Source organism: Acipenser ruthenus, chromosome 40 (assembly GCF_902713425.1).
Source record: "Acipenser ruthenus chromosome 40, fAciRut3.2 maternal haplotype, whole genome shotgun sequence".
NCBI lineage: Eukaryota > Metazoa > Chordata > Actinopteri > Acipenseriformes > Acipenseridae > Acipenser > Acipenser ruthenus.
This window is the reverse complement of record NC_081228.1, coordinates 7,714,209-7,776,478: the sequence shown is the minus strand read 5'-3', so window position 1 is coordinate 7,776,478 and position 62,270 is coordinate 7,714,209. Positions and strand designations below refer to the sequence as shown.

The 62,270-nt window shown below is 42.3% G+C and overlaps 1 protein-coding gene across 1 annotated transcript; it reads left to right on the top strand.

Annotated features, from left to right (window-relative positions):
* Positions 1-1,583: 1,583 nt before the first annotated feature.
* On the top strand, positions 1,584-58,381 carry LOC117397450 (major histocompatibility complex class I-related gene protein-like). Its single transcript, XM_059010204.1, has 8 exons — positions 1,584-1,796; positions 38,055-38,315; positions 42,496-42,768; positions 45,737-46,024; positions 54,457-54,567; positions 55,714-55,746; positions 56,239-56,293; positions 57,156-58,381. Exons 1-8 carry the CDS (start codon positions 1,742-1,744, stop codon positions 57,196-57,198), a joined length of 1,119 nt encoding a protein of 372 aa, XP_058866187.1. The 5' UTR covers positions 1,584-1,741; the 3' UTR covers positions 57,199-58,381.
* Positions 58,382-62,270: the final 3,889 nt, after the last annotated feature.

The following is a 62,270-nucleotide window of genomic DNA, read 5'->3' as shown; positions in this document are numbered from 1 at the left end:
AGCAAAGTCATGAACAAGCAATAATACTTGTCAGTTTTAAATAATGTTTTCTCATTATAGCAAATACTTAAAACATATTATTAATCTTATGAAATAACTGTTATGAACTATAAACAGTTTCAATTAGCACTGAACCTGTTTCATTATAAGATAATCTTTCAATTAATTTACCTGTGTTTATCAATTGCTATAATATTATTTTGGTGAATCCCTTTTAGGATTTAAATCCAAATATAGGCCAGTATAACTGCATTCAACTAGGCTTGACCCTTTGTTCATACAAAATCCAGCCGAGACAGGATTTTTTCTCAAGACCTCTGGATTGTTAGTTAATCTTTTGGTCATAAAGAGTCTCTTCTTATCTTGTGTTTTTCTTGACATAAATTTGTAGATTAACGTTCACTTTTAGCCGGAATGGTGCTTTTTATCAAGCGTCATGCTTTCTGAAGATAAGATATACTTGTGGTAAATCGTTCATTATATATATTTTCTTAGGGATTCTCAGACCACTAAGTACTTAATTGAATACATCTGTAATTCCAAACAAGAGTGGACTGACCTATTTCATTGAGCAAGAGAACCACCTACTAGTGGTACAAGGATACTCTTTCTTTATCCTTCCTAATATCTTTGACACTTCATTTTATAATACATTCCATATTTAAAATCGCCTAGTCCATGTCCTGCATATCCATATGTTCCCAGCAGGATTCAGCTTCTGTACCAGGTTTCGCTCTTAGTTGTTTCCACAAGAAGTCCCTTGATCCAATGTTTCTCCAGCACAGGTGTGGATTTCCATGGTCTGACTTCATTCCTATAAGATACTTGGACACGTTTAGCTGTAAATATTATTTCTTTATATTTCCTTTTGTTCGCACAGAGTCACTTTGCGAGGTACGCCTTCCATCCAGAACACTGAAGGAGGCCAAAACTCACTGTTATTCATATTTTCTGGTATCCAATTACTGTTCTGCCTCACATCATCAGTTGGTAGACACAATACAACTGAATCTGAATCAATTGATGAACCATGAGCCTTAGCTACTGAGATCCTCCATGCAAAAGGTGTCAATGTTTTACTGACCAGCCTAGCTGATTCAGCGTCACTTGCGACACATCATTGTATTTATCTTGCTCTTAATTGTATTATTACTTGTACTGTGATTCTTGAAATGTATTTGTTTACGACTGTAAGTCGCCCTGGATAAGGGAGTCTGCTAAGAAATAAATAATAATAATAATAATAATAATAATAATAATAATAATAATAATAATAATAATAATAATAAACAATAACATGCCGTTTTTATACAATCCGTGATTCTGGTTTGATAAATCTGCACTTCCTGGTTATCGTGTTCCATACAGGCTTTCCATACCGTATAGAAACCCCGATGTTGTGAAACCTGATCGTCTGCTGTTTGATAGGGTAATGACAGGTATGTTTACTTTCTTTACAACACAATTCTGTTTCACTTTAGAGACACAAACATGAAAAACTCTATTTTACCCAGATACTCCTGACGCTCGCTTCCTATTGGCTGAACCACGTTTGTGTAGCCAATCACAAAATTCCAGACTGACAGAGTTTGTGGTAAGCAGTTTGATCAGTTGCTGGTTGGCAAAAGATAGAATATTTCTATTAAACATATTCAGTATTCAATATCCATGTCACAAACAAATCCATTGTTTATAACCGAGCATGGTATTTAAATATATTGCTTTGTGAAGACTATCGGAGATGATCCGGATGACTGTACTCGGGATTCTCTGCTGGGTTCATGCAGCTGCTGCAGGTCAGTTTTTACACTAGAAATATTTACTGTCTTCAAATAAATATACATTACAAATACTACGAGGCTTCCTCGCAGGATGTGCCTGCTTTAAGGAAAAACAAATAGTTTGAAACTGGCAGTCGCCACTCTGAAACTAAATCGTATTTTGTGTGAATGTTAACAAGGCGTTCCTTCTGACGAGTCTGTTGCGGCTGTTATTTGAGTTACTGTGTGTGCGTGTAGACCAAATAACAAAACAACAACGATGCCAAACGGACTAAACAGCTAAATGCAAAAGTATTGAAAGAAAATCAAGTGTTAATTGAGGTCCTGAACTCGCGTGAAACTGGAATAAGTGAACCGGGCGAAGCTGCAAAACAAGCGAAAGGGAAGCTGCGTCCATGGACCAGTTAGATAGTATTTTGATGGAGACCGAGCTTACTACCCGGTCCCATCATTAGAGAAATCAGCACCAGGATTCAAGACGCGGTGTAGCTGACAGCCGAGTGCAAATATCTATGTGGAAGCTGCTTTAAATGAAATGCTTCTGTGAGCACGTCCGTTTATTCTGTTAAGCACGGTAGTTTCGTTTGCTGTGCATGTATTGAAATCAGTTTCGTTTTTGTATTGCGTGTTGCTGCTTGTCGGTACATTGATTTAATTCAAGTGTAAGAGGCTTATCCATGGAGTCATATGTATTATAGTAACGCGCTTTAATATACCAGCATACTGAACACAACGGTGTGTTTTTAGGGGGGCTGGCGTATGTTCTGCTTCAGTGCCACTAAAACAGTGGATGCTGCATTCCTTCATACTGAAGTTAACAATGATAGAAACCCACACGCCTAGCATTGCTTATACTTGTATTGCACCCATTTACACCAATTACTGCACAACCAAGAAGCAACCAATTACCCTATCAGCAATAACACACGTACTGCAAATACTGAAGAGGAACATTTACTCACTAAAAATATTATTCTACAACAAAACCTTCAGGAAGTGTTGTAAGGTCCCTCAGGTCTTTGAAAACACTAAGGGAGATGTCTTGTAATGTGTTGATCTCAACCCTTCTGCACTTTGTGTTATAGGAGATGTCTTGTAATGTGTTGATCTCAACCCTTCTCCACTGTGTGTTATGGGAGATGTCTTGTAATGTGTCGATCTCAACCCTTCTCCACTGTGTTATGGGAGATGTCTTGTAATGTGTTGATCTCAACCCTTCTCCACTGTGTGTTATGGGAGATGTCTTGTAATGTGTTGATCTCAACCCTTCTCCACTGTGTGTTATGGGAGATGTCTTGTAATGTCTTGATCTCAACCCTTCTCCACTGTGTGAGGGAGATCCCTCTCTTCTCCAGATTTAAATAGTCATTAACAGAGTGGAGTTAGTGAGCTCACCAAGTCCTAACATCTTGGAAATTGTGCCAGACATTCATTGCTTATTTAAAGTCCAGTATTGCACCAGCCTGGCAGCCAAGTACTACTTCTCAAGATCAGTCAGCGACAGCCCTCCTGTAGTTTAGACTTTTTTTAATCTGGCCCTTCCACAGAATATTCCTGATATTTTTATTTAAAAAAATGCTGAGGTCATTTGTATTGGATTTCATAGGAGTTTTAGTAAGGGTATGTGGCGTGGTAGCGTCACACCCCAGATGGAGTTTGCAGGGAGAGAGACTCAGAAACAGAAAGCTTCAGTTTAACGTGCCAATACAAAGTTTTAATAAACAAAAATAGCACAGACAAAACACTTCACAAAACACACTTAAAAAAATAAACGGCACAAGGGCCAAAACAAAAGGGTTTACAAAAATGAAAGTAAACAAGATGGGACAGCACAGCACACAGACCTCTACCTCTATCACCAACATGAATCCTACTAACATAAACAAGACAGCACAGCACACAGACCTCCACCTCTATCACCAACATGAATCCTACTAACATAAACAAGACAGGACAGCACACAGACCTCCACCTCTATCACCAACATGAATCATACTAACATAAACAAGACAGCACAGCACACAGACCTCCACCTCTATCACCAACATGAATCCTACTAACATAAACAAGACGGGACAGCACACAGACCTCCACCTCTATCACCAACATGAATCCTACTAACATAAACAAGACGGGACAGCACACAGACCTCCACCTCTATCACCAACATGAATCCTACGAACATAAACAAGACAGGACAGCACAGCACACAGACCTCCACCTCTATCACCAACATGAATCCTACTAACATAAACAAGACAGGACAGCACAGCACACAGACCTCCACCTCTATCAGCAACATGAATCCTACTAACATAAACAAGACTGGACAGCACACAGACCTCCACCTCTATCGCCAACATGAATCCTACTAACATAAACAAGACGGGACAGCACACAGACCTCCACCTCTATCACCAACATGAATGATACTAACAGAAACAAGAAGGGACAGCACACAGACCTCCACCTCTATCACCAACATGAATCCTACTAACATAAACAAGACAGGACAGCACAGCACACAGACCTCCACCTCTATCACCAACATGAATCCTACTAGCATAAACAAGACGGGACAGCACACAGACCTCCACCTCTATCACCAACATGAATCCTACTAACATAAACAAGACGGGACAGCACACAGACCTCCACCTCTATCACCAACATGAATGATTCTAACAGAAACAAGACGGGACAGCACACAGACCTCCACCTCTATCACCAACATGAATGATACTAACGTAAACAAGATGGGACAGCACAGCACACAGACCTCCACCTCTATTACCAACATGAATCCTACTAACATAAACAAGACAGGACAGCACACAGACCTCCACCTCTATCACCAACATGAATGATACTAACAGAAACAAGAAGGGACAGCACACAGACCTCCACCTCTATCACCAACATGAATCATACTAACATAAACAAGACAGGACAGCACAGCACACAGACCTCCACCTCTATCAGCAACATGAATCCTACTAACATAAACAAGACTGGACAGCACACAGACCTCCACCTCTATCGCCAACATGAATCCTACTAACATAAACAAGACGGGACAGCACACAGACCTCCACCTCTATCAGCAACATGAATCCTACTAACATAAACAAGACGGGACAGCACACAGACCTCTACCTCTATCACCAACATGAATCCTACTAACATAAACAAGACTGGACAGCACACAGACCTCCACCTCTATCAGCAACATGAATCCTACTAACATAAACAAGACTGGACAGCACACAGACCTCCACCTCTATCGCCAACATGAATCCTACTAACATAAACAAGACAGGACAGCACACAGACCTCTACCTCTATCACCAACATGAATCCTACTAACATAAACAAGCCAGCACAGCACACAGACCTCCACCTCTATCACCAACATGAATCCTACTAACATAAACAAGACGGGACAGCACACAGACCTCCACCTCTATCAGCAACATGAATCCTACTAACATAAACAAGACAGGACAGCACAGCACACAGACCTCCACCTCTATCAGCAACATGAATCCTACTAACATAAACAAGACAGGACAGCACAGCACACAGACCTCCACCTCTATCACCAACATGAATCATACTAACATAAACAAGACAGGACAGCACACAGACCTCCACCTCTATCACCAACATGAATCCTACTAACATAAACAAGACGGGACAGCACAGCACACAGACCTCCACCTCTATCACCAACATGAATCCTACTAACATAAACAAGACAGGACAGCACACAGACCTCTACCTCTATCACCAACATGAATCCTACTAACATAAACAAGCCAGCACAGCACACAGACCTCCACCTCTATCACCAACATTAATCCTACTAACATAAACAAGACAGGACAGCACACAGACCTCCACCTCGATCACCAACATGAATCCTACTAACATAAACAAGACGGGACAGCACACAGACCTCCACCTCTATCACCAACATGAATCCTACTAACATAAACAAGACTGGACAGCACACAGACCTCCACCTCTATCACCAACATGAATCCTACTAACATAAACAAGACAGGACAGCACACAGACCTCCACCTCTATCACCAACATGAATCCTACTAACATAAACAAGACAGGACAGCACACAGACCTCCACCTCTATCACCAACATGAATCCTACTAACATAAACAAGACGGGACAGCACACAGACCTCCACCTCTATCACCAACATGAATCCTACTAACCTAAACAAGACGGGACAGCACACAGACCTCCACCTCTATCAGCAACATGAATCCTACTAACATAAACAAGACGGGACAGCACACAGACCTCCACCTCTATCACCAACATGAATCCTACTAACATAAACAAGACGGGACAGCACACAGACCTCCACCTCTATCACCAACATGAATCCTACTAGCATAAACAAGACGGGACAGCACAGCACACAGACCTCTACCTCTATCACCAACATGAATCCTACTAACATAAACAAGACAGGACAGCACACAGACCTCCACCTCTATCAGCAACATGAATCCTACTAACATAAACAAGACAGGACAGCACACAGACCTCCACCTCTATCAACAACATGAATCCTACTAACGTAAACAAGACGGGACAGCACACAGACCTCCACCTCTATCAGCAACATGAATCCTACTAACATAAACAAGACAGGACAGCACACAGACCTCCACCTCTATCAACAACATGAATCCTACTAACATAAACAAGACAGGACAGCACACAGACCTCCACCTCTATCAGCAACATGAATCCTACTAACATAAACAAGACTGGACAGCACACAGACCTCCACCTCTATCAGCAACATGAATCCTACTAACATAAACAAGACGGGACAGCACACAGACCTCCACCTCTATCACCAACATGAATCCTACTAACATAAACAAGACAGGACAGCACACAGACCTCCACCTCTATCAGCAACATGAATCCTACTAACATAAACAAGACTGGACAGCACACAGACCTCCACCTCTATCAGCAACATGAATCCTACTAACATAAACAAGACGGGACAGCACACAGACCTCCACCTCTATCACCAACATGAATCCTACTAACATAAACAAGACGGGACAGCACAGCACACAGACCTCCACCTCTATCACCAACATGAATCATACTAACATAAACAAGACAGGACAGCACACAGACCTCCACCTCTATCAGCAACATGAATCCTACTAACATAAACAAGACTGGACAGCACACAGACCTCCACCTCTATCAGCAACATGAATCCTACTAACATAAACAAGACGGGACAGCACACAGACCTCCACCTCTATCACCAACATGAATCCTACTAACATAAACAAGACGGGACAGCACAGCACACAGACCTCCACCTCTATCACCAACATGAATCATACTAACATAAACAAGACAGGACAGCACACAGACCTCCACCTCTATCACCAACATGAATCCTACTAACATAAACAAGACGGGACAGCACAGCACACAGACCTCCACCTCTATCACCAACATGAATCCTACTAACATAAACAAGACAGCACAGCACACAGACCTCCACCTCTATCACCAACATGAATGATACTAACATAAACAAGACGGGACAGCACACAGACCTCCACCTCTATCACCAACATGAATCCTACTAACATAAACAAGACGGGACAGCACACAGACCTCCACCTCTATCACCAACATGAATCCTACTAACATAAACAAGACGGGACAGCACACAGACCTCCACCTCTATCAGCAACATGAATCCTACTAACATAAACAAGACGGGACAGCACACAGACCTCCACCTCTATCAGCAACATGAATCCTACTAACATAAAAAAGACAGGACAGCACACAGACCTCCACCTCCTATCACCAACATGAATCCTACTAACATAAAAAAAGACAGGACAGCACACAGACCTCCACCTCTATCACCAACATGAATCCTACTAACATAAACAAGGCGGGACAGCACACAGACCTCCACCTCTATCAGCAACATGAATCCTACTAACATAAACAAGACGGGACAGCACACAGACCTCCACCTCTATCACCAACATGAATCCTACTAACATAAACAAGACAGCACAGCACACAGACCTCCACCTCTATCACCAACATGAATCCTACTAACATAAACAAGACGGGACAGCACACAGACCTCCACCTCTATCAGCAACATGAATCCTACTAACATAAAAAAGACAGGACAGCACACAGACCTCCACCTCCTATCACCAACATGAATCCTACTAACATAAAAAAAGACAGGACAGCACACAGACCTCCACCTCTATCACCAACATGAATCCTACTAACATAAACAAGGCGGGACAGCACAGCACACAGACCTCCACCTCTATCACCAACATGAATCCTACTAACATAAACAAGACGGGACAGCACACAGACCTCCACCTCTATCACCAACATGAATCCTACTAACATAAACAAGACGGGACAGCACACAGACCTCCACCTCTATCACCAACATGAATCCTACTAACATAAACAAGACGGGACAGCACACAGACCTCCACCTCTATCGCCAACATGAATCCTACTAACATAAACAAGACGGGACAGCACAGCACACAGACCTCCACCTCTATCACCAACATGAATCCTACTAACATAAACAAGACAGCACAGCACACAGACCTCCACCTCTATCACCAACATGAATCCTACTAACATAAACAAGACGGGACAGCACACAGACCTCCATCTCTATCACCAACATGAATCCTACTAACATAAACAAGACAGCACAGCACACAGACCTCCACCTCTAACACCAACATGATTCCTACTAACATAAACAGGACAGCACAACACACAGACCTCCACCTCTATCAGCAACTTGAATCCTACTAACATAAACAAGATGGGACAGCACACAGACCTCCACCTCTATCAGCAACATGATTCCTACTAACATAAACAAGACGGGACAGCACACAGACCTCCACCTCTATCACCAACATGAATCCTACTAACATAAACAAGACAGGACAGCACAGCACACAGACCTCCACCTCTATCACCAACATGAATCCTACTAACATAAACAAGAAGGGACAGCACATCACACAGACCTCCACCTCTATCACCAACATGAATCCTACTAACATAAACAAGAAGGGACAGCACACAGACCTCCACCTCTATCAGCAACATGAATCCTACTAACATAAACAAGACGGGACAGCACACAGACCTCCACCTCTATCACCAACATGAATCCTACTAACATAAACAAGACGGGACAGCACAGCACACAGACCTCCACCTCTATCACCAACATGAATCATACTAACATAAACAAGACAGGACAGCACACAGACCTCCACCTCTATCAGCAACATGAATCCTACTAACATAAACAAGACTGGACAGCACACAGACCTCCACCTCTATCAGCAACATGAATCCTACTAACATAAACAAGACGGGACAGCACACAGACCTCCACCTCTATCACCAACATGAATCCTACTAACATAAACAAGACGGGACAGCACAGCACACAGACCTCCACCTCTATCACCAACATGAATCATACTAACATAAACAAGACAGGACAGCACACAGACCTCCACCTCTATCACCAACATGAATCCTACTAACATAAACAAGACAGAACAGCACACAGACCTCCACCTCTATCACCAACATGAATCCTACTAACATAAACAAGACAGCACAGCACACAGACCTCCACCTCTATCACCAACATGAATCCTACTAACATAAACAAGACGGGACAGCACACAGACCTCCACCTCTATCACCAACATGAATCCTACTAACATAAACAAGACGGGACAGCACAGCACACAGACCTCCACCTCTATCACCAACATGAATCCTACTAACATAAACAAGACAGCACAGCACACAGACCTCCACCTCTATCACCAACATGAATGATACTAACATAAACAAGACGGGACAGCACACAGACCTCCACCTCTATCACCAACATGAATCCTACTAACATAAACAAGACGGGACAGCACACAGACCTCCACCTCTATCACCAACATGAATCCTACTAACATAAACAAGACGGGACAGCACACAGACCTCCACCTCTATCAGCAACATGAATCCTACTAACATAAACAAGACGGGACAGCACACAGACCTCCACCTCTATCAGCAACATGAATCCTACTAACATAAAAAAGACAGGACAGCACACAGACCTCCACCTCCTATCACCAACATGAATCCTACTAACATAAAAAAAGACAGGACAGCACACAGACCTCCACCTCTATCACCAACATGAATCCTACTAACATAAACAAGGCGGGACAGCACACAGACCTCCACCTCTATCAGCAACATGAATCCTACTAACATAAACAAGACGGGACAGCACACAGACCTCCACCTCTATCACCAACATGAATCCTACTAACATAAACAAGACAGCACAGCACACAGACCTCCACCTCTATCACCAACATGAATCCTACTAACATAAACAAGACGGGACAGCACACAGACCTCCACCTCTATCAGCAACATGAATCCTACTAACATAAAAAAGACAGGACAGCACACAGACCTCCACCTCCTATCACCAACATGAATCCTACTAACATAAAAAAAGACAGGACAGCACACAGACCTCCACCTCTATCACCAACATGAATCCTACTAACATAAACAAGGCGGGACAGCACAGCACACAGACCTCCACCTCTATCACCAACATGAATCCTACTAACATAAACAAGACGGGACAGCACACAGACCTCCACCTCTATCACCAACATGAATCCTACTAACATAAACAAGACGGGACAGCACAGCACACAGACCTCCACCTCTATCACCAACATGAATCATACTAACATAAAGAAGACGGGACAGCACACAGACCTCCACCTCTATCACCAACATGAATCCTACTAACATAAACAAGACGGGACAGCACACAGACCTCCACTTCTATCACCAACATGAATCCTACTAACATAAACAAGACGGGACAGCACACAGACCTCCACCTCTATCACCAACATGAATCCTACTAACATAAACAAGACGGGACAGCACACAGACCTCCATCTCTATCACCAACATGAATCCTACTAACATAAACAAGACAGCACAGCACACAGACCTCCACCTCTAACACCAACATGATTCCTACTAACATAAACAGGACAGCACAACACACAGACCTCCACCTCTATCAGCAACTTGAATCCTACTAACATAAACAAGATGGGACAGCACACAGACCTCCACCTCTATCAGCAACATGATTCCTACTAACATAAACAAGACGGGACAGCACACAGACCTCCACCTCTATCACCAACATGAATCCTACTAACATAAACAAGACAGGACAGCACAGCACACAGACCTCCACCTCTATCACCAACATGAATCCTACTAACATAAACAAGAAGGGACAGCACATCACACAGACCTCCACCTCTATCACCAACATGAATCCTACTAACATAAACAAGAAGGGACAGCACACAGACCTCCACCTCTATCAGCAACATGAATCCTACTAACATAAACAAGACGGGACAGCACACAGACCTCCACCTCTATCACCAACATGAATCCTACTAACATAAACAAGACGGGACAGCACACAGACCTCCACCTCTATCACCAACATGAATCCTACTAACATAAACAAGACAGGACAGCACACAGACCTCCACCTCTATCACCATCATGAATCCTACTAACATAAACAAGACAGGACAGCACACAGACCTCCACCTCTATCACCAAAATGAATCCTACTAACATAAACAAGACTGGACAGCACACAGACCTCCACCTCTAACACCAACATGATTCATACTAACATAAACAAGACGGGACAGCACACAGACCTCCACCTCTATCACCAACATGAATCCTACTAACATAAACAAGACGGGACAGCACACAGACCTCCACCTCTATCACCAACATGAATCCTACTAACATAAACAAGACAGCACAGCACACAGACCTCCACCTCTATCACCAACATGAATCCTACTAACCTAAACAAGACGGGACAGCACACAGACCTCCACCTCTATCACCAACATGAATCCTACTAACATAAACAAGACAGCACAGCACACAGACCTCCACCTCTATCACCAACATGAATCCTACTAACATAAACAAGACAGCACAGCACACAGACCTCCACCTCTATCACCAACATGAATCCTACTAACATAAACAAGACGGGACAGCACACAGACCTCCACCTCTATCACCAACATGAATCCTACTAACATAAACAAGACGGGACAGCACAGCACACAGACCTCCACCTCGATCACCAACATGAATCCTACTAACATAAACAAGACAGCACAGCACACAGACCTCCACCTCTATCACCAACATGAATCCTACTAACATAAACAAGACGGGACAGCACAGCACACAGACCTCCACCTCGATCACCAACATGAATCCTACTAACATAAACAAGACAGGACAGCACACAGACCTCCACCTCTATCACCAACATGAATCCTACTAACATAAACAAGACGGGACAGCACACAGACCTCCACCTCTATCAGCAACATGAATCCTACTAACATAAACAAGACGGGACAGCACACAGACCTCCACCTCTATCACCAACATGATTCATACTAACATAAACAAGACAGGACAGCACAGCACACAGACCTCCACCTCTATCAGCAACATGAATCCTACTAACATAAACAAGACGGGACAGCACACAGACCTCCACCTCTATCACCATCATGAATCCTACTAACATAAACAAGACTGGACAGCACACAGACCTCCACCTCTATCACCAACATGAATCCTACTAACATAAACAAGACGGGACAGCACAGCACACAGACCTCCACCTCTATCACCAACATGAATCCTACTTACATAAACAAGACGGGACAGCACACAGACCTCCACCTCTATCACCAACATGAATCCTACTAACATAAACAAGACGGGACAGCACACAGACCTCCACCTCTATCACCAACATGAATCCTACTAACATAAACAAGACAGGACAGCACAGCACACAGACCTCCACCTCTATCACCAACATGAATCCTACTAACATAAACAAGACGGGACAGCACAGCACACAGACCTCCACCTCTATCACCAACATGAATCCTACTAACATAAACAAGACAGGACAGCACACAGACCTCCACCTCTATCACCAACATGAATCCTACTAACATAAACAAGACAGCACAGCACACAGACCTCCACCTCTATCACCAACATGAATCCTACTAACATAAACAAGACAGCACAGCACACAGACCTCCACCTCTATCACCAACATGAATCATACTAACATAAACAAGACGGGACAGCACACAGACCTCCACCTCTATCACCAACATGAATCCTACCAACATAAACAAGACGGGACAGCACACAGACCTCCACCTCTATCACCAACATGAATCCTACTAACATAAACAAGACTGGACAGCACACAGACCTCCACCTCTATCACCAACATGAATCCTACTAACGTAAACAAGACAGGACAGCACACAGACCTCCACCTCTAACACCAACATGAATCCTACTAACATAAACAAGACGGGACAGCACACAGACCTCCACCTCTATCACCAACATGAATCCTACTAACATAAACAAGATGGGACAGCACACAGACCTCCACCTCTATCACCATCATGAATCCTACTAACATAAACAAGACAGGACAGCACACAGACCTCCACCTCTATCACCAACATGAATCCTACTAACATAAACAAGACAGGACAGCACACAGACCTCCACCTCTATCACCAACATGAATCCTACTAACATAAACAAGATGGGACAGCACACAGACCTCCACCTCTATCAGCAACATGAATCCTACTAACATAAACAAGACGGGACAGCACACAGACCTCCACCTCTATCACCAACATGATTCCTACTAACATAAACAAGACAGCACAGCACACAGACCTCCACCTCTATCACCAACATGAATCCTACTAACATAAACAAGACGGGACAGCACACAGACCTCCACCTCTATCAGCAACCTGAATCCTACTAACATAAACAAGACGGGACAGCACACAGACCTCCACCTCTATCAACAACATGAATCCTGCTAACATAAACAAGACTGGACAGCACACAAACCTCCACCTCTATCACCAACATGAATCCTACTAACATAAACAAGACGGGACAGCACACAGACCTCCACCTCTATCACCAACATGAATCCTACTAACATAAACAAGACGGGAAAGCACACAGACCTCCACCTCTATCACCAACATGAATCCTACTAACATAAACAAGACGGGACAGCACACAGACCTCCACCTCTAACACCAACATGATTCATACTAACATAAACAAGACAGCACAGCACACAGACCTCCACCTCTATCACCAACATGAATCCTACTAACATAAACAAGACGGGACAGCACACAGACCTCCACCTCTATCACCATCATGAATCCTACTAACATAAACAAGACGGGACAGCACAGCACACAGACCTCCACCTCTATCAACAACATGAATCCTACTAACATAAACAAGACAGGACAGCACACAGACCTCCACCTCTATCACCAACATGAATCCTACTAACATAAACAAGACAGGACAGCACACAGACCTCCACCTCTATCAGCAACATGATTCCTACTAACATAAACAAGACGGGACAGCACAGCACTTTGGTGAAGACAGCATGTGTACGTGAGTACATTCATTATTGTAGATAGTAATTCATAGCCAGCCCGCATTTTTATAAATAGCAACACATATAATGTACAACAAAATAAACATTTTATTTGTGTCATGGTCGGCAAGGTGACACAGCTGAGAGAATGTTATCTTCTGTCGTCCCGTCTGGTGCTGTCAGTGTCAGTTTCTCAGCACACAGTACAGCTAGTCGCTCAGTAATGAGGTGCAAACAGGTGATTGATCGATCTGTATGAGCATTTATGAAAGAAAATGTCAATCTAAATTTATAACAATGTTTATTTTTTAGCAAAATAAAATCTAAGCCTATTCTTAGGGACCTCAACTGTTGTTGTTGATTCCAACTTAGGCACTTCACATCAGGACTAGCAAGTTTCAAAACTAGCAGCACAATATTGTTATTTTCTAACGCTGCTGATGTTGCTACAGTCAAAGAGCAGTGTCTGCTGAAGTTGTTACACGAGGGGAGGGAAGCGGAATGCACCTTTTTGTTTGATTGTTTTTGCTTTTTCAGTTAATCAGTTTTGTTAATTGTCTTATTGTTTAGTTTAATTGTTTTATTATTCAATTATCCCCTGCACCTGGGCAGTAATTAAGAATTGGGGCCAGGTGCAGGGTATTTAAGGGGAGCAGTCAGTCTGCTCAAGGCTGCTGAGTAGAAGGAAGCAGAAGAGAGGTGCTCTGCTTCCGAGCAGTCATAGGAAAGTAAGTGCTGGAAACCTGCATAGTTTGTTTGTGTTGTGTGACAGGTAAACGGCTTAGCCGTCCTGCGAGTTAGTCAGGGAATAACCTGTTTAGTAAGCGCTCCAAACGGAGTTAGGTTTTTGTTTTGTGTTTGTGTTTATTTTGTGTTTATTAAAAAAATAGCGCGCAGGCGTGGAAAAATCCATTTCTGTGTTTCTGGGTCATATTTTTAAAGGGGCAAGAACCCGTGTGAGCAGCAATCGTTTCACTATATATATATATATATATATATATATATATATATATATATACAGTGAGTGTACAAAACATTAGGAACACCTGCTCACCTGCTATGATCCCCTATTGATGTAACCTGTTAAATTCACTTCAATCAGTGTAGATGAAGGGGAGACAGGTTAAAGAAGCCTTGACACAATTGAGACATGGATTGTGTATGTGTGCCATTCAGAGTGTAAATGGGAAAGGATCAAGGATGGTCCACCACCCAAAGGACATCCAGCCAACGGCAGGCCAGTGGTTGAAAACGGCTAATTGATGAAAGAGGCCAAAGGAGGCTGACACGAATTGTGCAGAGCAACAGACGGGCTACAGTTAGTCAACTGATAGTCCAGTACAACATTGGTGCTGAAAGACCCATAAAAGAATGCACAACTCGTCGTACCTTGACACGAATGGGGTATGGCAGCCGACGACCTAACAGAGTTCCACTTCTTTCAGCAAAACACAAGAAACTGCAGTTGCAGTGGGCTAAGGAACGAAAACACTGGACACTGGAAGATTGGAAAAACATTGCCTGGTTTGATGAACCCGGTTCCTGCTGTTTCACGCTGATGGGAGGACTAGGGTATGGAGAAAACCACATGAGTACATGAATCCATCATGCCGCGTGTCAACATTGCAGGCTGGTGATGGTGGTGTGATGGTGTGGGGTGTGTTTTCATGGCACACATTGGGCCCCTTGATAAAAGTGGAGCAACGTTTGAATGCCACAGGATATCTGAACATCATTGCCAATCAGGTGCATCCCTTCATGGCAGCAGTGTATCCATCTGCTAATGGATTTTTTCAGCAGGATAATGCCCCATGCCACAAGGCTAGGATTGTTCAGGAATGGTTCCACGAACATGACAGTGAATTCAGCTTACTGCAGTGGCCTGCCCAGTCACCAGATCTCAATCCAATTTAGCATCTGCGGGATGAGATGGAACGAGCTATTCGGAGTAGAGATCCACTACCAGCCAACTTGACACAACTGTGGAAAGCATTGGAGTCAACATGGGCCAGCATCTCAGTGGAACGCCTTCGACACCTTGTAGAGTCCATGCCCCGACGAATTGAGGCTGTTCTGAGGGCAAAAGGGGGTGCAATTCAATATTAGGAAGGTATTCCTAATGTTTTGTACATTGTACATTATATACAGACGTGCTCAAATTTGTTGGTACCCTTACAGCTCATTGAAATAATGCTTCATTCCTCCCGAAAAGTGATGAAATTAAAAGCTATTTTATCATGTATACTTGCATGCCTTTGGTATGTCATAGAATAAAGCAAATAAGCTGTGAAAAGAGATTAATTATTGCTTATTCTACAAAGATACTCTAAAATGGCCTGGACATATTTGTTGGTACCCCTTAGAAAAGATAATCAATAATTGGATTATAGTGATATTTCAAACTAATTAGTTTCTTTACTTAGTATCACACATGTCTCCAATCTTGTAATCAGTCATTCAGCCTATTTGAATGGAGAAAAGTAGTCACTGTGCTGTTTGGTATCATTGTGTGCACCACACTGAACATGGACCAGAGAAAGCAAAGGAGAGAGTTGTCTGAGGAGATCAGAAAGAAAATAATAGACAAGCATGGTAAAGGTAAAGACCATCTCCAAGCAGCTTGATGTTCCTGTGACAACAGTTGCAAATATTATTAAGAAGTTTAAGGTCCATGGAACTGTAGCCAACCTCCCCGGGCGCGGCCGCAAGAGGAAAATTGACCCCAGAGTGAACAGAAGGATAGTGCGAATGGTAGAAAAAGAACCAAGGATAACTGCCAAAGAGATACAAGCTGAACTCCAAGGTGAAGGTACGTCAGTTTCTGATCGCACCATCCGTCGCTTTTTGAGCGAAAGTGGGCTCCATGGAAGAAGACCCAGGAGGACTCCACTTTTGAAAGAAAAACATAAAAAAGCCAGACTGGAATTTGCTAAAATGCATATTGACAAGCCACAATCCTTCTGGGAGAATGTCCTTTGGACAGATGAGTCAAAACTGGAGCTTTTTGGCAAGTCACATCAGCTCTATGTTCACAGACGAAAAAATGAAGCTTTCAAAGAAAAGAACACCATACCTACAGTGAAACATGGAGGAGGCTCGGTTATGTTTTGGGGCTGCTTTGCTGCGCCTGGCACAGGGTGCCTTGAATCTGTGCAGGGCACAATGAAATCTCAAGACTATCAAGGCATTCTGGAGCGAAACGTATTGCCCAGTGTCGGAAAGCTCTGACTCAGTCGCAGGTCATGGGTCCTCCAACAGGATAATGACCCAAAACACACAGCTAAAAGCACCCAAGAATGGATAAGAACAAAACATTGGACTATTCTGAAGTGGCCTTCTATGAGTCCTGATCTGAATCCTATCGAACATCTATGGAAAGAGCTGAAACATGCAGTCTGGAGAAAGCACCCATCAAACCTGAGACAGCTGGAGCAGTTTGCTCAGGAAGAGTGGGCCAAACTACCTGTTAACAGGTGCAGAAATCTCATTGAGAGCTACAGAAAACGTTTGATTGCAGTGATTGCCTCTAAAGGTTGTGCAACAAAATATTAGGTTAGCGGTCCCATCATTTTTGTCCATGCCATTTTCATTTGTTTTATTATTTACAATATTATGTTGAATAAAAAATCAAAAGCAAAGTCTGATTTCTATTAAATATGGAATAAACAATGGTGGATGCCAATTATTTTTGTCAGTTTCAAGTTATTTCAGAGAAAATTGTGCATTCTTCGTTTTTTGTGGAGGGGTACCAACAAATTTGTATATATATATATATATAGATAGATAGATAGATAGATAGATAGATAGATTTGCAATGTGTAGTGCTTGCAAAAAGATAGGCCCTAGTTCTTTTTTTATATAAGTTGCTTTGGAAGTAATAATAAAATAAAATATGAATGGCAAGAAACAATACAGTACAAGTTTTCATGAATTATTATTGCCCCTTACATGCCACTCTATTGTACTTTCAACAGCAGGAAAACTAAACAAGTGTAGTTTAATAATGCGCATCATTTACACTGCAAACCCAAGACTGTACCGACGTCTCTGAAGACTCCAAATAAACCTGTACAGGTTGCTGTCAAAAGCATAGATTTTACTTTAGTATCAATACATCAAAAGCAATAATTATAACAACTTGTGAATTTTAGAAATACAATACACCTGAGACTGACCACCTTCCAAGAGCATATTCTATAAGGAGTCTGTTAATACATGTCTTTAATAATCAATAATATATTCTATAAGGAGTCTGTTAATACATGTCTTTAATAATCAATAATATATTCTATGAGGAGTCTGTTGTTACACATCTTTAATAATCAATACTGCATGAGTGTAATGATCGTGGGTCAGTGTGTGGTCACTCACAAGGTATTCTCATGCCACATGTGGTCCTTGGGGCTGCTTATTGAGTAGCAGGCTCTTCAGTGTTCTCTGGAATGCCAGCGCTAACTTCTATATTACAAATTCAGAAAGATTTACTTATCTATTGGACACTAATGCCTAGTCTGTCTTTTGTCTTTCTGTGTTTACTCAAGTTCACACTTATCAGTACATGGGTTACTGTGAGCTGCATGATAACGGGACCAGGCGGTCATATTTGAATCACGCGTATGATGGGAAGGATACAGTCACCTCCAAAATGATTGGCACCCTTGATAAAGATGAGCAAAAAAGACTGTATAAAAGAAATAATACCAGTACTGCGCTATATTGTAATTTTCCAAATATATTTGACATTATTAATGATTCAATGGACTCAACCAAAATTACACATTTCTCAAATTATAAATTTATTTCCAAAAAGAAAAATGAAGTGTCACAATTATTGGCACCCTTGTTTTCAGTACTTTGTGCACCCTCCCCTTGCAAGGATAACAGCACTGAGTCTTTTTCTATAATGTTTAATGAGATTGGAGAACACATTGGGAGGGATCTTAGACCATTCCTCCATACAGAATCTTTCCAGATCCTTGATATCCTTCGGTCTGCGCTTATGAACTGCCCTCTTCAATTGAAACCACAGGTTTTCAATGGGGTTCAAGTCTGGAGATGTGTTGTGTGAAATTTAATTACTTTAAATTTAGAAGGAAGTTGATGTGGAGGTAAATAAGACAATTACTTCACAGAGTAATCTCAAAAGGTCCTTTATTATTTCACACACACACAATTACATACACCGATGTTATGATGCAAATAACGATATCCCCAACAGGACACAACCCAAAACTGCTCCTTAGTTGTGTCTCATTGAAGAGACACCCATCCGCACAAACCTACAGTGTTACATACAAAGATTATATTAATCACAGATCAATATAATCCATGAGACGCAACTGAACTAATTCTTACCCTTCCAAGCAGATCGGGAGAGCCCCTCGACCCTGGTAAGAGAAAGCAGCTGTCTCCAAAAATACCGAGCAGGACTGCGCAAATCCTCACGGCTGACTCTCACCAGAGTAGGGGAGGAACCCGTCCTTTTATATCTTACCAAGTTAGGCTTCTGCGTGCGAGAGAGTAATTGGCCAGATCACTTTCTCGAGGCTCGCCCTATTTATCATTTCTGTGAGCCATCCCTTTCCCATAACATTCTGAGAAAAACAAGATAGATAAGCAGTACAAAAACAAGTTAGATAGGCAGTACAAAAACAAGTTAGATAGGCAGTACAAAAACAAGTTAGATAGGCAGTACAAAAACAAGTTATTACAGGGCAAGGGCACAGATGAACTCGAACGCATTTCTAGAACTTTCTAGAACATTTTTTTTTATTTAATTCGATCCTTCGGTCGAGATTCATCTGTGCACTGCCAAATACATTGTTCGCTGTGTAATTCTGCGAAGATAGATACATAAACATATTTGCCATACACATAAAAGAAATACAATCCCCAATAATATTAAGATGGGGTGGATTAATATATTTAATATTCCTTTAGCCTTTGGTGACCATCCCTCAAATATGGACCACCACGCATCTTGTGCATTACGTTCAATAACTTTCCCTAACCCTAAGATTGTATTTTGTGCCATTATCGTTTTAATTTTTAATCTGATAAACACCCAGAATAAGGCACATAAGTAAGTTGTGGATGGGCATGCACCGTACTTATACATAATTTATGAGGGCCAACTTCGTGCAAAATTTCCCTCAACGGCTCATGTCTCCATTCACACAACCCCTGTCCGTCTGTAAAACATGGGTTAGTACGTCCTGTCCTTAATAAGCAAACCATGCCTTGGTCTGTCTTGTCACAATCTAGTAAATCATATGTCTGATTAGTACGTATATCCAACCATGTGCCTGTAACCTGGAGATACCAGTGGGCTCCCCCAGCAATTATGGGATGCACATAGTATTTACATACAGGTGTCACTCTCGTTATATTATGCATAACATATCTCCCCATACACATAGTATTGTTACACATAGTAGATTCTTTTATCACGTTCACCCATATTGTACTTTGGTGCGTTGATGATATACATATAACATTTGCAATGTACATTCTGTCCAGTTCATCCACTTGGTAATGTTCTGCCACTGTTGTAGAGTTACGTTAGTTATGTCCATGACCATCTCGGATGCTACTCGGTCCCAGTACGCTTGATACACATGCATGAGCGCACCGTCGGGCATCCACTGTACAACTTTATTCAGGGCTATCCGAGTATTATAGCCCACATTTTGCAATTTTTGTGCCGTTACTTGTCCGTTAATTGTGTTTATGAGTCCTAGTCCAGTTCCTGTTCCCCCTAGTAGGGTATCATACCAGGCACGTTTGTTACGCCAGGCACATTCAGGAAGTGGAGGAAACTTAATCGTAAAGTGCACATGAGTTGAAACTTGAGGATGTGCCATACGAGTACATGTATGTATGAGGGGTATTACGTGAGCATTCATATTCCTTGGTCGATCAGGCATAACCCAGATGTCATACAAATATGCGGTACGATTAGTTATCTCGGTAGCGTTCATTATCCATACCGTTTTATTAGAACATATTTGATCAGTAATGTTTTGTAAGCATGTAAGTGAGGTACGGTTTGCCACACAAAGAGAAACTTCACTTGATACATTCACACAGGTACCTGCCGTCATCACACACGCCGGTCGGTCGTCGACATTGCAATTTTTACAGCACCACAGTGTCCCAGTGACGTTGGCGAATGAACACTTTGTATTACCATTGCAGGTGAAGTTATCTTGGGTTCGGGTTTTGGTGTAGTTATTCCAGCTCAGCGTGACCCGATCCGGCTTTGTTAATTGTTGTCCTGGAGACCAGGCCTGCAGCATCCCCACCACTGCCAATATTGCCATCGTTCGCCATACCCAGTGCTTCATGGTGAATCTGCAAACAAACACACACACTCACAACTCATTAGTTTTCTCTTACATAACATTTAGTAGCTGGGACATGTTCCCATCCTTTTTTCCTCATTACAGCAATTACCAAGTCCAAAGCCTCCTGTACCTGCCCTTCTGTCATCCCCTGTATCATTATATCATCGATGTAATGTGATACCAACAACCCAGGTGGTAATGTTATTTCATCCAAATGTTCAGCCACTATTCGATGGCATATCGTAGAACTATGTAAATATCCCTGTGGCAATCTAGTAAAAGTATATTGCCTTCCTCCCCATGTAAACGCAAATTGTTCCTGTCTGTCTTCTGGTATTGGTATAGTAAAGAAGGCATTTGCCAAATCAATTACTCCATACCATGTGCCAACATGCTGCTGCACCCGTTCAATAATGCTAATAATATCGGGTACCGCAGCAGTTAACGGCGGTGTATGTTTATTCAACTCACGATAATCTACAGTCATTCTCCATGTGCCATCGGATTTCTTTACTGGCCAAATCGGATTATTCCATGCTGTAGTACAGGTTTTCAATACTCCTGCTTCCACATAGTCTTTAATTGTTTCAGTAATTTCTGCATGTCCGCCGGGAATTCTGTATTGTTTCACCGCAACGCGTTTAGTGGCTAATGGTATGGGAAATGGTTCCATTTTTACCTTTCCCACTAGTACAGGTCGTGCTTGTACACTATCTCCAAATTGAAATTTACCATCAGCTAAATGTAAAGTCATACCTCTTAATATATCCATACCTATAATCCATTCTTTTACTGGAGTAATCAGCACTGAGTATTCTTTAGCGGGTAATTGCCCTATTTTTAGTCGAATTGTTGTTTGTGTTGCTATGATGGGGCGCCCCCCCAGCCCCGTAACTGTCACTCTAGGTCCTTTAAATCTTGCTGGATTGCCGTGTATTAAAGTGGCCTCCGCCCCCGTATCAACCAATGCCCCCACTTTTTGTACATTTTTACTTTTCCAATGTATTTCTAATGGTACATGTGGTCTAATATCATCATACGACCATAAAGCTCGAATTTGTCTGTTGGGGGCTTGGCCGGCATCCTAGTAGTGACCTTCGCGTTTCATTTGAGCTAATTCAGCAAGTGGATAGAGACCCCTATCCCCTATTTTATTTTTCCCCTTTTTATTTTTCCCCTTTTTCCCTGCCTTTTTCTTTCTCACCATACGCTCACTTTTCTCATTTTCATTATCCTCATCTGATGCTGACTCCTCTTCCTCTGAGGTTGAGGATACCTCTTTCTTTTTCTTATTACGCACATCGTAGTTTTGACAAAAACATTCAGCAGTAAAGGGTCTGACTTGTTTAAGTAACCCTTGTTGTTTACACATTTTAAGCAAATCGTCTGTCGACTTTCCGTCAATATTTTCCTTTGGCACCCCTGCTTGTATTGATTTAGACCACAAATCTTTTCGAGGGATTCTTCTACCACCTCCCCCGTTTCCCTGGTTCCCTTGGTAGCTACCACGGGATGCCCACTGTGTATTCTCTTTCTTTTCCACCTGTGTGCTCCAGTCTCCTAAGTCACCCAGTTCTCTAATTTTAACTACCACTTTACCTACCTCTGTGCCCACTTCTGATATTAATAAAGCCAGTATGGCTCCCTTATATGGTGGTGGCGCGTCTCGTATTATAACAGCGCGTACACCAGCAGTGAAAGGGAACTCATCTACCTCATGCGCGTGTCCTGTAAACACAGCTTCTCTCATAGTTAACTCCCGCAAACGCTGTATACATTCATTTAAGGTTCCCCACGAACCCTTCATTTCAGGCCAACTTTGCAATGTAGGATATTTTGCATCTGCTCCTCCCACCATTAAAGCAAGGAGACTGGTATCGCCATTATTTCCATCCATTCGGTTATGGAAACCTCTGCACCACTGCCTAATAATAGGATCTGTGCTCAAGTCCAGAAATTCAGAGTAATCTCCCACATCCACACGCACATTCCCTGCTCCTGTATCGTACATGCGTAGTAACCATTTATCAATAGGCTCGCCCGTTTTTTGACGATACCGTTCTCTGATGTCAAGTCGTTCTTGTTGTGTATAATCCTCAGTAGTTATTTGAGCGGCTACTATGTCCCCTCGTGGACCAGCAACCTGTCTGCGTCTAACAATAGGTTTAGCTTGCAAAGGGGGTGGTTTGGATTCAAGGTCTGGTTCATCATTTGGATCTGGGTCAGGATTATCCGGGTCCCAAATATAGTCCCGGTCATCCGTGTCCAAGTTCCAAATGTCACCATCCCATCGTTCCGGATCCCACCCTGCTACATTGGCGCTAGCCACGAACGCACAAATCTTTTTCTTGCTCGGCGTTTTCTTTTTTTTAGCATTAACTTTAGCAATATGCACCGCAGCCCTTTCTGCCATTCCTGTCGTTTGCTGTAACTTTTCTCGCAAAATATCACACTGTGCCTGTGCGAGGGATGCACGTCCCATTGCATCAGACAATTCTACCATTTGTCGTTCTTGTCCTTTTTTTACTTGTTCCAACTCCTCATCCTTAATGCGGTAAGCCGTATACACAATCCATAATCTACGTTGCAATGCTCTTATTGGATCTTTATTACCAACTGGTACTTTCTTTAGACATGTTGTTAATTGTGCAGGTTTTGCTTGTTTCAATAGTTTAAACCAAGATTCTGGCAGCCCTCTGCCTTTTCTCAATTCTAGTGCCCCATCACTATAAATGGTTTCATCCCATTCAGGCAGCACCTCAGGCTCAAGCTCCTTATTCTTGCATTTAAACATTGTGATTATTTACGTCCAAACTTCCTTTTAGCGTCCTGCCGACTACGCCAATAATGTTGTGTGAAATTTTAATTACTTTAAATTTAGAAGGAAGTTGATGTGGAGGTAAATAAGACAATTACTACACAGAGTAATTCCAAATAAGGTCCGCTTTATTTCACACCCTTGATACAATAATAGACAAACACACATACAAGAATATATTAATCAGAGATATAATATACTCATGAGACGCAACTGAACTAATTCTTACCCTTCCAAGCAGATCGGGAGAGCCCCTCGACCCTGGTAAGAGAAAGCAGCTGTCTCCAAAAATACCGAGCAGGACTGCGCAAATCCTCACGGCTGACTCTCACCAGAGTAGGGGAGGAACCCGTCCTTTTATATCTTACCAAGTTAGGCTTCTGCGTGCGAGAGAGTAATTGGCCAGATCACTTTCTCGAGGCTCGCCCTATTTATCATTTCTGTGAGCCATCCCTTTCCCATAACATTCTGAGAAAAACAAGATAGATAAGCAGTACAAAAACAAGTTAGATATGCAGTACAAAAACAAGTTAGATAGGCAGTACAAAAACAAGTTATTACAGGGCAAGGGCACAGATGAACTCGAACGCATTTCTAGAACTTTCTAGAACATTTTTTTTTATTTCAAGATGGCCATTGCAAAATGTTGATTTTGTGGTCAATTAACCATTTCTTTGTTTTTTGATGTGTGCTTGGGTTCATTGTCTTGCTGGAAGATCCACATGCGGCCAAGTTTCAGCCTCCTGGCAGAGGCAACCAGGTTTTTGGCTAAAATGTCCTGGTACTGGGTAGAGTTCATGATGCCATTGACCTTAACAAGGACCCCAGGACCAGTGGAAGCAAAACAGCCCCATAACATCAAAGATCCACCACCATATTTTACAGTAGGTATGAGGTTCTTTTCTGCACACGCATCCTTCTTTCGACGCCAAACCCACCACTGGTGTGCGTGGCCAAAGAGCTCTATTTTCGTCTCATGTGACCATAGCACCCGGTTCCAATCGAAGTGCCAATGCCGTTTAGCAAACTCCAGGCGCTTACGTTTGTTGGTTGCTCTCAATAAAGGCTTTTTTTTCTGGCAACCCTTCCAAATAGCCTATTGGCATGGAGGTGGCGTCCAGTTGTAGATTTGGAGACTTGGTGACCCCAAGATGCAACCAAGTTCTGTAATTCTCCATCTGTGGCCCTTGGATTTCCCTTTGCCTCCCGAACTATCTGCCTCCCGAACCATCTGCCTCGCTGTGCGTGGGGGCAAGATACACTTGCGTCCTCTACCAGGCAAGTTTACCACTGTTCCAGTGGTTTTGAACTTAATTATTGCCCTAATTGTGGTAAGTGGTATATTTTGTTTTTCAGCTATTGTTTTGTACCCATTGCCTGATTTATGAAGGTCAACAACCATTTGTTTTTTTGTTATGCAGATTTAATTTTGTTTGATTTTATTTATAAGAATCTTTAGGGGTGCCAATAATTCTGACACCTATCTTTTTGAGAATTTTCTATTACTTGTTAATAAAAAAACTTTGGAATAAAAGAATATGTTTTTCCCATATATTTGAGCATAAAATGTAGCTCATTACCTGTGTTTATTTTATACAAACTTTTTTGTTCATCTTTATTAAGGGTGGCAATACTTGTGTATATATACAGTACCAGTCAAAAGTTTGAGTACACTTGCTGGAAAATAGGTTTTTTTCATAATTGACAATGTTTTACGTCGTATACGTTTCTGTAAATACTTGAAAATGAAAACACATGTTACAATATACAAACAAAACACAAGGAGTATCAAAGCAATGTTCAATAAAATTGAAAATTGTCTCTAAATCTTGGATTCCTCAAAATAGCCACCCTTTGCCTTAATAACACGAGGCATTCGGTTAACAAGTTTCAGCAGGAAATCACCCGACATGTCTTCCCAGCTCTTCTGCAGCAATTCCCAGAAATGTAGGGCACTTGTGGGTAGCTTTGCTTTGACTCTTCTGTCCAGTTCGTCCCATACAAGTTCTATTGGATTGAGGTCTGGAGACTGGGCAGGCCAGGTCATTAGATTGAGTTGTCCCTTTCCTTCTTCGCCAGATAGTTCTTGCAAAACTTTGAGGTGTGTTTCGAGTCATTATCTTGCTGAAGAATGAAGGACTGCCCAACTAGCCGTAATCCTGATGGAATGGCATGCCTCTGAAGTATGCTATGATAGCCGTGCTGGTTGAGCTTGCCATGGACTTGGTAAAGATCACCAACTCTGTCACCAGCAAAGCAACCCCAGACCCCGACACTGCCTCCTCCATGCTTGACAGTGGGAACCACACATGTAGAACTCATGCGCTCACCCTCTCTGCGTCTTACAAATACTCGGCGGTTGAACCCAAATATTTCAAATTTTGAATCATCGGTCCGTAAGACCGACTTCCAACCCTCAAACGTCCAGTTTCTGTGTTTTTTGGCCCAGGCAAGTCTCTTCCTCTTATTCTGCACTCTTAACAATGGTTTCTTTGCAGCAATTCTTCCAGTTAGTCCAGCTTCACGCAATCTCCTCTGAACAGTTGATGTTGAAACATCTGTACTTCTAGTAGCATTTAGCTGAGCTTGTATTTGGGGGCAATTAATTGCCGGTTTCGCAGACTTGTGACTCGAATTAACTTGTTCTCTGATTCTGAGGTCACCCTTGGCCTGCCTGACCTTGTTCGGTCCTCATGAGTGCCAGTTTCTTCAAATCGTTTGATGGTCTTGGCCACAGCAGTTACAGACACTTGCAAAGTTCTTACGATTTGTCTTAAAGGTTGACCTTCATTTCTTAAAGTAATTAATTCTTAAAGTATAGTCTTTTTTCTTTGCTTAACTGAGCGTATTTTGCCATTTTCTGCTCCCTTACATTCAGGAATGACAAACTTGTGCCTATGCTACCTATATTTATAGTAATCATGGACCCTCACCTGTTAACAATAATTGGTGATAAAAGGTTAATTAGGTAACATGCTAGTTAACTCGGAGAACATCAAACAAAGACACTTTTATACTTAGGCCAGTGTTCTAACACCGTGTTATACACATTTCAGACTTTTAACTGACTTGGGCTTCAGACTGAAATCCCCTTGCTTTGGGTGACCATTTCATTGAAATTGACAAGATTTACATTTTCATTTAAAAATAAAATTTTTGAATGCAATTCATTTATGATTATCAGCTTATATAAGTACACGTATCATATAATGAAATATTAAGTGTTTATAGACAAGTTTATACAGTTAAAAGCATAGATGATCATGAAAAGCCTGGTTTCAAGCATGTGTCCTCAAACTTTTGACTGGTACTGTGTGTGTATATATATACAGTACTGTGCAAAAGTTTTAGGCAGGTGTGAAAAAATGCTGTAAAGTAAGAATGCTTTCAAAAATAGACATGTTAATAGATTATATTTATCAATTAACTAAATGCAAAGTGAGTGAAGAGAAGAAAAATCTAAATAAAATCCATATTTGGTGTGACCACCCTTTGCCTTCAAAACAGCATCAATTCTTCTAGGTACACTTGCACACAGTCAGGGATTTTGTAGGCATATAGTCAGGTGTATGATTAAACAATTATACCAAACAGGTGCTAATAATCATCAATTCAATATGTAGGTTGAAACACAATCATTAACCCTTTGCAGTCCATTTATTAATTGCGCGTCAGGCACATCAGGTCTAATTAATTTTCACACGCGCAGTTAATTTTAGACGCGCTGTTTAAAAGTATTTTTTTCCACAGTCAAACGGGTTTAAAAGGCCCTGCATATCAACAAAGCACTCACTAGGCATCTCCAGCCCCGCCACACCCTTTCGTTCGCTATCGCTTTCACCTATGTAAGAAATAAATAATAATAAAAATAATAGTCGTGCATACCGATCAATCATCTCGGTTTATCACCAAACTCCTCAATAATGCGATCCAAGTCATTATTTATTACTATAACATCTCAAAAAAGCTCTGCAAATGTCCGTGATATTTTCTGTGCGCTGATTCAGTACCATCCAGCTTGTTTCCTTATGACCGCCCCGTTATCTGATGCCACGGCCATGTATGACTATTCATGAGATACGCCTTTTTTTTTTGTTTGTTTTTTTTCGGCTTGTCTCGGCTCCTGTCGCTCCCACTAGGCAACTGAATGGTTTTCTCAGCTTTTTCCAGAAAAAAAACGACTAGAAACCCGTTTTTTGCGTTGTTATAATGATGTCGGACCCAGTCCAACAAAGGACCTGAGAGGAATAATTGCAATGTCGGACCCAGTCCGACAATGGACCGCAAAGGGTTAACTGAAACAGAAACAGCTGTGTAGGAGGAATAAAACTGGGTGAGGAACAGCCAAACTCAGCTAACAAGGTGAAGTTGCTGAAGACAGTTTACTGTCAAAAGTCATACACCATGGCAAGACTGAGCACAGCAACAAGACACAAGGTAGTTATACTGCATCAGCAAGGTCTCTCCCAGGCAGATATTTCAAGGCAGACAGGGGTTTCCAGATGTGCTGTCCAAGCTCTTTTGAAGAAGCACAAAGAAACAGGCAACGTTGAGGACCGTAGACGCAGTGGTCGGCCAAGGAAACTTACTGCAGCAGATGAAAGACACATCATGCTTACTTCCCTTCGCAATCGGAAGATGTCCAGCAGTGCCATCAGCTCAGAATTGGCAGAAAACAGTGGGACCCTGGTACACCCATCTACTGTCCGGAGAAGTCTGGTCAGAAGTGGCCTTCATGGAAGACTTGCAGCCAAAAAGCCGTACCTCCGACGTGGAAACAAGGCCAAGCGACTCAACTATGCACGAAAACACAGGAATTGGGGTGCAGAAAAATGGCAGCAGGTGCTCTGGACTGATGAGTCAAAATTTGAAATATTTGGCTGTAGAAGAAGGCAGTTTGTTCGCCGAAGGGCTGGAGAGCGGTACACGAATGAGTGTCTGCAGGCAACAGTGAAGCATGGTGGAGGTTCCTTGCAAGTTTGGGGCTGCATTTCTGCAAATGGAGTTGGGGATTTGGTCAGAATTAATGTCTCCTCAATGCTGAGAAGTACAGGCAGATACTTATCCATCATGCAATACCATCAGGGAGGCATCTGATTGGCCCCAAATTTATTCTGCAGCATGACAACGACCCCAAACATACAGCGAAAGTCATTAAGAACTATCCTCAGCGTAAAGAAGAACAAGGAGTCCTGGAAGTGATGGTATGGCCCCCACAGAGCCCTGATCTCAACATCATCGAGTCTGTCTGGGATTACACGAAGAAAGAGAAGCAACTGAGGCTGCCTAAATCCACAGAAGAACTGGTTAGTTCTCCAAGATGTTTGGGCCAACCTACCTGACAAGTTCCTTCAAAAACTGTGTGCAAGTGTACCTAGAAGAATTGATGCTGTTTTGAAGGCAAAGGGTGGTCACACCAAATATTGATTTGATATAGATTTTTCTTCTGTTCACTCACTTTGCATTTTGTTAATTGATAAATATAAACTATTAACATGTCTATTTTTGAAAGCATTCTTACTTTACAGCATTTTTTCACACCTGCCTAAAACTTTTGCACAGTACTGTATATGTAAAGTTGAATCTGTATATATTTATACAGTTACTGTAACACCCAGTACATAGTAAAGAGATACAGCTGAATGTGTTTATGGCTGATTGTTAATAGTTCTGTATCTGTTGTGACAGGGCGTAGAGTGTGTTTAGTGGGTATTCAAGGTCACACGTACCCCTGGGGGTACTTCTAATGGTCATAAGGGTTACGCAGGACTACTCAGAAATGCACAAATAAAATGAAAGTAAGAGAAAATAATTTTCTTGAATTTATGTTTTTAACAGTATTATATATTATCTCTAAACCACTGTGCATAAATATTACGTTTTTGTTTAGCAGGTCAAAGCGAACTGCAGATAAAATTAAAAAAACACAGAATATATCACGTCCGTACTTACGCATGCGTGATTTCGATTGAGTGGACAGGATTTCTAGGGTGGCTGAAGCAGGCGTCTGACGATTGTACCTATGGAGAGCGGTCTGATGCTGCTCATGCACTTTGCTGTTTTCATCATTGTATAATTGAGTGCTAATTATTATTAATATTATTTAGTCATTTAGCAGACTCTTTTATCCAAAGTGACTTACAGGGACTTGGGGGTGATCTTGGGGGGGGGGGGGGTGTTCATCAGTTTATTCTCCATTTTGTTGCAACTGAGGTACAGTTCAGTAGAGCGAAAATTGTAAAGGGGTACCTGAGCTGAAACCTCCCGACAGAAGGGGTACAGTTTCAGAAAAGGTTGAAAACCCCTGCTCTAGGGGATCGTTTAATGTAATTATTGGTTAAGTGTTTGTAATTTGTCATGTCTGTGTATAAAAGCATGTCTTTGTCTGTGTTGAGAGTGTGGTTGAAGTAGGAGTCTGGTGGTGAAGTGTGAGTGCTGTTTTTTCGAGTGATAACTGTGTGTTGTAAGTTTTTCAACTGTCTTGTAAACGGGGAAACAGCTTAGCTGTCCTTTTATCAGTTAGGCTTTTGTTTTGATTAAACCTTTTGTTTATCTGTGTGAATTAAAGTGCATGAAAGTGTTAGACGTGCAGTTGTGGTGTCTGGGTCTGCGGTTTGAAGGGTGCAAAGAAGTCTTAGCAGGGACGCCATTAGTGTTGACTTATCCAAGGTGTCGAGTTAACCACGGGTGCAATGAGCCATGGCATTCACATGCATGTGAGTAACACAACTCACACGGTTACAGTATTACAGTATTCACAAGTTTAGTTAAATGTCCTTATGAAAAGGGTTGAAAGACCTGCAGTGAATGAATCAATCACAGTCCTATACAAACTCGGTGTAATGTCCTTCCTCTTTAGGAAGCATGTAATGAAGATTCAGATGCACAGGTGGGTCTCAATTCGCATGAACTTTACTCCATTGTTGATTAGTGATGTAACTAAAAAAAAAGGATGGTGAGTAAGTAGATTCAAGAAAATGCACAGAGTCCTTTTCTTCAATCAGTTGTTAGGTTTATTGAAATATGCAGGGAGTCTGGTCCCAGGTACAGGACAAACAGAATACTCGTTCTTACAATTTTTGCATGAAATTAAATACCCTTCTGTATAGATGGTCCACCTCCTCTTTCTCTGACACTTAACCAATAGAAAAGGTACAACACATTATTCTGTTACCATATATTTAATTTTGTGTGAGTGTGTGTGTGTGTGTGTGTGTGTGTGAGTGTCTCTGTGTGTAGTCTAGTGTGACGACCTCTGAACTCTGCATTCTTCAGACCCCTGGTGCCAAAAAGGTCCATACATCTGGCTTTTGTTATCTTCTTGAGACCCTTTGATTCCAGTGGCATTATCTCTTTGGATCTCTCTGAAGTCTTAGAGCCTGGCCCCTTCTGGTCCACAGCATTATTATCGTGTTAGCTTGCAGTCAATGTTGGACAAGAAGCTTGTAGGTCTCTTATCAATTGTTAGCAGTACATGCAGTTTGAACCAAACAGTCTGCTATCTGCAATATTAGTCTCTTTTCAGAAAAGAATACCAGTATAGCTCTGCCAGTCCACATGCGTAGCAAACTGCTAATCAATTCTCGATCCATGTTTTCCAACAATTAGTTAACATTAATAATGTTTATTACTATTTTCCTGCATTAATCTACCACTCTGCTGATGCTGTTCTCACCATGTCTAGCCACACACTGTCTAATCCGTGTCTATCCACACGCTGTCTAATCCGTGTCTATCCACACACGCTGTCTAATCCATGTCTATCCACACACGCTGTCTAATCCGTGTCTATCCACACGCTGTCTAATCCGTGTCTATCCACACACGCTGTCTAATCCGCGTCTATCCACACACGCTGTCTAATCCGTGTCTATCCACACGCTGTCTAATCCGTGTCTATCCACACGCTGTCTAATCCGTGTCTATCCACACGCTGTCTAATCCGGGTCTATCCACACACGCTGTCTAATCCGTGTCTATCCACACACGCTGTCTAATCCATGTCTATCCACACACGCTGTCTAATCCGTGTCTATCCACACGCTGTCTAATCCGTGTCTATCCACACACGCTGTCTAATCCGCGTCTATCCACACACGCTGTCTAATCCGTGTCTATCCACACGCTGTCTAATCCGTGTCTATCCACACGCTGTCTAATCCGGGTCTATCCACACACGCTGTCTAATCCGGGTCTATCCACACACGCTGTCTAATCCGTGTCTATCCACACACTGTCTAATCCGTGTCTATCCACACACGCTATCTAATCCGTGTCTATCCACACACGCTGTCTAATCCGTGTCTCTCCACACGCTGTCTAATCCGTGTCTATCCACACACGCTGTCTAATCCATGTCTATCCACACACGCTGTCTAATCCGTGTCTATCCACACGCTGTCTAATCCGTGTCTATCCACACGCTGTCTAATCCGTGTCTATCCACACACGCTGTCTAATCCGCGTCTATCCACACACGCTGTCTAATCCGTGTCTATCCACACACGCTGTCTAATCCGTGTCTATCCACACACGCTGTCTAATCCATGTCTATCCACACACACCGTCTAATCCGTGTCTATCCACACGCTGTCTAATCCGTGTCTATCCACACGCTGTCTAATCCGTGTCTATCCACACACGCTGTCTAATCCGTGTCTATCCACACACGCTGTCTAATCCGTGTCTATCCACACGCTGTCTAATCCGTGTCTATCCACACGCTGTCTAATCCGTGTCTATCCACACACGCTGTCTAATCCGCGTCTATCCACACACGCTGTCTAATCCGTGTCTATCCACACGCTGTCTAATCCGTGTCTATCCACACGCTGTCTGATCCGCGTCTATCCACACACGCTGTCTAATCCGCGTCTATCCACACACGCTGTCTAATCCGTGTCTATCCACACACGCCGTCTAATCCGTGTCTATCCACACACGCCGTCTAATCCGTGTCTATCCACACACGCCGTCTAATCCGTGTCTATCCACACGCTGTCTAATCCGTGTCTATCCACACGCTGTCTAATCCGTGTCTATCCACACACGCTGTCTAATCCGTGTCTATCCACACGCTGTCTAATCCGTGTCTATCCACACGCTGTCTAATCCGTGTCTATCCACACGCTGTCTAATCCAGGTCTATCCACACACGCTGTCTAATCCGTGTCTATCCACACACTGTCTAATCCGTGTCTATCCACACACGCTATCTAATCCGTGTCTATCCACACACGCTGTCTAATCCGTGTCTATCCACACGCTGTCTAATCCGGGTCTATCCACACGCTGTCTAATCCGTGTCTATCCACACGCTGTCTAATCCGGGTCTATCCACACACGCTGTCTAATCCGTGTCTATCCACACACGCTGTCTAATCCGTGTCTATCCACACGCTGTCTAATCCGGGTCTATCCACACGCTGTCTAATCTGTGTCTATCCACACACGCTGTCTAATCCGGGTCTATCCACACACGCTGTCTAATCCGTGTCTATCCACACGCTGTCTAATCCGGGTCTATCCACACGCTGTCTAATCTGTGTCTATCCACACACGCTGTCTAATCCGGGTCTATCCACACACGCTGTCTAATCCGTGTCTATCCACACGCTGTCTGATCCGGGTCTATCCACACGCTGTCTAATCTGTGTCTATCCACACACGCTGTCTAATCCGGGTCTATCCACACACGCTGTCCAATCCATGTCTATCCACACACGCTGTCTAATCCGTGTCTATCCACACACGCTGTCTAATCCATGTCTATCCACACATGCTGTCTAATCCGTGTCTATCCACACGCTGTCTAATCCGTGTCTATCCACACACGCTGTCTAATCCGCGTCTATCCACACACGCTGTCTAATCCGTGTCTATCCACACGCTGTCTAATCCGTGTCTATCCACACGCTGTCTAATCCGTGTCTATCCACACGCTGTCTAATCCGGGTCTATCCACACACGCTGTCTAATCCGTGTCTATCCACACACTGTCTAATCCGTGTCTATCCACACACGCTATCTAATCCGTGTCTATCCACACACGCTGTCTAATCCGTGTCTCTCCACACGCTGTCTAATCCGTGTCTATCCACACACGCTGTCTAATCCATGTCTATCCACACACGCTGTCTAATTCGTGTCTATCCACACGCTGTCTAATCCGTGTCTATCCACACGCTGTCTAATCCGTGTCTATCCACACACGCTGTCTAATCCGCGTCTATCCACACACGCTGTCTAATCCGTGTCTATCCACACACGCTGTCTAATCCGTGTCTATCCACACACACCGTCTAATCCGTGTCTATCCACACACACCGTCTAATCCGTGTCTATCCACACGCTGTCTAATCCGTGTCTATCCACACGCTGTCTAATCCGTGTCTATCCACACACGCTGTCTAATCCGTGTCTATCCACACGCTGTCTAATCCGTGTCTATCCACACGCTGTCTAATCCGTGTCTATCCACACACGCTGTCTAATCCGCGTCTATCCACACACGCTGTCTAATCCGTGTCTATCCACACGCTGTCTAATCCGTGTCTATCCACACGCTGTCTAATCCGCGTCTATCCACACACGCTGTCTAATCCGCGTCTATCCACACACGCTGTCTAATCCGTGTCTATCCACACACGCCGTCTAATCCGTGTCTATCCACACACGCCGTCTAATCCGTGTCTATCCACACATGCCGTCTAATCCGTGTCTATCCACACGCTGTCTAATCCGTGTCTATCCACACGCTGTCTAATCCGTGTCTATCCACACACGCTGTCTAATCCGTGTCTATCCACACGCTGTCTAATCCGTGTCTATCCACACGCTGTCTAATCCGTGTCTATCCACACGCTGTCTAATCCGGGTCTATCCACACACGCTGTCTAATCCGTGTCTATCCACACACTGTCTAATCCGTGTCTATCCACACACGCTATCTAATCCGTGTCTATCCACACACGCTGTCTAATCCGTGTCTATCCACACGCTGTCTAATCCGGGTCTATCCACACGCTGTCTAATCCGTGTCTATCCACACGCTGTCTAATCCGGGTCTATCCACACACGCTGTCTAATCCGTGTCTATCCACACACTGTCTAATCCGTGTCTATCCACACACGCTATCTAATCCGTGTCTATCCACACACGCTGTCTAATCCGTGTCTATCCACACGCTGTCTAATCCGGGTCTATCCACACGCTGTCTAATCTGTGTCTATCCACACACGCTGTCTAATCCGGGTCTATCCACACACGCTGTCTAATCCGTGTCTATCCACACGCTGTCTAATCCGGGTCTATCCACACGCTGTCTAATCTGTGTCTATCCACACACGCTGTCTAATCCGGGTCTATCCACACACGCTGTCCAATCCATGTCTATCCACACACGCTGTCCAATCCGTGTCTATCCTCAGACGCTGTCTAATCCTTCCCGTTCTTGACCTTGCTTCCTATGTGTGACGATACATTGTATTACTTAAAGGGGCAGCAGGACATTTCTGGACACTCGGTACAACTCGTAGAGTTCGATTGAAATAAGAATTAATAAAATAACTACAGTGTTATTTTTATAAAAACAATCCAATCACAAATTGTGCTCTGCTTTTAGGTATTGGCTTGTGCTGTCTAATCTGATGATTTAAATAGCAAAAGTTAACAAATTTACATTATACAGAATTAACAATAAGAAACAACTTAGTTTCACACAGAAATCAGACATTGTCGATTGTTTCGCATGCAAAAACACACGCTTTGAAAGTTCTGCTGGCAAGCTTGTTATCCCGAATAACCTGAGCTTTAAAGCCAGTTGAAGGAGAGCTCCTGTTTCTCTTCTGACTCATTGTGCACTGATACTGTAAGAAGGAGAGCTCCTGTTTCTCTTCTGACTCATTGTGCACTGATACTGTAAGAAGGAGAGCTCCTGTTTCTCTTCTGACTCATTGTGCACTGATACTGTAAGAAGGAGAACTCCTGTTTCTCTTCTGACTCATTGGGCACTGATACTGTAAGAAGGAGAGCTCCTGTTTCTCTTCTGACTCATTGGGCACTGATACTGTAAGAAGGAGAGCTCCTGTTTCTCTTCGGACTCATTGGGCACTGATACTGTAAGAAGGAGAGCTCCTGTTTCTCTTCTGACTCATTGGGCACTGATACTGTAAGAAGGAGAGCTCCTGTTTCTCTTCTGACTCATTGTGCACTGATACTGTAAGAAGGAGAGCTCCTGTTTCTCTTCTGACTCGTGCACTGATACTGTAAGAAGGAGAGCTCCTGTTTCTCTTCTGACTCGTGCACTGATACTGTAAGAAGGAGAGCTCCTGTTTCTCTTCTGACTCATTGGGCACTGATACTGTAAGAAGGAGAGCTCCTGTTTCTCTTCTGACTCATTGTGCACTGATACTGTAAGAAGGAGAGCTCCTGTTTCTCTTCTGACTCGTGCACTGATACTGTAAGAAGGAGAGCTCCTGTTTCTCTTCTGACTCGTGCACTGATACTGTAAGAAGGAGAGCTCCTGTTTCTCTTCTGACTCGTGCACTGATACTATAAGCAGCTGCACTCGGTAATTATGAAGGAATGAATGAACGATCCGTTTCCAGTCAGAGATCAGTCACGTGAAACGACAGTGTCCAGTTATCCACTAGTCTTTAAGGTGTCAAGTTATCCACCAGTCAGGTTAACCGTGGTTGACTGTATTAAAATTGTTATTACAGTAGATGTATTTTTTTCACATCTTGTGTATTCATGTGATTATTAAGTACATCACCACTGCCACTGTGCTGCTCCCCACATCTGAGGAACCCAGGAGGGACCCCCCTCCCCCGGACCTCGTGTCCCGGAAGGTTTCTAGTCTGTGCCCGAAGATTCTGGACATTCTGCTACCCTGGGAAGGTCATAGAAACTCATGTTTGAACCCTGTCCTAGTGCCACAGACAAAGCAGAGCAACATACAATAGAAACATAATATGAAAACCCTTCCTTTCTTTCAACAATCAAAACCAAAATTAAGTAAAGCAAATTAGCATGCCTGTATTTCTGAGAGGATAATGGTTTTCTATGCCCAAAAAATACACAAAAGCACTATAGTATATTGTAATACTATAGTATACTATAATACTTTTTTGTAAATTTTTGGCAGTGACATTACAGATATCTGCACATTTCTGCAGTGATGAATGGTTTTCTGTGGTCATCACTGCATTCTGCACCCTTGTGTGAATTCTGCATTGCTTTGTGACATCACAGAATCGTGGAATCCTGGAGAGAACGGTACATGTCAGCAGATCACTGGCACTGTGTGTTTTACTCTGGGATTATTGAAATGTGTCACTAATCATGTTTATATTCCTCTTCCAGGAACTCACTCACTGCAGTTTTTTGGAATGGCGACCTCAGAAGGGACTAATCTTTCACAGTATGTGTATGTGGGGATGCTGGATGATGTGCAATACGCGTCCTTTAACAGCACCATGGATAAACCTGTCCTCCGAACAGACTGGATGAATAAGATTAAGGGTCGTGAGTTCTGGGAAAACCGTAGCAGGTATATTCTCTGTAATCAACAAATCTTAAAATGGAGTTTGATAAATACAGTCCAGCACTTCAACCATATTGGAGGTGAGTACAGACACACACAGCCCCTTTTATCACTGTTACACAAGGACTATAGGACTGAGTACAGACACACACAGCCCCTTCTATCACTGTTACACAGGGACTATAGGACTGAGTACAGACACACACAGTCCCTTCTATCACTGTTACACAGGGACTATAGGACTGAGTACAGACACACACAGCCCCTTCCATCACTGTTACACAGGGACTATAGGACTGAGTACAGACACACACAGCCCCTTCTATCACTGTTACACAGGGACTATAGGACTGAGTACAGACACACACAGCCCCTTCTATCACTGTTACACAGGGACTATAGGACTGAGTACAGACACACACAGCCCCTTCTATCACTGTTACACAGGGACTATAGGACTGAGTACAGACACACACAGCCCCTTCTATCACTGTTACACAGGGTCTATAGGACTGAGTACAGACACACACAGCCCCTTCCATCACTGTTACACAGGGACTATAGGACTGAGTACAGACACACACAGCCCCTTCTATCACTGTTACACAGGGACTATAGGACTGAGTACAGACACACACAGCCCCTTCTATCACTGTTACACAGGGACTATAGGACTGAGTACAGACACACACAGCCCCTTCTGTCACTGTTACACAGGGAAAATTGGCAATTTCAACCTCTTTCCAAGTTTCATATAAAAAAATTAAAAAAAACTTAGAGTATATTGTAGCTTCAGAATTTGTCAAGAATTTCAAATCTGAAATCAGAATTTTAATATCTTGTACAGTTGCAGAGCTAGATAAGGTTTTGCAATGCATGGTATTTTACAAAAATCAACCTCCAAAATGGCAAAGGTAGACCAGGGTTAAGGCTTGCCAAAAAGTGAGACTGGAAACATTATTGCTTACATGCCCTCGATCTCCTCAGTCAGGGCCCTCCTCCTCTTCAGTGACTGAACCAGATGCTAGAGCTGATTGTCTCCATCCATTTTCTGGCTTACACACACCCACATAAAATCTCCATCCTTTTCATACACAAAGTAAACTAATAATAATGACTTTACACACATGCACAGTAAAGGTAAACGAATAATAAAATACATGGCTAAATAATAACTACAGCTAAATGTCTGTTCTTTACATAGGCTACATACACAAAGTAAAAATAAAAAAACTAAACCAATAATAAAAAACGAGAATTATTCCTCATTCTTTTATTATAAAAATATAAATGGATAGCTAAGTAATAATAACGACTACAGATAAATAATGAATCAACTGGAAAGTAAAAAAAATTAATAAAAAAACAGCTAACACAGACGTACACAAACACCTAACTTTGCATCACATGCGATAGACCTATTAGTTTTGCCTTCTCTCCTGAGGAGAAACCAGTTCAAAAAATGGAAGTCTAAAATAAAAACGTATGTGAAACTAAGAAAAATGTTAAAAAAAAACAAAAAAACAGTAGTTGGTACAGTAGTTACTCTTATCTGCAGCAGTCATAAAAGTTAGCCCTGCCCAGCAAGCAAGCAAGCGCGCGCACACACGACATAGCGAAACAAATAAAGAAAAACTGCAGATGTACTCTGCACAAAAAAAACAAATATAAAGTTGAAAAGAAAACACAATATGGCTAATTAGCCCAAGTACTTACCGTTTAGATGATATGTAGATTAGCACTCTTGGGATTGTAAAACCGGAGATACAGAACTTCGAATCTGCTGTGCACTCAGTCACAATGGCGCGGGCAGAGTCCTTGTAATCAGAATTATATGTCCTGCCCACCCTAGCCCTAAACCAATCGTATCATGACAAGCCCCGTAGTCATGGCTATGACCCACACTTTAAAAAAACTAAATTGCTGGTTGGACGGCTGAGATATGACGTGTTTTGTCATCGTAACAAAAGTTACGAAATTACAGCGCGTCGGCAGCAAAGGGTTAAATGAAGATTTTTTTCCCACTTATCTACACACCATACTCCACACTGTTAAGGGGAAAAAAGTTAGAGAAAAAATTTCATATTAAAAATACAAAACTGAAATATCATAATTGGATGAGTCTACACCCCCCTGAGTTAATACTTGGTGGAAGCACCTTTGGCAGCAATTATAGCTGTGAGTCTGTTGGGATAGGTCTCTACCAACTTTGCACACCTAGATTTGGCAATATTTGACCATTCTTCTTTGCAAAACTGTTCAAGCTCTTTCAGGTTCCTTGTGGAGCGTTGATGGACAGCAATCTTCAAGTCATGCCACAAATTTTTGATTTAGGTCGGGGCTCTGACTGGGCCACTGAAGGACATTTACCTTTTTGTTCCTTAGCCACTCCAGTGTAGCTTTGGCTGTTGCTTTGGGTCGTTGTCATGCAGAAAGGTGAACTTCCGTCCCAGTTTCAGCTTTCTTGCAGAGGGCAGCAGATTTTCCTCAAGGACTTCTCTGTACTTTGCTCCATTCATTTTCCCTTCTATCCTGACAAGTGCCCCAGTCCCAGCCGATGAGAAACATCCCCATAACATGATGCTGCCAGCACCATGCTTCACAGTAGGGATGGTGTTCTTTGGGTAATGCGCTGTGTTGGGTTTGCGCCAAACATAACGCTTTGCATGTAGGCCAAAAAGTTCCATTTTAGTTTCGTCAGACCACAAAACTTTTTGCCACATGGCTACAGAATCTCCTGAGTTTTTTTTTTTTTGCATACTTCAAAACGGGATTCAAGGTGGGCTTTCTTGAGTAATGGCTTCCTTCTTGCCAATAATACTTCCACCAATTAGAGGGTTGCATACAGTGCTGGTAGCGATCCCGCCCTCTGTCAGACTGGTATACAGAGCAGATTAAAGAAGCGCTGGACAAGAGAAATATGTCATATATCAAAGTGGATATTAGAGGGGCAGTGATGAAGCCAATCTGCTTGAAAACATTAAAAGCAGACCGGACATTTCCATCAATGGATTTAAAAAATCTGGAATTGATGATGCGATCAGAAACTGCTACTTTAGTAGGACTGTTCTTTTTTATGTTAAGCATTGTTGTGTTCCTTTTTAGAAGCCTTTTAAACCCATTTGACTGTGGAAAAAAAATACTTTTAAACAGCGCATCTAAAATTAACTACGTGTGTGAAAATAAATTGGACCTGACGCGCAATTAATAAATGGACTGCAAAGGGTTAATACACATCTTTAATAATCAATAATATATTCTATAAGGAGTCTGTTAATACATGTCTTTAATAATCAATAATATATTCTATAAGGAGTCTGTTAATACATGTCTTTAATAATCAATAATATATTCTATAAGGAGTCTGTTAATACATGTCTTTAATAATCAATAATATATTCTATAAGGAGTCTGTTAATACATGTCTTTAATAATCAATAATATATTCTATAAGGAGTCTGTTAATACATGTCTTTAATAATCAATAATATATTCTATAAGGAGTCTGTTAATACATGTCTTTAATAATCAGTAATATATTCTATAAGGAGTCTGTTAATACATGTCTTTAATAATCAATAATATATTCTATAAGGAGTCTGTTAATACATGTCTTTAATAATCAATAATATATTCTATAAGGAGTGTTAATACATGTCTTTAATAATCAATAATATATTCTATAAGGAGTCTGTTAATACATGTCTTTAATAATCAATAATATATTCTATAAGGAGTCTGTTAATACATGTCTTTAATAATCAATAATATATTCTATAAGGAGTCTGTTAATACATGTCTTTAATAATCAATAATATATTCTATGAGGAGTCTGTTAATACATGTCTTTAATAATCAATAATATATTCTATGAGGAGTCTGTTAATACATGTCTTTAATAATCAATAATATATTCTATAAGGAGTGTGTTAATACATGTCTTTAATAATCAATAATATATTCTATAAGGAGTCTGTTAATACATGTCTTTAATAATCAATAATATATTCTATAAGGAGTCTGTTAATACATGTCTTTAATAATCAATACTGCATGAGTGTAATGATCGTGGGTCAGTGTGTGGTCACTCACAAGGTATTCTCATGCCACATGTGGTCCTTGGGTCTGTTTATTGAGTAGCAGGCTCTTCAGTGTCCTCTGGAATACCAGCGCTAACTTCTACATTACAAATTCAGAACGCTTTGCTTTGAACAGACACTCATGTCTAGTCTGTCTTTTGTCTTTGTGTGTTTATTCCAGTTCACACTTTCCAGAACGCGGGTGGCTGTGAGCTGGATGATGACGGGACCAAGCGGGCATATTTGAATCATGCGTATGATGGGAAGGATTTTATTAGTCTTGATGTTGATACCATGACCTGGGTCGCTGCTGTGCCGCAGGCTGTCTTCTATAAACACAAGCGAGAAGCTGACAAAGCCCAGCAACAGATCACTTTCAAGTTTTTTGAAGACGATTGTTTCCAGTCGCTTCAGTGGTACATCCAGTATGGGATGGAGACCCTGCAGAGGAAAGGTAAAGTAACAATCTCATACAGTATTCCTTGTGTTTAACTCATCAGATACTAACTGAGTGTTTATAGTTTAAAGGTAAAGTAACAATCTCATACAGTATTCCTTGTGTTTAACTCATCAGATACTAAGTGAGTGTTTATAGTTTAAAGGTAAAGTAACAATCTCATACAGTATTCCTTGTGTTTAACTCATCAGATACTAACTGAGTGTTTATAGTTTAAAGGTAAAGTAACAATCTCATACAGTATTCCTTGTGTTTAACTCATCAGATACTAACTGAGTGTTTATAGTTTAAAGGTAAAGTAACAATCTCATGCAGTATTCCTTGTGATTAACTCATCAGATACTAACTGAGTGTTTATAGTTTAAAGGTAAAGTAACAATCTCATACAGTATTCCTTGTGTTTAACTCATCAGATACTAACTGAGTGTTTGTAGTTTAAAGGTAAAGTAACAATCTCATACAGTATTCCTTGTGTTTAACTCATCAGATACTAACTGAGTGTTTATAGTTTAAAGGTAAGGTTTAACTCATCATATACTATATGTTTATAATGTGCAGGTACAGATCTTCACACATGACTGAATTACTTAGGGATAGATGTACTAAGATGGGCCAGTTGCAGTGCAAACATACCGCATTTGCACTTTCATTGCAACAATTCGCAAAGTATACATTTTGTTGTATCATCTTAGCGAGATCTCTAGCATTGCAAAGGCTGTGTGACATTTTTTCAAATAAATAATGAAAGGCAGTTTAATCACATCAGATTCTATAGTGGGGCCCCCACCTTCACCCACAAATATAAAATGTGTTTCTATCAGAAAGCTTGTCAGAATCACACAGTAGCCCCTCACTAAACCGGAGATGTTTGTCTGACATAAGGAGGTGTCGGGGTTAAAAACAATACAATAAAATCATACACATTTATATACAGTGGCTCTCAAAAGTATTCACCCCCCTTGAACTTTCCCACATTTTATTGTGTTACAACATGGAATCAAATTGATTTAAGTTGAGTTTTTGCCACCGATCAACACAAAAAAAGTCCATAATGTCAAAGTGAAAAATAAAATGTACAAATTGTTCTAAATTAATTACAAATACAAAACAGAAAATAATTGATTGCATAAGTATTCACCCTCTTGAGTCAATATTTGGTAGAGGCATCTTTGGCAGCAATTACAGCCATGAGTCTATTTGGATAAGTCTCTACCAGCTTTGCACATCTGGACACTGCAATTTTGCCCATTCTTCTTTTCAAAATTGCTCAAGCTCCGTCAAGTTGGACGGGGACCTTTGGTGAACAGCAATTTTCAACTCTTTCCACATATTCTCAATTGGATTGAGGTCCGGGCTTTGACTGCGCCACTCCAGGACATTGACCTTTTTGTTTTTAAGCCACTCCAGTGTGGCTTTGGCTGTATGTTTGGGGTCATTGTCCTGCTGGAAGATGAATCTTCTCCCAAGTCCCAGGTCTCTTGCAGACTTCAGCAGGTTTTCCTCCAGGATTTCTCTGTACTTTGCTGCATCCATTTTGCCCTCTATCTTCGCGAGCTTTCCAGACCCTGACACAGAGAAGCATCCCCATAGCATGATGCTGCCACCTCCATGCTTCACGGCAGGGATGGTGTTCTCAGGATGATGTGCGGTGTTAGGCTTGCTCCAAACATAGCGCTTAGCGTTGAGGCCAAAAAGCTAAATTTTGGTTTCATCAGACCATAGAATCTTCTTCCACTTGGTCTCAGAGTCTCCCACATGCCTTCTGGCAAACTCTAGACGCAATTTGATGTGAGTTTTTTTCAACAATGGCTTTCTTTTTGCCACTTTCCAAGGCCAGTTTTGTGAAGCACCCGGGCTGTTGTTGCCGTATGCACAGTGTCTCCCAGCTCAGCCGTGGAAGACTGTAACTCCTTTAGAGTTGCCATAGGCCTCTTGGAGGCCGCCCCCTGACTAGTGCCCTTCTCACCTGGATACTCAGTTTTTGAGGACGACCTGTTCTAGACAGATTCACAGTTGTGCCATATTCTCTCCATTTTTTAATAATGGACTTTACTGTGCTCCGGGGGATATTCAATACCTTGGAAATGTTCTTATATCCTACCCCTGATTGGTGCTTTTGAAGAACCTTATTCCGGATTTGCTTTGAATGTTCCCTCATCTTCATGATGTAGTTTTTGTTAGGAAATGTACTAACCAACTGTGGAACCTCCCAGTGACAGGTATATTTAACCTGAAATCATGTGAAACACCTTAATTGCACACAGGTGGACTCCATTCAACTAATTATGTGACTTCTAAAGACAATTGGTTGCACCAGAGCTTATTTTGGTGTGTCATAGCAAAGGGAGTGAATACTTATGCAATCAATTATTTTCTGTTTTATATTTGTAATTAATTTAGAACAATTTGTAGATTTTATTTTTCACTTGACATTATGGACTTTTTTTGTGTTGATCAGTAGCAAAAACTCCTAATTAAATCAATTTTGATTCCATGTTGTAACACAATAAAATGTGGAAAAGGCCAAGGTGGGTGAATACTTTTGAGAGCCACTGTAGTTCTCAATGTATTTTAAATATAAATCATTGCTCTGAAATAACACTTGTGTGTTTAGGGTATGCTACACATTACATGTAAAAATATATAAATCTGTATAGTAGGCCTATACAGTATACAGTACAGTAGTAAAATCAAATGAACAACACCTAGCACACTTTCTTTTTACTTGGAAAACTTGGTTGTATTTCTGGAAGGAGAATCTGCCCACTAGTCAACACGTCGTATCTAAGCACCTTAAAAACTGTGTGGCTTTCATTCATGTCGCTTCTTTTGTTTGGCCTCTTAGTCATGCGCGGTGAGGCCAAACGGAGCCAGCTGTCTTTAGAACTTGGAGGAAGGACTACCCTCAGCCATGGATTCCCTAAGGGGGTCTAACTGTAACAGTACTGATGTTCTCCTTCCCCAGTCCGCCCTGAAGTGACGCTGATACAGAGGAAAGCGCAGGAATCTGCAGGAACGGACGTCATTTGCCACGTGACGGGGTTCTACCCCCGAGAGGTTGAGGTGAACTGGATCAGAGACGGTGAGGCTGTGCTGGAGGAGGGGGTGTGGAGTGGAGAGGTGCTACCCAACGGGGACACAACCTACCAGCTGAGAAAGATCCTGACAGTGAGTCCTGAGGACCAGAAGAAACACAGCTACTCCTGCCAGATGGAGCACACCAGTCTGGATGAGAAGATGGATGTGAAATGGGGTAAGAGAGAGAGAGAGACCCTGCTACTGAAATAGACTGTGTGAGCAGGGAGGGAGGGAGGGAGGCTGTACCTGAGACCCTGGTACTGAAATAGACTGTGTGAGCAGGGAGGGAGGGAGGGAGGGAGACTGTACCTGAGATCCTGGTACTGAAATAGACTGTGTGAGCAGGGAGGGAGGGAGGGAGCTGTACCTGAGACCCTGCTACTGAAATAGACTGTGTGAGCAGGGAGGGAGGGAGGGAGGGAGGCTGTACCTGAGACCCAGGTACTGAAATAGACTGTGTGAGCAGGGAGGGAGGGAGGGAGGGAGGGAGGGAGGCTGTACCTGAGACCCTGGTACTGAAATAGACTGTGTGAGCAGGGAGGGAGGGAGGGAGGCTGTACCTGAAGTATACAATGAGAAATCACAAACACTACAGCCACTCTCTTCAATTCAAAAGCTTTTTATTGCAACAGGGATTTCCCAGCTGAAGTTCCCTCCTGATAGCACTTCACAAAGGGGTCTGCTTTAAGAACAGCTGGTGCTAGATTAGTTTATCTCATGGATGCACCCTTATGAAAAAAGAAGAGACTTAAAAATCATGCCAGATTCCATAATAGACAGATTGTAGAGGGGATCACACCATTCATTTCAATAGGGATTGTAGAGGGGAGCACACCATTCATTTCAATAGGGATTGTAGAGGGGAGCACACCATTCATTTCAATAGGGATTGTAGAGGGGAGCACACCATTCATTTCAATAGGGATTGTAGAGGGGAGCACACCATTCATTTCAATAGGGATTGTAGAGGGGAGCACACCATTCATTTCAATAGGGATTGTAGAGGGGAGCACACTATTCATTTCAATAGGGATTGTAGAGGGGAGCACACCATTCATTTCAATAGGGATTGTAGAGGGGAGCACACCATTCATTTCAATAGGGATTTGGTCAGGACCCGTAAATCATGCTGAATTACCCAGAATGGTGGTTTGTAGAGGGGCCGGATTAGACTGGTTTTACTGGAAATGCTGAGCAGAACATACGAGACTCTAATAACCAAGTTTTATGGCGATGAAAATACCCTTTTTTTGTTGTCTTCATGTTGCTGAGAGGGAGAACATGTACTTATATCCAAATGTTAAAGGATAATTAGTCATACCTTTCAATTGAGTAAATGAAACACTGTACCTTCTCTTAATTTAAAATACAAGCTATACATTAATGGTCAAATATGCTAGTTTCAAATGTGCCACTGTAAGAAAGAACGTAAGTTCATAACCCCTCAGCTCCAAGCGAGTGCCACTGGAAGCACACCCTGTCACTTTATACTCCAGGTCTAACCTCAGACAATGCAATATTGAAGAGTAACGCCAGTTCGGTTAGGACTATGTGGTACTTTAGCCTCACCAAAGTGGCCATAAGCAATGCTCGAATGCATGACAAATGCAACTTCAAAAATCCCAAATCTGCAGATACCAAAATGCTTTGCTTGATTCTTGTAGATCTCAACACTTATCCAAAAATCTCAACATCTATCCAAAAATCTTTGGTTGATTTTTTGAAGCCACCCACTTTGAGTTATTAAACTTGGTAGAAATACCAGTTCTAATTTCAGGAGGGGGTTAATGACCAGTAGGGGGGGCTTGAAACCAAAAGTGTTTCACAGAATTTGTAAGAGTGGTTCCTGAGGTTCTTACAGCAATACTAACATCTTAGGACCCGCAGCCCCTACAGGCTAGGGTTGTCACGATACCAGAATTTTGAACTTCGATACGGTACCAGTTCAGTTTCACGATACTCGATACCTCTTCAATACCACGGAAAAAAACAAAACAAACATCTTAACACGCAAAATAAGAGAACATTCCTTTAATGAAGGTAAACAACCTTGACTCTAGGTCAAACGGTGCAGGTGCAGTAAACAGAATTTGCATATTATCACTTAAGAAATGTTTTGTGTAGGACTATGACTGACTGGCCCTTTAATAGTTCTGCTTCTTGTTGGTAATGAAATAAAGAGGATGAAGTAAAACTACACAGTGGATGAATTTGAGATTTTTATTAAGTGATTCAGGTGAGTGCTCTGTACATTATTGATGGAGAAAAGTTCTCAAGTTTTTACTGTTATTATATTTGTGCGTATAACTGTGACTACAGGGGTTTCAGGTAAGTACCATATGTGGAATAAATCAGCACAAACTGGGGGTTCAGAAAATAAAAAAATCCATTGTTTGATTTGATACCCACTAAATTTAATACAGACATGTAGGGCAGCAGTGTGGAGTAGTGGTTAGGGCTCTGGACTCTTGACTGGAGGGTCGTGGGTTCAATCCCAGGTGGGGGACACTGCTGCTGTACCCTTGAGCAAGGTACTTTACCTAGATTGCTCCAGTAAAAACCCAACTGTATAAATGGGGAATTGTATGTAAAAATAATGATATCTTGTAATGATTGTAAGTTGTCTGCTAAGAAAATAGTAATAAACAAAAAACTAATGAATGGCAGGATGAAAATAAAACATGCTTTTGAGAGAAAAAAAGAACATTTGTTGTCAATAAATATTTTTTCAGTGCTCCTAGTAGAAAAAAATGTATTTTACAATCAAACTTCAAGGTCTTGGGTACATGTCTAAAATGAAATAATTAAAATTGGAACTCCAGAACAAAAATTACAGCCATTTATAACAAAACTATAGAAAATGCAAGAAATGCTAAATGTTAGCTTGCGAGGTTCGGGGGGCGTGGAGCTGGGGGGGCCGCTAATCTCTAATCTTTCAATTTTCTAATCTCCAGTTAATTAGTTTCTATTTACTATTTAAGACCTGATCACCTGCACCTTTTCTGTCTAGTGTTTCGTTTTTTGAATCCTGACTCGTAGTGTTTCGCATTACTCCCGAGAAAAAAAAAAAAAAAAAAAAAGACCATCGCAAGATTAATACGCGCAGTCTTACCTGCTTCCAAATGGAAAAGCTTTCAGTTTACGCATTCCCTTCCGACTCAGACGAGTTCCTGCCTCCGACCCCTCCACCGGTCCGTCTTTGTCAGGCATTCCGTTCCTCGTCCCGGTCCGTGACCGCGCCAGCCCCGTCAGCCAACCTTGCTTCCACCCGGCGTTCAGCTAGGCAAGAGCGGGGCCCAAAGCGCGGTTCCGCTAGCCAGCCCCTACTGCAACTCCACTACAAAGATTGGACGACACCTAAGCTGCTGAAAGTACTCTTTGAAAAGTCCATTCCTATTCCCGTCGGCGGAGATCGCATGTCCCTATTTGTTACCTATTGTGAAGCCTTGTCAGCCGAGCCGATTTTCCCCCCCCGCTTGCAAGCTTCAGCCGTCAGGCCCTCCTCTTCTGCTACTCTCTCCGTTCCTGTTCCTGCTGCGCATACGCAAGACTCTGCTTTCGCAGCCAAGCTCCCCCCGGCGGCGCAGTCAACGCAGCCACAGCATCTGCCGCAATCACTCACCCCGCCCATCCCCTCCTCCAGCAGCGCCCCTCAGGTCACTTTTAATCAGCTGCAAACTGCTCCAGCCCATTATAGACTCTCAGCTAGCTCTCAGCGCCCGTCTTGACAAACTGGAAAATCCTGCTTTGGCTCCACCCGCCTTCAGTTCCAGCACTCCTGCTTATACCCTTGGTACGTCTTTTTCAGTACCCCCCGTTCCTCCTCCAGAGTTCAATCTCTCCTCAGCCACTGTAGCAAGTTCCTCTTCTCCCCGTGCTATTACCAGCCATTCTATTTCACCAAAAATTAGAAAGCAAATAATCGAAGGCAAGGATGTTAATCTTGTCTCTATTCTCATTGCTTCTTCTGAGTTTTTAGATCACAGAGTGGTCGACTGTGGAGACGTTTCGGTCACTCTAAAATCCCGCGACCCACGTCTTCAAAAAAGCCTTTCCGTGGGAGAATTCGTCCTCGCTTTCTCCATTTATCGCGATATTCTCTGTTCTGTTTATCCGCACAGATTACAAGAGTTAAATCAGTATCTCTTTCTGGTTGTCGAATTGGCCGTGCGCTACGGAGGCGCTTTGTTCTATCAATACCACCATGCTTTCTCAGCCAAAGCTGCTGCCACCCTCTCAGCCGACAACCGTATTATTGATTGGTCCCGTTCCGACACAGATCTTTTCACCCGGATCTTCATTGGAATTCGTCCCAACGCCTGCAGCGCATGTGCCTCCACAGCGCACTCCTCTTATCTATGCCCTAAGACAGCAGCTAGTTCTCTTCAACCCATTCATCATCCCTTGCCTTCTCTTCTCAGTTCAAGACATCTTGCCCCTGCTTCCATCCATGCTTCAGCTCCTCCCACCAGATCTCAAGCCAGAGATATCTATGGCCGTCCCATCAAGTTTACAGGTGGCAGGCAAATATGCAATAACTTTAATACTTCTGCCTGCTTCAGCAAAACCTGCAAGTACCTGCATGCCTGCAGCTTCTGCAACGACGCCCACTCACGCTCCATATGTCCTCTTACAGCTAAGTGACAATCAAAGTTACTTCAAGTTTCTACTCCTATCAACGTCCATGCTCTCGCTAATGCGCTACAAAATCATCCAGATAAGCTGTTCGTCTCTTATCTAATTAGCGGACTTACAAATGGCTTTTTTACTGGCATTTCTCACATTCCTTCGGAGTCTCATATCTGTCAAAATCTCCGCTCTGCCATTTCTGAGCCACAAGTCGTCAGTTCCCTTCTCCAAGCCGAAGTCAACAAAGGCTTCATGGTCGGCCCCTTTTCAGCACCCCCCTTCACTACCTTTCGTATTAATCCCATAGGCATCGCTACTCGTAAGTATTCCGGCAAGAAACGCCTTATTATTGACTTATCCGCTCCTCGGGGCGCTTACACACGCAGCATTAACTCCCTCATTTCAAGCGAGGAGTTCTCTCTTCACTTCATTAAGCTCTCAGATGCCATTCATTTCACCAAAATTGCAGGTCACGGAGCCTGGCTCGCCAAAGCCGATATCTCCGATGCATTCAAGGTCATGCCTATTCACCCTTCCCTCCGTCACCTTTTCGGAGTCTGTTGGGCAGACAAGTTCTATTTCTCCACCCAGCTCACTTTCGGCTGCCGCAGTAGCCCAAAAATATTCGATTCCTTGTCAGAAGCCCTCTGCTGGATTCTGCTCAACTCCTATCATGTCCCCTTCCTCCTCCATCTAATGGATGACTTTCTGCTTATTTCCCCCCCGTCAGATCCTCCAGCCCAAGCAATTAATCAGCTAAAGACCCTCTTTTCCTCAGTCGGTGTCCCTCTTTCTCAAGAGAAAACCATCGGCCCTGTTAACTCCCTGGAATTCCTCGGCATCACACTCAATACAGTGAAATTCGAAGCCAGCCTGCCTCTTGCCAAACTCCAACGCTTACTTTCACTATTAACAATTTTCAGATCTCCTCTTTCATTAAGAAGAGGGACCTCCTGTCTCTCCTCGGCCATTTCAATTTCGCCATTCGCATCATTCCCCAGGGCAGAACATTTATTTCACGTCTCCTAGCCCTCTCATCAACGGTCAAGAATATGAATTCTCACGTGAAAATTTCAGCCGAAGCCAGGAAAGACATAAAGATGTGGATCAGTCTCCTTTCTAACTGGAATGGCCTCTCTCTATTTTACGACGATTTCATTTCAGCCCCCCATGACCTTGCCCTCTTCACTGACGCCTCATCCATCGGATTCGGCGGGTTCCTTGTTCCTGAATGGTTCTCTAGCACTTGGCCCCCTGAAATTCAGCTCCTTCCCCCTCAAGAGAAATCTACGGCACTTCTAGAAATTTATCCAATCGCGGTGGCCGCTGCCCTCTGGGGTCACCAATGGTCAAGAAAATCAATTCTTTTCTTCAGCGATAACAAACCCATTAACAAAGGACGTTCTTCATCCCCCCTCATTATGCGACTGCTCCGTCGTCTCATATGGTCGTCTGTATCTCTCAACTTCCTAATACAAGCTCGTCATCTTCCGGGTACCCATAATAATGCTGCGGATGCTCTTTCTCGCCTACAGGTAGCCAAGTTCCGTCAGCTGGTTCCATCTGCCTCCCCAAACCCCCTCCAGACCCCACAGTTTCATCAGCTACTTCTGGACTGAACCCTACCCTCCGCAACCTCCTTCAATCCGCTCAAAACTACGTCTACAGCCCTCGCCCCTTCTTCAAGAGCTTCTTATTCTACGGCCTGGTCAGCATTCCTAACCTGTGCTCATAATCATATCCACCCTATTCCCTTCAATCAAGATTGGATCCTGGCCTTCATCGTCCATGCTAAGGAATCTCTCCATCTTTCCCCAGCATCCATCAAATCTTACATTTCAGGAATCCAATATCACTACCGCATCATGTCCGTGCCTTCACCCACCATCCTCTCCATACCAGTTGTTCGTCTGACTCTCCGCGGAATCTTCAAAAGCTCCCCCCCTGCTGCACCTTCCCGCCTGCCTATATCAACAGATATCCTCCATTCCCTCATCTCTACTCTTCGGAAAGGTTGCTTTTCCCCATACGAAGATCTCCTAATGGAAACCATCTGCCTCACAGCCTTCTTCGGCTTCCTCAGATGCTCAGAATTCGCAGTTCCTTCAGCTTCAAGCTTCCCTGCAACGGGTATTCGTCTCTGCGATCTCTCCTGTATTAGCAACTCCTATTTCATAATCCGGCTGCGTATCTCAAAGACAGATCAACTCCGGCGTGGTCAGTTCATCCAGCTTTCAAGGATCGAATCCTCTATCTGCCCTTTCTCAGCAATGGCAAAATATCTCTCCATCAGGAAATCCCATCCCCCCCTGGACCCTCTATTTATCGATTCCTCTCACTCTATTGTCACTCGTCACTGGTTCTCAGCCCACCTCTCCTCCCTCCTTTCTAGAGCAGGCCTCCCTCCTCAGCTGTATTCTCCCCATTCATTTCGTATAGGTGCAGCTACCTCCGCTGCAAGAGCCAGCCCGGGGGCGACCGCAATAAATCTAGACTAACCTCAGAGAAACCTGTGAAGTGTGTTTGATACATTGACAGATAACTAGAGTCGTTTCCCCCAGGCGAACAGCAGCTAGCAAGTGAAGTGGCAGGAGGCAGCGCTGTTTTACAGTTGAAATCCCGTTCCTGCATGGTGGCTGAGAGGTGCAAAAATACTTGTTTTCATGCGTTCCCATGACGTGTTTCTTCAAGCCTCTTGTCATACAAACACTGTGCTATTTCAATGTAATTTAAAAAAAATATATACATATATATTTTGCTTGTTTAAAGAAATGAGCTAACTAGCAAAGCTACCGATGTATTATCTTAGCTAGCTTGCTTGCTCGCTGGTTATCTGTAACATTAATGTGAAAGCAGACAAATACTATCTATCACTCCAACGTAGAGCACAACACCGTACACATTAGCACTAAGTTAGCTAGCTTGCTTTCTTAATTTCACATTTCCGCGTCGTTTTCATTGAGGACATGTATTTTAAATTCAATAGTCTGTCGCTAACCTGTCTGAAGAGGTCACAGTGCCTGTCCGCCAAATGCTTCGCTCAATTTGAGGTGTTGCCTCTTTTTGTTGTACAGTCTTAAAGCACCGTTTGCATATGGACTTGGGTGGATCTTTTGCTTTGCCCTGCTCATTCGCTTCATAAGCGAAATACTTCTGCTGTTCTCTTTTTCTAAGAGCACGGGGCGCTGAGTTTGTTTGCCTCCCATTTTAACCTTTTACTCCTGAATCCTGGCCGTCTCGTTGTCGTTGTTTCCACCTCGAGTGTATGGTGTCCCTGCGCGGACAGAAAGGGAAGCTTTTTTATTTTTTTTTAATAATCGACTCTGTCTTTTACATGAAGGACGCAAACACGCAATTTTCATTGTACAAGCACAGAGTGCTCCGATACTTTCTGTTTTTCAATATTACCGAATGCATAATTAATGAAGCTCAGAACCGTTTCTGAAATTTGGTATCGCAGCAGTATCAAAGTATTGGTATTTTTGACAACCCTACTACAGGGTAAAGGGTTGGGCTGAAGTTTGAATAACTTGCCAGGAGTGAGTACGGTGCTCCTGGTATTTGTGTCTCTCAAGCCCTGTTCATTACGAGTCGAACGAGGTGCTGCACATGATGGGAGCGTCTAAGTTGAGCCCAGGGTGATTTTTCTGGTCAGGGTCACTGTTTCACTTTAGGTTGACCTTTGCCAGGTCACAGCTCGAAGAGGAAATAAAAACTTTAAAAAATATTAGCATTTCTGAACTCAGCGGACCTGAAAACCCCAGGTGAATTCTTCTAGCAAAGCCTGCCCCTTTTCTGGTTGTTTGCGTGGAATGAACCGATATTTATACATTTTAGAAGTATTAATCGGCACTCAAATTGTCTGTTTGTTTAATGTTTACACCGGGCTGGCACATGAGTACCCGCACTTTATTGTTGAGAATTTCACCTCCCTCTTCACTGATTGCTTTTGCTAAACAGTCTCCTGTGTGTTTGCAGTTCCAGAGGCTGCTCTCAACATGGGGTTTGTTGCTGCTGGTGTGCTGGCTGCTCTGGGTCTGATCATCGCAGTGATCATAGGATCTCTCATCTGGAAGAAAAGAGCATCAGGTGAGAGAGAGGGAGGCGGGGTTAAGAGCTGCTTTATTAATGCTGCATTTCTAATTCCTTTAGAATTGTGTTCTGTATGTACAGAATAGACATGATGGAGACATGAAATATACATATTTATGAGATTAACTTGAACAAACTCCCATTTCTAGATGATCCCAGTCTTTTAATGCCCTGGTCTCTCCTGCAGTAAATGTGTAAAAGGTGCCTGTACTAGTCTTTGCACTGGGCTGCTGATTCCTCCATGTAGGAATCTGAAGAGATGTCTTCCACAGTCGTCTCTGGGCTCAGCTTTCAGCTGGCCTTAAAGTTTAGGTTCTGAATAAACTGCTTCCAGCACTGGGGCAGTGAGGATAGATAGAGCCCTAACTCCTGAAACAGCTACCCAAGGATTTGAACCACTGATGGCACTCCAGATTTGCAGAGTCCTGGAAACGTTACCCAGCATGAGTTTAACACACATGTTATGCTCTTGGAAAACAACATGATGATAATGTGTGCTTATAAGCTCAACGGGACTCTTCCAGGTGCCGATAAGGACATGAATCTAGTATTTTAGCATTGCTTTACAACAAGAACCCACACATCAGTGACACAGAGGCTGAATGCAGCATATAGCTAGACCTACTGTACATTCTCTCAGTCTTTATCTCAAGGAACTCAAGGAAACCGGGATATTTTGTGAGGCCCTGGACAAGGACACTGACCCACAATTTCAGGGCAGCCCTGTCCAAAGCTGGACGGGTCACCCTGGTTACTAAAGCAGAAATGTCTCGAGCTCCCAGTCATGACTTTACTTGGGCTGCTAGTTTTGTTCTTTTAATGCGTTTAAAATAAAAATTGCACATGAAGGAGAGTAACTGGTAGAATCTTCAGAAAAATATCTGCTGTGGTTTTAGTGAGTTTCTGTGTGATTTTAGGGAGTGCTTTTAGCAATGAATCTCAACAGGGTCCTATAGTTGTATAAAGCAGGGCTGGGTGCAGGGAAAGTGAATCCAGCCCTGGCATCTGTGCTCTAATAACATGAGTGCAATCACAACCTTCTCCAGTGTGTGGAATAATGACAATACATTTCTCAATGATATGAAGCTGCTGATAGATTCACTTGTAAATACAGTAACCCTGAGTTTTGTAATTCACTCCTAGGTGCCGGGAGCCCTGACTACACACCAGCGCAGAGTGAGTATTTTAGATGTATTTTAATTGCATAGATTTAAGTAGAAGAAATAAAACACTTCTAATGTGTTGAAGATCAAGGCTGGAGAAAAACAAACAGAATTGAATTCAAGAATTACAATTTAAAAGACAACTCTGAATTTAACTTGCGCTACATAGAAACTGCCTGTACCTGCTTAATATCTTTTCTATGGTTCAGAGTTGTAATCTATGTGTTTCTGCAGAGCTGTCTCTACCTGGTTTGCTCTGCTTTTAGGAGCTCATTGTTTTCTATGGTTCAGAGTTGTAATCTATGTGTTTCTGCAGAGCTGTCTCTACCTGGTTTGCTCTGCTTTTAGGAGCTCATTGTTTTCTAATGCCACACCTGCTAGATACTAAACTACAGTAACATTCAAATATAAACCCAAGTGAGAAGGGCTTTACAGGCTCTTCTATGAAAGATCTCCTCATTCCTGGTGTCTGCTTGTATTGATTTTATTATTATTATTATTTCAGCAAAGGAACAAAGTGATGCTTCATCTAACTCATCCAACTCCACCAACAATGACAGGTAAAGATACATTTTCATGCACTTCTAATTACTATTATAGGACAGAGCACAGCACACCAACAAGGAGGGTAGAGTTCAGAGGAGAGCCTGAGAGCGCTCCTGCTTCTCACTGATACTCCAGCATTGTCTTGATAGGACAGAGCACAGCACACCAACAAGGAGGGTAGAATTCAGAGGAGAGCCTGAGAGCGCTCCTGCTTCTCACTGATACTCCAGCATTGTCTTGATAGGACAGAGCACAGCACACCAACAAGGAGAGTAGAGTTCAGAGGAGAGCCTGAGAGCGCTCCTGCTTCTCACTGATACTCCAGCATTGTCTTGATAGGACAGAGCACAGCACACCAACAAGGAGGGTAGAGTTCAGAGGAGAGCCTGAGAGCGCTCCTGCTTCTCACTGATACTCCAGCATTGTCTTGATAGGACAGTCAGTAAAGAGCCTGATGCTTGTAGGGATAGTTCAGAGCGCCGGCTATTTTCTACCCATCTCACCAGTCATGATGTTTGAAGAGGCAGGACCTACTAATTTGAGACAAGGATGTGTCACACATTTCTGTGCTGTTGAGACTGAAATCTATGTTGGACTCTTCTGACTGATCTCATCTGTTTTAATCCCATCACAGTTTATACATTATTGGGTATTAGTTCCGTTCTGTTCACAGCAGAGTAAAATGAGCCTCCATCTTCTGTAAGGATGAAACGGTGTGACTGTAACAGAGGTGCAGGGAGCAGCAATTAGGATTTTGAGTTGTTTCTTGCTAGTTTTGAGGGTGCAAACACAAACACAGTCTGGCTCCATTGTGCTTTTCTCACCCATGTGCTTTACTAACCACAGTCTCTTTGTTCCATGTCTGTATTGTTCCAGGTGTGACCCCATTGCAGAGAAGCTGATGACACAGACAGAATAAACGACTCAGCTGAGGCTTCATCTTTTACACTTCATTGTGCCTGATGTTACCACACAGAGCAATCGCACAAACCAATAGACAAGGAAGCTGTGTGGCAGCCATCTATGTCAATTTAAAAATGTGAATTCATTTGTAGAATTATTTTATGTCATGTATTATTATTTTACGGAAGTGTTGAAATGTACAGAAGATGTTCACTTTTCAGTGTACCTGTAATATTTCTGTAAACAGTAAATGTATATATTAGTGTCACTTCTTTAACTTCTTTCAGTCTAAAATAATGTAATGAGTCAAACTCTCTGAAAAAAACATTCATTAAATAACTCAAGTAAAGCTTTCTGAGGAGCATCTTCAAATGTGATCAAGAGTATCATGTGAAGCATAAATGTGTTTGTGAAGGCTGGGAGCCCCGCACATGAAAAGAGGGCAGGGCAGAGCCCTGTGTAAAATGTACTTGTTTTGTATTTTGCTTTAAATGTATTATTTGTTTATTTTAGAACAGGGTACCCCTCCGCTCCTGTGCAGTTTATCATTTTAGAACCGGGTTACCCCTCTGCCCCTGTGCAATTTATTATTCTGTATTTGTTTTGTGGTGTTATTATTATTATTAGTATTATTATTAGTATTATTATTATTATTATTATTATTAGTAGTAGTATTATTATTAGTATTATTATTATTATTATGGTGAGTTATTATTATTATTATTATTATTGTGGTGTTTTATTATTTGTAAATGTGACGGTGAAGAGTCGTAGGTTTTGTTTGGCAGCGTGGATGGGAGGCCCCATCCACAATTTTACAACCTCGTGGTAATGTGTGGCTGTCGCTAGTGCGTTGTTAAACTAGCCGGCAGTCACACGTAATTAATAAACTGGTGCAGATTGTGGCTGAGGGGTAATAGAATCATTACTAGCTAGTTAAACCCCTCGGCACGGTATATAAACCTGCAGCGCTCTCAGTTGGGGGTGGAGAGTAGTGGGGAGAATGCGAGCGAGAGAAGGCGTCTGAAAACAAAAGAAACTAAGAAACCAAGGATCAGTGAAGGCTGCTGCCCAGCCTGACTTGTATTCCTCAGTGTTGGTGATGTTGTTTTGTTTGATTTATTTTACTCTGTGTGTTTATTCTTGTTATTTAAATAAACGGCGCTGCAGCGTCTTTGTGCACTGCAGTATTTCTCCTTTGTGTTTCTTCCTGCGTCTGGCCTGACGTCACCACACGGCTACCCTGTCACAGTCTTTATTGTACAGTCAGCAATACAAGATGAAACCCATCAAAAACAACAACATACAAATGTGTATCTAAAGATAATCATTATTTATTAAACACGCTTTACAAGATGCTGAGCATGGGAGCTGCTTAAGCCTGTGGAAAGCACTAATAGATTTCAATATTCAATAAAACATTTCCAAGGCTCTGAAATAATACCTTGAGGCAGGAGGTAACAGTGTACATGAATGGAGCTTTCTTCGTATTGTACCGCTGAACTCAACAGGAATGTAACAGTTTAATCAACTTTCCTAAAGAGACGTGTGTTCCTGACTATGAGACTGTGTGGAACGTCTTGGAACATTTAGGGCTCTATTCTCAGGGTTCTGCACCAGTCTAACATGAACTCCAATATTATAATGAAGCTGAAAAACACCTGGACATTTCTACAAAACTATACTACTGTATGAGTAGTTTATGAGGGCTTTTTAATTAGACTGCAGTAACATGCTGTGAATACAGTAGACCACTTAATGTAGGATCAGAACGGGGTTAGTTAAGTAGATCTGCGGGGGCACCTCTAAAATCAACACATTACATTCATGCAATGGTTAAAGAACAAATAGATCAGAACAGACATCTTGCTTGACTGTTATTCTCTTGTTTTGCAGTATTTCATACGTTACGTGGTTGTCTGACAGACATTAGCATCGTGGTAACTACATTCTAGAGTAGAGAGAGACTCAGACAGGGAGCTGGGGTGTAATAATAATAGCTTGAATTTATTACAGCGCCCTTCACACCTAGCTGGGGTGTAAGCGCTCATGCACACATTTAATAACAAATAGAAACAGAGCAAACAAATGTGGTTCAGTGACCAAACGAAACACTGAGAGAAAGCATCAATGACAATACTTCTTGTAGCCAGGCTGGGCGGAGCCTCACGGACTTGCTTCCTCAAACTCCCTTCTCCCCAGAGGATTTTCTCCCTCTTAAATACATGTGGCCATCCCCAAATTGGCAATCGATTATCCAGTTTGGGAATGGCCACATTCCTGCAGCGTTGGGAATGAGCCCCATCCCTCCTAAACCTCAACACACATTATTTACACAGGCAGGGCTTCTGTCCTGCCACACGGCCCGTCAGAATACTGAATCCATAAATCCACAAAATAGTGCAACTGTCTTCAATGGGTTTCATGGTAATCTGCTCCCTTTGCTTTATTATATGTGTTGATGAGATTTATGTAGATGTTGATCTTCTGGGAAACCGAAGTGAACACGAGATACCGAATGAGTCTGAATCAGACACCAATGATTAATTAAAGAAGTGAATCAAGGCAAAAGTAAGAATTCAAATCAATTCAAAACTCTCTGTTCTGATCGCTCCGCTGCTTCTCCCTGAACTACAGCATTTCCCTCTCCCATTCTGAAAATAAATAGTGTCTTAAAATATCTTAAACTTTCAGCTTTTTAAAAATGGATGGATGTTTTGTTGACGCTGCCTCGTCTCTGTGTGTTCTTCTCTGGTCGGTTGCATCTCCTGCCCTGTCTGCTGCCATGGGTCTCACCCCCTGTGCAACTGTGTGGTCTGATGCAGAGTATTTATAAATGCATCTCCACAATTCCTGCAGTACCTTTCTCTCCACATCAGTGTGTCCAGGTACGATGGGATCATCTCTTCTGCTGTGCCCTGCATTGTTTTAAATTGTTTCTTAACACGGGCCCAGTAGTTCTCCACGTTGTCCAGCAGTAAACTGTAAAGTCAGTTTGATAAGTAACAGGGTACTCCATAATGCAAATAACGTCTGTCTCGCCACTGTGAAGCAGTAGCACAAATCTGGTCTGGATAACTCCTTACCCTGCATAACAAAGGATGATTACAAAAACAGCAGCACTGTCACCTGATACTGTCGCAGGTCTTGTGAGGAAGGGTCTGCGTGATTTCAAGGCAGACTCATTTGTGCTGAGTCATGATGGAAATAGCCAGTAATATCAAACCAAGAATTACAGGAAGTGTCACGAATCAAATAAAGAAAAACTGCACTTTCAATGGCAATGTTCAATTCAACATCTATAAATCGCTTTTTTTAAATTAATGCATTTCTGGGGTTTGTTTTTTTTGTTGTTTTTTAAGTTATATGGAACTATTTTTTCTTATCTCAGTTTCAGGCGGAAGGATATTTAATAAAAATTACTTTTCTGTTAATTAAAAACGCTTTTACTTTATTTTTTTCTAATAAGTAAGTTAACCCATTTTGTAAGCACAATAATGCACTTCAGGGTGTGTGATATACTCTAACATCAGCACGCCCCAGGCGGGTCAAGCCACTCGGCTTCACCTAGTGATATGCACCGCGCCCGGGGAGTGGTGATATTAGAGTGTAACACACACCCTGTCGTGCCTTATTGCTTACTTATTAGATATGTCTATCCCGTTTCCCTAATCCTTTCAACTGCACTTCACATTCCATCTGCTGCACATCTTTGCAAATTCTTGGTTTAGCTGAACATCAGACATCACTGTTTCTTTTGCTACAGCGTTCACGCAGCTTTGTAACTCTCCGGCTAAGCGCTGTTCATGAGGTCTAGTTTTCTTTATGGATTTCAATGGCTTTTTTATATTTGATCTTGAGCGCTTTCAATTTCTCTTCTAATTATTTGCACACTTGCATGAAGTCTTCTTTGTATTTTTCACAAGGTACACATTGCCAACTTTTCTCATATTACAGTCAGTCAGATTCCTCTGAATTATATTTTCTTCTCTTTCCAGTTCAGAAAATGTTTCCTCTTTTAAACTGTCGATAACTTTGTCAAGATTTGAGAGTTGTGGGTCTGATCTTGATTTCTGATTCTGTGCTTGTTTCCTTCGGAGGTAGACGCTGTAACACACTGTAATATTTTGTGAATTGGGTAAAAAAAAAAGACTGCTGTCTGCAATCACCATAATGTATTTCACTTTTCATACCATATTCTTGAAAATATGAACCAAGTGGGGGGGGTTTTGTCATAAGCTGTCCCTTCGTTGTTAAGATGAAGCACAACCGATCTCCACCCCGATCTTAGATTGCAGTCTGGGGCTTTACAGGAACTATCGCTGTGGCCAAAGAGACCGAGATGGTGAGATTTTAAAGAAAATAAACCCACTACATAGATTGCTCTTCAAAGGGGATTTGACCCTAGCCTTGCATAAGACCATTCTTACTGCACAGTCATGTGATCTTGTTTAGCCAATCACAGCGTTTAATTCATCCAAACCATTTTAGAACTGTACTTATTTGCATATATACTCTAGTGAAACTTGACAATTTTTCAGTTTTTTGTTATGCATTGAAAATTCTGCAAGTCGGGGCTAATTCCTTATTTTTTCCCCTGATCACGGAATCATGTTTTTCTGGAGGGACTAAGCAGAGCTTAGTAGAGCTCTATTTCAGCACTGCTCACAGCGAGGCAAAAGCAACAAGAACAATGGAGCACGAAGGTCCCTGCAATACAAAAATAACTGGGATTGGCTTTTCATCAAAACAGTTTCATAGTTTTACAAAAAAATACGATAATACAACAAAAATGGACTGAAGACATCTACAGAATTAAGTAATGATAATACCAGAAAACAATCATAATTTTTTTTTATAAAAACACCCGGCGCAAATATCGTTTTAGACGGTGGATCGAGACGTTCATCTGCTTATTCTGAAAACCCTGGTTTGTATCGAGGAGCTCTGGTTTGTATCGAGGAGCTCTGGTTTGTATCGAGGAGCTCTGGTTTGTATCGAGGAGCTCTGGTTTGTATCTAAGAGCACTGGTTTGTATCGAGGAGCTCTGGTTTGTATCTAAGAGCACTGGTTTGTATCTAAGAGCAC

Excerpts from the sequence above, each read along its gene's own strand:
- LOC117397450 (XM_059010204.1), top strand. The coding sequence starts at position 1,742 with ATGATCCGGATGACTGTACTCGGGATTCTCTGCTGGGTTCATGCAGCT. Across the intron at positions 38,316-42,495 it reads GCACTTCAACCATATTGGAG|TTCACACTTTCCAGAACGCG; the intron begins GTGAGTACAGAC and ends TGTTTATTCCAG. Across the intron at positions 46,025-54,456 it reads GAAGATGGATGTGAAATGGG|TTCCAGAGGCTGCTCTCAAC; the intron begins GTAAGAGAGAGA and ends GTGTGTTTGCAG.